We start from the raw sequence: 72,089 nt of genomic DNA, 5'->3' as shown, positions 1-72,089 counted from the left end.
CTCCTATGTGGCTGGGTGTCAAATTTTACTTGTAATACTGCTGAGGAACACTCCTGAGAAGTGCCTTGCGATGTCTTACTATGCAAGGTGCTATTGAAATGCAAGTTGTTGTTGTTGTTGTTGTTGTTGCCAGGTGTATCCCTGCAATGAATGAGTTATAAAGACACCAAAATAATAATGATACGTCGGGGGAATTTATGCTGGTGGCAGGGGTCTCAACGTCCAGAGAAACTGGTGCTGAGATCCCCACATCACTTCTTTCCAGAAGGCCTGCCGAATTTAGTACCAATCAGGCACTTAGCTGGACAGCGCTGGGCCTTCCATAGGATCCCATCGCCGGAAATTCCGCCCTTGGAGAGTTGGCGGCCAATCAGAGGCCAGCGGCTGCAGTGCAGCACCAGAGGTGGTGGCTGCTGCGAGAGCTGACCGTACCAGAGGCTGAGGAGCATCTCTGGAGCCAGGCCTCAGGTAGGTCAGGGTGGGAGGGGTCTCGTGGGGTGGGGATAGTGGGGAAGGGGGAAGAGGAATCAGTAGCAAAGGCAGGAGGGTGATCATCAGCAGGCCCCACCCCCCCGCCCCCCACTTCCTGATGCTGGGTCCCTCGTTCAGGTACTAAGTGTCTTAATGAGGCTGTGGTGGGAATAGGCCCTTAATTGGGTGTTAATTGCCCAGCTAAGGGCCTCAATTGGCGACGGGGCAGGAAGGCCATTCACAGTCCTTCCCGCCCTGGATGAAATTTTGCTGGAGGTGGGAATCCCTCCCACCACCATTCCCACCTGATTTTATGCTCTCCCTGCCTCCAAACCCACTGCGGGGGAGAGTATCAAATTCCCTCCATCAACTTTGTTGCAAACAAGGGGAAAACATTCTTCCTTGCACCTTTATAATAAGACGTTTGTTCACTCTCTTCGCTCTGTGCAGTTCCATATTCTTCATTATTTCCCGTTGTGCCATCAATCACACATTGTCTGTGTGTATGTTTTGCTGATTCTCCAAGGATATTCAGTTCTGGAGACGATCTGTTTTCTCGACGCACTATGTCTGCAATAGTTTTGCAAGGAGACTTTTCCTATTTATCACATCTACCCTTGACTGCACTGTACAAACTTCACTCATGCCCAGAAAAGGGGGAAAAGATTGTAATTCAGAGAAGATCATGGGTTGAGCTCTTGGAGAAGGTAGCAATTTGTTTAAACTGTTGTCATATGCTTGACTGAAATAAAAAAAAACTTGCATTTTTATAGTGCCTTTCAGTACCTCCCAAAGCACTTTACAGCCAATGAAACACTTTTGAAGTGTTGTACTGCAGGGAAACAGGGTAGTTTATCTGTTTTAGTGGCCATGGTTGATAGATATATATTGGCCAGGACACCAGGGAGAACTCCCCTGGCTTTTTTTTTGAAATAGAGAATACAGGATCTTTTAGATCTAAGAGAACAGATGGAGCCTTGGTTTAAGGCCTCTTTTGAAAGAAAGCATCGTCAAATGTGTAGCACTCCCTCAGCAGTACACAAGCATCAGCCTGGTTTATGTGCACAAGTACCTGGACTCAAACCAACAAACTTCTGACTCAGAGCCAAGGGTGCTCCCTACTGAGCCACAGCTGACACCTATTGTACCCTGTTGACTTTTTGTGTGGTGATCGAGGCTGCATAACAGGCAAATTCATTTCTAAAATAAAAGCAAAATACAGCAGATGCTGGAAATCTGAAATAAAAACAGAAAGTGTTGGAAAAACTCTGCTTCTCTCTCCACAGATGCTTCCTGACCTGCTGAGTATTTCCAGCACTTTCTGTTTTTAAATCAATTTCTAATCAGCTCCGGTTGCAACCAAGCATTTAATCTCACAATCTTTCACGATGGGAAACTTTTCAGCATTCTGCGTTTGGGTTTAGCCAAGAGACTCACAAATGTTTGTTAAATTAGAATATAATTAACAGGGAGGAAAGTGGCATTAAAGCACTTTCTTTGACTTGTGCTGCTTTATCACAGAGACCATGACTCAAACAGCTGTTTTCTAACTAGACCTTTGACTCCAGCTCTACGTTTTAGTCCCAGAATTAAACTGCTCCCTGTTTGAAGACATGTGGAAATATGTGTTGAGCCAGAGGGCGAGTGAAAGGAAACAATGATATTGTCAAGATTAACTCAATGTTCTCATCTATAAGAGTATTTTTTCACAGCGTAAACAAAGGATATATGTGGTACATGTACCCAGTGACAGACAGCTGTGACTGAGTTACAAGAAAGCTATACAATCCAGGGGTCTCAGATGTGGACATAAATCAGAACAGGCTTACTACAGCTTGACTGGTTTACAATGTAACCTGAACTCAGAGATTGGTTTAACTGGCACCAACTCACACTAGTGGTGCTATTCATTATTCTAGATAAGATTGGCACAATACAAAGGTTTTACTTTCGTGCATGAGAAACTCTTGTGTTTCGATCTGTGCACTTGCTTATTTGGCAAAAGCAGCTGCCAGACTGTTTTGAGTTCTTTGAAACGAGTTTTTGAGTTGACTGTGACCAGGACTCGAGTCACCTGTGGAGACTTGGGATGGTGGGTGGAGGGGGACAGAGCAGGGGTGGAATAACCAGCACACTGAACAACTCTCAGAATCATTTGAATCCTCTCTGATTTCATTTTAATCACTCCACCATTGGCGGCCGTGCCTTCAGCTGCCTGGGCCCTAAGCTCTGGAATTCCCTCCCTAAAGCTCTCCATCTCTCGACCTCTCTCTCCTTTAAGACAGTCTTTAATTTACTTCTTTAACCAGTGGAAGGACTTTTGCCCCAAAATGGGGTGGGAATGGAGGCTGGCAGGGCTGTTATTTCTTGCTGCAGTTGGCATGCTGGTACCAATCCCGCCCCTGGGCCATTTTCCCAGAGGTCAGATCGGAGGCGGAACGATTACCCGCCCACAAGCTAAAATAATTCAAAGGCCAATTATCAGAGGCCGATTGGAAAATTCCATTTCGCCTGGGGGCCCCCTGCAGTGTTGGGAGCACAACAGCTCCCTGATGGCGGCCTCCTGGCGGTAGACTAGGGGACCAGCGCTCCAGGATGCCTTTGAGGCTCCCAGGCCTACCTGGTCCCAGCTGTGGTCACAGGCCGTCCTGTGGAAGGTTCTATCCCCACAATGGTGGCCTGGCAGAATTTTTGTTTCCAAAGTTTTGAAGTTGCTGAGAGGGAGCCTCAAGATGGAGGCACCCACTCTCTCCCTTGCAGGCTGCAGCTGCTTCCGTGCTGGAAGACCTCCTATTGGCCCTCCAGCTTTGAGAGCCCACCCACCATCCTTAATTGGACCCTGAGCGCGCCCTCTGCCACTAATTGGCCAACCCAGGCAAAATTCATGTCGGGTTGCTGCTCCTGACACAATGCAGGGTTGGGACCCGCATTTGACCTCGAGGTCGGGGTCCCCGCCCAAAACACAAAATCCTGCCCCATATATCCTAATATATCCTTGTGTCCTTATCTTGCGGCCAGATTTTGTTTGATAATGCTCCTGGGAGAGCACCTTGGGATGCTTTACTACGTCAGAGGGGCTATATAAATGCACGTTGTTGTTGTTGTGGGGCTGCTATAATTGGCCTCAGGACCGCAATGTTAGGGTGGGAGTAGGGGCTTAACGGGGGCTGGGGGGTGGGGTTAATCATCCAAGCGTCTTGTCCCTGATCAGTGCCTGTTAACTGCTGTTTATGTAAGGTGTGGATCAGGCTGGAGGAGCTAATAACCCAAAATGGAGCTCCCGCATTGGAGCCTCAACCACCAGTGACCAATATCGGAATTCAGGCACATGCTCCCCCCGACAATACTCCCCTCAATCTAATGGCCAAAAATTCATGAGGAATTCCCAACCTGTGTTCCCAGGGGCAGAGCTCTCTGCAGAAACATAGAGAAGATATTTCCACTTGTGGGGGAGCCCAGAACTAGGGGGTCATAAATATAAGACAGTCACTAAATCCAATAGAGAATTCAGGAGAAACTTCCTTACCCAGAGAGTGGTGAGAATGCAGACCCTGGTGAATAGCAAAGGGAACCTCGCTGGGTACATGAGGGAGAAAGGAATAGAAGGTCATGTTGATAGTGTCAGCTGGAATAGGAGCTGGAGGAGGCTTGTGTGGAGCATAAACACTGGCATAGACCAGTTGGGCCGAATGGCCTGTTTCTATGCCGTAAATACAATGGAATGTGAAATGACTCCTGGTGACAATCATAAGAGTTAAGTAGGTTGCTGCCACAAACTGGAGAAAATAGTAAATGCTGCACTGGTACAGAACATTTCTGCACGGTTATAAACACTGTTTGTGATAACTGTTGGAAATTTTCAGCAGGGGTTTTCCCAAGCAGTCTTGGTGACTTTTAGTGTCAGTCGTGCCTCAAGGGTAGCACTCTCACCTCTGAGTCAGAGGGTCGTGTGTTAAAGTCTTACAGGAGAGAGCAATCTGTTTGAAACTGTGTAATATTCTGGATCAAAATATTGTTGTGGTAGGACAACAACTTGCACATTTAATGTAGTAAAACATCCCAAAGTGCTTCACAGGAGAGTTATCAAACAAAATTTGACAGCAAGATATAGGACATAAGGAGACGTTAGGACATTTGGTCAAAGAAGTCAGTTAAGGACCATTTTAAAGGAGGAGGTCGAGAGATGGAGAGGTTTAGGGAGGGAATTCCAGAGCTTGGGACCCAGGCAGCTGAAGGCACGGCCGCCGATGATGGAGTGATTAAAATCAGGGTTGCAGGGGAGGTCCAGAATTGGAGGAGCAGAGAGATCTGGGAGGGTTGTGGGGCTGAGGGGGATTACAGAGATAGGGAGGGGTGAGGCCATGGAGGGATTTGAAAACAAGGATGAGAATTTTAAAATTGAGTTGTTGTTGGACCGGGAGCCAGTGTAAGACAGCGAACGCAGGGAGTGTTGGGTGAATGGGATTTGGTGCGAGTTAGGACACAGGAAGCAGAGTTTTCGATGATGTCAAGCTTACGGAGGGCACAAAGAGGGAGGCCGCCCAGGACGGTTTCAGAATAGTCGGGTCCAGAGGTAACAAGGGCAAAGGATTCAGGGGAGGCGGTGGTGTACGGGTATTGGTGTCACTGGACTAGTAACCCAGAAACCCAGGTATTGCTCTGGGGACATGTGTTCGAATCCCACCACAGCAGAAGGTGGAATTTGAATTCAATTAATAAATCTGGAATTAAAAGCTAGTCTAATGATGGCCATGAAACCATTGCCGATTGTTGTAAAAACCCATCTGGTTCACTAATGTCCTTTAGGGAAGGAAATCTGCTGTCCTTACCTGGTCTGGCCTACATGTGACTCCAGACCCACAGCAATGTGGTTGACTCTTACATGCCCTCAAAATGGCCTAGCAAGCAACTCAGTTCAAGGGCAAATTAGGGATGGGCAATAAATGCTGGCCTAGCCTGCGATGCCCACGTCCCATGAATTAATAAAAAAAAAGGTTTCAGCAGCAGATGAGGTGAGGTGGGGTAGAGTTAGGCATGAAGTTTAGTTTAGTTTAGTGATACAGCACTGAAACAGGCCCTTCGGCCCACCTAGTCTGTGCTGACCATCAACCACCCATTTATACTAATCCTACACTCATCCCATATTCCTTCCACATCCCCACCTGTCCCTATATTTCCCTACCACCTACCTATACTAGGGGCAATTTATAATGGCCAATTTACCGACCAACCTGCAAGTCTTTTTGGCTTGTGGGAGGAAACCGGAGCACCCGGAGAAAACCCACACAGACACAGGGAGAACTTGCAAACTCCACACAGGCAGTACCCAGAATTGAACCCGGGTCGCTGGAGTTGTGAGGCTGCGGTGCTAACCACTGCGCCACTGTGCCGCCCTGTGGTGATGACCAGGACAGAACATGGGCTCTTTCTTGTCCATATGCTTCAGTCCCACATTGGGCAGCATATTCATCCATTGTGTTACAGTGGGGAATGGGCAGGAGTTGCATTTGCACAGTTCCAAGCTCGAGAGTACTGGATTCTGACCACTTTAATGACCTTGCAAATAGTGTGATGTTTATTTTCCTAAATGCAAATAACTATGGTATCTCAGTATGACTGTGAAAATATTGCTTCAAGACTCAGGTGGTTAATAATACAGATGCTGACTTCATGTCGCGAGAGATTGCCATTAACAGCTGAACACTGTCATGCCTCTTAGGTTTTATTGACAGTTTGGGAATCTGCCTGTACGAGGGACAATGACAGGAGTAGAATAAATATGCCTGCACTCGCTGTCTGGACCAGCAATAGTTGGAGGTAACTGAAGGTACAAAATTGTCTCGAGTCCTTTAAAAAGACACACACAGTGACCACAACAGACCCGATACAAGAATGTACTGAGCTCGCTCATCAGCAAACACCCCTTGTTTGGTGTGTGCCCAAGCTGGTGTAACCATTCCCGACTGCGAGTGCCTGATTTTAAGTGGAGCCCAGGTCCTTTCTCACAAGGATGGGCCAGAGGAGTATCGGGGATAACGAGCATCTCTCAGGTCGACTGAAAGATCCCAAAAGAGCAGGGGAGTTCTCCTCAACCAACATCACTAAAATCAGATTATCTGGTCATTATCACATTGCTGTTTGTGGGATCTTGCTGTGTGCAATTTAGCTGCTGTTTTCCCTACATTACAACAATGACGACACTTCAAGAGTACTCCATTAGCTGAAAAGCGCATTAGGACGCCTGAGTTTGTGAAAGGTGCTATATAAATGCAAGTCTTCCTTTGTTCTTTTTTTCCATCAGCCTGGGACCAATTGAAATTGACATGAACAATCAAAGCCCACGTCCAACCTAAACTGGCAGTCCTAGGACCCCCCATTTGCATATTTAAAGGGGTCTGCTGCCTATGACAGGCAGGTGCAACAGGCTCCCAGTGATAGGTTCCTACTAAAATGCCGCCAGTTTGATTGGGTGCAGTAAGACGACTGACCCTGATTCGAGGTTGTGGGGGGGAGGAGCGAAAATGGATCCCAGTGTGAGAAGTACTTTGAAAAGGGAAAACCTGTGTTTCTATATTTCACCTTGACGCTTTAGATCCAACAAGGACCTTTTCGATGTGCAGTCACTTTCACTATGTAGGCAACACAGCAGCCAAGTTATGCACAGCAAGATCCCACAAACAGCAATGACATGAATGACCAGTCAATTTGTTTGTTTTGGTTAGTCTGCTCTTCAAATTGATTTTTGCTGGGTGAGGGGATTAAGGATTGTGGACTCAAGCTGGGTAAATGAAGTTGAGGTGGAGATCAGCCAAAATCTTAATGGAATGGCAGAACAAACCCGAGGGGCTGAATGGCCTACTACTCCTATTGCAATGTTCCAATGTTCTTCAAATCGTGCCCTAATTCTTAGACAGGCTTATTGGGCCTCAGTCTAATATTGTATCGGAAAGAGGGCAAGTGTAACAATACTGAGCTCCCTCAGCACCGGACTGGGATTGTTCAACAGCATGATAAAGTTTTGTGTAATGTATGTGTGTAATCTACACCCCCTATTGCTTTAAATCTTGCCTAGGTTTTTAAAAATCGGGGCAAAGGGGCTTGAAGACAGAGGAGGAGGCATCAGTATATGAGCAATAAATGTGGTATTTTGGGTTCAAGTCTCACTCGAGAAACTTGAGCACTAACATCAAGGCTGATACTTCAGTGCAGTACTGAGAGAGTGCAGCATTGTTGGAGGTGCTGTATGTCGAATGAGATGTTAAACGGAGCACCCGTCTGCTCTCTCAGGTGGATCCAAAAGATCCCTTGGCTTTATTTCAAAGAAGAGCAGGGGAGTTCTCCCCAGTGTCCTGGCCAATATTTATCCCTCAACCAATGTCACATAAGCACGTTATCGGGCCATTAAATGGTGGCATAGCGGTAATGTCATTGACCTAGCGAACTAGGTTCAAATCTTTTCTCAGTAATAGTGCCATGAAACTATCATTGATTGTCGTAAAAACCCATCCGGTTCACTAATGTCCTTTAGGGATGGAAATCTGCTGTCCTTACCTGGTCTGGCCTACATGTGACTCCAGCCCTACAGCAATGTGATTGACTCTTAACTGCCCTCTGAAATGGCCTAGCCAGACACTCAGTTCAAGGGCAATTAGGGATGGGCAACAAATACTGATCTTGCCAGCGATGCCCACATCCCATGAAAGAATTTTTAAAAAATCACATTGCTGTTTGTGGGAGCTTGCTATGCACATATTGGCTGCTGCATTTTTTACATTACAGTAGTGACTACAGTTCAAAAGTACTTCATTGGCTGCAAAGCATTTTGAGACATCCGGGGGTTGTGAAAGGCGCTATAAAAATGCAAGTCTTTCTTTGCAGTATACATGTTGAATGATTGATAGCTGAGGTGCAATTCCACTCACTTCCCTCAGGATTGACTGCAATGGTCACCATCTAGGGGTCTGCCTGCCAACTGCCGGATGTTGTCCATTAAGACTGACCGCTTGAGGTCCAGTGCAGCTGTTGCCAAAAGGGTTTAAAAATCTGATTCATCTTCTGCTTCAATAACCATTTACAAGAATCAGCGCTCAGCCCTTCTTTCCCCACACGCATCGATCCTCAGCTCTGGCGTGTTCCAGTCAGGTTTGTATAAGCCGTGGCTCAGTTAGTAGCACGGTCACTGCTGGATCAGATAGAATAGTGGGTTCAAGACCCACTCTACAGACAGAACAGATAATCCAAGCTGGCACACCAGTGCTGTACTGAGGAGTGCTGCACTGCCAGAGGTGCAGTCCTTCAGATGAGCCATTGAACTGGGAACCTGTCTGCTCTCTCAGGTGAATGCAGAAGATCCCGCGGCAGGGACTATTTTGAAGAAGAGCAGGAAAGTTCTCCTGAGTGTTCTGGCCAATATTTATCCCTCAACCAACAGATTATCTTGTTATTATCAGATTGATTCTTTTGTTTTATATCATTCATGGGATGTGGACATCACTGACCAGGCCAGCATTTGTTGCCCATCCCTAATTGTCCTTGAGAAGGTGGTGGTGAGCTGCCTTCTTGAACCGCTGCAGTCCATGTGGTGTAGGTATACCCACAGTGCTGTTAGGAAGGGAGTTCCAGGAATATGTATCCAGTGACAGTGAAGGAACGGCGATATAGTTCCAAGTCAGGATGGTGTGTGGCTTGGAGGGGAACTTGCAGGTGGCGGTGTTCCCATGCATCTGCTGCCCTTGCCCTTCTAGGTGATAGAGGTTGCGGGTTTGGAAGGTGCGTCAAAGTGGCGAGTTGCTGCAGTGCATCTTGTAGATAGTACACACTGCTGCCACTGCACACCGGTGGTGGAGGGAGTGAATGTTTGTGGATGGGGTGCCAATCAAGCGGGCTGCTTTGTCCTGGATGGTGTCAAGCTTCTTGAATGTTGTTGTAGCTGCACCCATCCAGGCTAGTGGAGAGTATTCCATCACACTCCTGACTTGTGCCTTGAAGATGGCGGAGAGGCTTTGGGAGCCAGGAGGTGTGTTACCCGCCGCAGGATTCCTAGCCTCTGACCTGCTCTTGCAGCCACGGTATTTATATGGCTGGTTCAGTTAGTTTCTCATCAATTGTAAACCCCAGGATGTTGATAGTGGGGGATTCAGCGATGATAATGCCGTTGAATGTCAAGGGGAGATGGTTAGACTCTCTTCTGTTGGAGATGGTCATTGTCTGGAACTTGTGTAGTGCGAACATTAGTTGCCATGTATCAGCCCAAGCCTGAATGTTGTCCAGGTCTTGCTGCATTTGGACATGGGCTGTTTCAGTATCTTAGGAGTTGTGAATGGTGCTGAACTTTGCGCAATCATCAGCGAGCATCCCCACTTTTGACCATATGATGGAGGGAAGGTTATTGTATTGCTGGGCAACAGTGGAACAAGTGGAGATTTCAAAACTGAGACTGATAGATTTTTTTTGGGTACGGGCATCACGGGATATGGAGCAAAGATGGGTAAATGGAGTTGAGGTACAGATCAGCCATGATCTCATTGAATGGTGCAGCAGCTCAGAGGGGCTGAATGGCCTTCTCCTGCTCCTAATATTCCGAGATAGCTACACGTGGAATGCATTTGAATCTCAGTTTGTTTCAGGGCCCCACATTATAACCCGGAGCCTCCTCATCTGTAAATCAAATTGCAGCTTTATTGTTTCCAATTACTTCCTGATGCAGCAGGAGCTATCCTGAATTACCAGCGTCATAATACAACATGTGTTCATTTGAACTGCAGCGACCGAAAGGACGACAAGTGTACAAAAATGATCGAATTCACTCTACTTCCATTGAGAATGGATTCTCAGTGTGTCCCAATGATGTCAGGCAGCTTATCAACCATGTGTGTGTAGTCTCCTGTAAGACCACATCTAAAGCCACATGATCAATGCTGCTTTTTATCGTTTGGGTTTCATCTTTGTTCCATTACAGTCAGGATTAATTGGTGCCCAAACGAGTTAAATTCATATTTGTACGTCAGCTTGAGATTCTCCCTTAAGCACTGGCTTAAAAACGCCATTGCACATAAATCAGTTGGAGTACACCTATTGACAATAAAGAGAGAGGCCATTTGTGCACATCTTCCATCGAGACTGGAAGCCCAAGGGTATTCAGTGGGCCAAGGGATATATTTAGAAAGATGGGACGTGTTTCTCTATAAAACAGCAATAAACAGACACACGCAAAATTTCATCAAGAAGTTTATTTACATTGAAACACTTTGAAATTTGAGGATTTGAGGGAGTTTTCAGTTCCCATTTTGGGGGAGGAATTTTGGTGCTGGGGATGGGAGAACGATTGCTAACTCCTCCTGGATTCATCCGGAGCCTCCCAGATTTAAAGATTAATCTCCTGAACACTCCTGTGGGAAAACCTGGGAGATCAAAGACAAAGACATTCTCTTCTTTATTTCTCTGAACGGAGTCATAACAGCAACAAGCCCAGGAATTGAGACACCCGGGAATTGAGACACCCGGGAATCGAAACGCTCGGGAATCGACAAGCCCGGAAATCGAGACGCTCGGGGATCGAGACGCCCGGGAATCGACAACCCAGGATTGGATGCCCGGAATGCAATAATGCTCCAGTGAAACAATGCGATGGATTAGGTGGTTTCGGGAACACCATGCATTGTGAGTATTGCAGCTGCAATTATTGATTGACACATTGGGAGACCAATGGTGGAAGTATGGAGGTAGGGCAGTTGGAGGTCGAAGGTCATGTAATGAAACTTCCTGGACCAGAATTCCGGCAATGATGAACCAGTCAGCGATTTCTCTAAATGTGATTTCATCAGATGGGTTAACATCACCTGAGAGAAGACCCTCAGACCCTCTGGCAGTGCTGCTCTCCCTCAGTGCAGCATTCCCTTGGTGCAGCATTCCTTCATTGCAGCGTTCCCTCAGTACAGCTTTCCCTCAGTGCAGAATTCCCTCTGTGCAGTGCTCCCTCAGTGCAGCATTCCCTCCATACAAATTCCCTTTGTTCAGCGTTCCCTCGGTGCAGTGTTCCCTCCGTACGGAATTCCCTCAGTGCAGCGTTCTCTCCGTACAGAATTCCCTCAGTGCAGCGTTCCCTCCGTACAGAATTCCCTCAGTGCAGCGTTTCCTCAGTGCAGCGTTTCCTCAGTGCAGTGTTCCTTCAGTGCAGCTTTCCCTCGATGCAGCATTCCCTCGATGCAGCATTCCCTCGATGCAGCATTCCCTCAGTGCAGCATTCCCTCGATGCAGCATTCCCTCGGTGCAGCATTTATTCAGTGCAGTGTTCCTTCGGTGCAGCATTCCCTCAGTGCAGCATTCCCTCAATGCAGCATTCCCTCGATGCAGCATTCCCTCAGTGCAGCATTCCCTCAGTGCAGCATTCCCTCAGTGCAGCATTCCCTCGATGCAGCATTCCCTCGGTGCAGCATTTATTCAGTGCAGTGTTCCTTCGGTGCAGCATTCCCTCAGTGCAGCATTCCCTCAGTGCAGCATTCCCTCAATGCAGCATTCCCTCGATGCAGCATTCCCTCAGTGCAGCATTCCCTCAGTGCAGCATTCCCTCAGTGCAGCATTCCCTCGATGCAGCATTCCCTCGGTGCAGCATTTATTCAGTGCAGTGTTCCTTCGGTGCAGCATTCCCTCAGTGCAGCATTCCCTCAGTGCAGCATTCCCTTGATGCAGCATTCCCTCAGTGCAGCATTCCCTCAATGCAGCATTCCCTCGGTGCAGCGTTTATTCAGTGCAGTGTTCCTTCGGTGCAGTATTCCCTCAGTGCAGCATTCCCTTGGTGCAGCGTTCCCTCGGTGCAGCGTTTATTCAGTGCAGTGTTCCTTCGGTGCAGTATTCCCTCAGTGCAGCATTCCCTTGGTGCAGCGTTCCCTCGGTGCAGCGTTTATTCAGTGCAGTGTTCCCTCAGTGCAGCATTCTCTCGGTGCAGCATTCCCTTGATGCAGTGTTTCCTCAGTGCAGCATTCCTGCTGTACAGAATTCCCTCGGTGCAGCACTGGAGTATCTGTGTGAATTTTGTGCCCAGGTCTTGGTTTTCTGGCTCGGAGGTGAGAGTGCTGCCCCCCCTGGCTCGGAGGTGAGAGTGCTGCCCCCCCTGGCTTGGAGGTGAGAGTGCTGCCCCCCCTGGCGTGGAGGTGAGAGTGCTGCCCCCCCCTGGCTTGGAGGTGAGAGTGCTGCCCCCCCCTGGCTTGGAGGTGAGAGTGCTGCCCCCCCCTGGCTTGGAGGTGAGAGTGCTGCCCACCACCACCACCCCCCCCCCCCCGGCTTGGAGGTGAGAGTGCTGCCCTTCCCACCGAGCATCCGCCATCAGATGTAGGAACAGGTGGGAATGTTTGTGAGAACGTCCTCCCAGCTCCGAAACTGAGTGCAGATCTGGGTAACAGGGGAGCTGGAGTGGCTTGTCTGCAATCAGGCCGCAGGCCAGTCTCCAATACAGAGAAACTATTTCCTTTATTTGGGGAGTCATAAACACAGGGACATAATTAGAAGGATATGCTGATAGGGTGAGATGAAGAGGGGTGGGAGGAGGTTCGTCTGGAGCATAAAAACCAGTATGGAACAGAGGGGCCAAATGGCCTGTTTCAGTGCTGTAAATAATCTAAAATCGACACAAAATCGCAGGGAGAGAAATCCATGAGAAAAAGACATTCAGAAAAATCATTAACTGCACTAATTAATAACGTCCGACTGGTTGAATTAATTATTGAATGATTGAGTAATGGCCCCCTGCTCTGAATGACAAATCACCAACACACACTGATTTTCAACACACTGCACTCTGTACGAACACAACTACAGATAGTTAAAGCGAGTAGACAGGGTTTGGAGAGCATTTGCCTTCGGCTTTGTGTCTCTGGATCAAATGCGAAACAGCCCACCGAAAGGATGGCAACATCCAAAACCGCTACAAATCCCCAAAAGGCTATTCACTGTTTGACCTTTCTTCTCCAAGTTATGCTAGAATCGCAGGGAGCACACGGAGGGGATTCCAATAACCAAAACACTGAAAGGTCAGAATTCTGACCCCAGGAACTGGGTGGGGGGTGGGGGGGGGGGGCGCGCGGAATCTGTCTGGAATTGTAATTTAGTCCTGAATGATCATTTCCTGGTAAGTGTTGAATGCTGGATGCTAAGTTTGTGAGACCTGTGGACCAGTATAGAGAAAGCCTCCCGCAATCCAACTTGTTTGCGAATTAAACATGTTTTAGTTTCAGTGTTCAGGTCCATGTCTGTAAGCAGCTCACGGATCATCACTGTTACTACCACTCGCTCCCCAGATTATTTCTTGCCCCGTCGCACACCCTTTATCCAGCAGTTACTTCCTTCATCTCCTTGACAACTTGTCTGGGAAGATGATTTGTGGACTGACCGCACCCAGAGCTGAATGTTTCAGACAAGGTACATTGGCTCCCCCTGCCTTACCTGAAACACACTGCACTCACAAGAAGAGCTTGCATTTATATAGAGCCTTTCACAACCTCAGGATGTCTCAAAGCACTCTCCAGCCTGTGAAGTAGTTTATTGAAGTGCTAGATCATCTGTTTTCAGTGATGTTGGCTGAAGGATAAAAATTGGCCAGGACACTAAGGAGAACTCTCCTACAAAATAGAGTCACAGGATCTTTGACATCCATCTGAGAGGTTGGACAAGGACTCAATTTAACATCACACCTGAAAGGCAGCACCTCTGACAGTGCAGCACACCCTCAGTACTGCTCTAGGAGCATCAGCCTGGATTTTATACTCAAATCTCTGGAGTGGGGCTTAAACTGGTAAACTTCTGAGTTAAAGGCAAGACTGTTACCTACAGATATGTCCTCAGCCACAGCTGACTGCCAGCAAGGAGAATTAAATTGCTTTTGAAAGAGAGGAAAGGGTATGCAGGGTGAGAAGGAGCATGGGATTAGTCAGGTGCCTCATGATAAACACCAGTGTAACTTTGATGGGCCTCTTTCCAGGAATTCTTCAATGCCAATAAATGTTCTGAGTCAAACTTTTAAAAGAAAGCAAGACTTGCATTTATATAGCACCTTTCACCTCAGGACCTCCCGAAGCACTTAACAGCCAATGAAGTACTTTTTTGAAGTGTAGTCACTGTTAAATGTAGGAAATATAGCAGTCAATTTGTGCACAGCAAAATCCCACAAACAACAATGTGATAACGACCAGATTATTTGGTTTTGGTGATGTTGGCTGAGGGTTAAATATTGGCCCAGGACACAAGGGTCCCCTGCTCTTCTTCAAAATAGTAGCAGCACTCCCTCAGTACTGCCCCTCTGGCAGTGCAGCGCTCCCTCAGTACTGACCCTCTGACAGTGCAGCGCTCCCTCAGTACTGACCCTCTGACAGTGCAGCGCTCCCTCAGTACTGCCCCTCCGACAGTACAGCACTCCCTCAGTACTCACCCTCTGACAGTGCAGCGCTCCCTAAGTACTGACCCTCTGACAGTGCAGCGCTCCCTCAATACTGACCCTCTGACAGTGCAGCACTCCCTCAGTACTGACCCTCTGACAGTGCAGCGTTCCCTCAATACTGACCCTCTGACAGTGCAGCACTCCCTCAGTACTGACCCTCCGACAGTGCAGCACTCCCTCAGTACTGCCCCTCCGACAGTGCAGCACTCCCTCAGTACTGCCCCTCCGACAGTGCAGCACTCCCTCAGTACTACCCCTCTGACAGTGCAGCACTCCCTCAGTACTGACCCTCTGACAGTGCAGCACTCCCTCAGTACTGCCCCTCCGACAGTGCAGCACTCCCTCAGTACTGACCCTCCGACAGTGCAGCACTCCCTCAGTACTGACCCTCCGACAGTGCAGCACTCCTTCAGTACTGCCCCTCCGACAGTGCAGCACTCCCTCAGTACTGCCCCTCCGACAGTGCAGCACTCCCTCAGTACTACCCCTCTGACAGTGCAGCACTCCCTCAGTACTGCCCCTCCGACAGTGCAGCACTCCCTCAGTACTGCCCCTCTGACAGTGCAGCACTCCCTCAGTACTGACGCTCCAACAATGCAGCACTCCTCAGTACAGAGGTAGTAATAATTCCATTTCCTGCTGAGCACTGGTGATTAATTATCTGTCGTGTCTGTCCCATAAGTTTCATTGGAAAATATATCCTCCTTGCAATAGTAACACAAGCCCTGCTCACTTTGCTAACGCATTTTTGCCAGTTTTTTGGACATGACCCAACACCATCGTGAGCTGAATTTCTCGGAAAAGCAAGAATTTAGGTTGTCAATTTTTGATAAATGGCAAGTTCGCACCTGCCTCAGATCTCTGCAATAGGCTAAGGCAGCATAATTCTGTTATGGGGTGGGGAGTGGGGTGATGGTGAGTAACATCGAACTGAATTTCAGAATATCAGCATTAATCACAGTCTGTTTCTGGGCAATCAGTTTGTGGCCAATGGTGGAAGTGAAGAGTGTCGAGTTCCTGCTTCTCCTGTGTTAGATATTGAATTAGCTGCTGAAAACAAAAGGATAATCTTTCTCTGGTGAATTCTTAGATGCTGTGCATGGGTTGACTATTTGCCTGAGGAAGGTAAGTGGGTAGACATCTCTGGGGAGGGACAGGGGTGGGGGCGGTGGTGGGGGTGGAGGCAAGGGTGGAGGCGAGGATAGGGGTGGGGGTGGGGGAGAGGGAGATGGAGGGGGCAGGGGAGAGGGTGGGGGTGGGGGAGAGGGAGATGGAGGGGGCAGGGGAGAGGGTGGGGCAGGACGAGGGGGCTGGGGCTGGGGTGTGAGCGGTGGTGGGGGTGGGGGCAGGGGTGGGGGTGGGGGTGGGCGAGGGGGCGGGTGCTGGGTTCGGGGAGGGGGTGGGGGAAGGGAGGGGGCGTGGAGGGGGCAGGGAAGTGGGTGGGGGAAGGGGAGAGGGCAGGGGCTTGGGCGGGGTGGGGATGGAAGCTGGAGTGGGGGTGTGGGAGAGGGAGGGTGGGGAGGGGGAGAGGAAGGGGGTGGGGGAGGGGGAAGGGGGCGGTAGCTTGGGCAGGTGTGGGGGAGGAGGAGGGGGTGGGGGCGGGGAGGGGGAGATGGAGGGGGTGGGGTTGGGGAGGGGGAGAGGGAGGGGGTGGGGATGGGGGAGGGGAGGGGGAAGGGGGCAGTAGCTGGGGCAGGGGAGGGGAGGGGAGTGAGGGTGAGGGTGGGGAGGGGGAGAGGGGGGTGGGGGTGGGCTTAGGAGCGGGGGAGGGGGATGGGAAAGGGGCGGGGCCTGTGGCAGCAGTGGGGAAGAGGGAGGGGGTGGATCGGGGGTGGGGAGGGGTGGGGTTGGAGTCGGGGAGGGTGTATGGATGGGGATGGGGAGAGGGAGGGGCTGAGGGTGGGGGAGGGGATGGGGATGGTGGGGGGGGGATGGGGTAGTGGTGGGGGCAGGGGCGGGGCAGGGGGCGGGGCTGGGGGAGGGTAGTTTAAATCCCCAGTCTCTGGGAAGTGGCCGGGCAAGCTCGTCAGGCGAGTGTTGCCAACTGTGATTGGACGTATTCCTGGAGACTTCAGCACATGACCTCCTACCTTCCACCACCCAGACCAGTCTTGCTTTAAATCCATCTCCGATCTTTATCATAACTCATACCGGGCACAACGAAAATGAAAAAGCACACACAATTTTACACTCAGGCTTTTGCTGAAAGCAGGGCCCGGGAGCCTTCAGTTCCTGGAGACTGCAGGCCATCCCTGGAGGGTTGGCAACCACTATCAGTGGCTCATGTAGGATCAGCAATGGAGGCCCTGTCCTCCCCATCCCTCCTCCACCACCAACCCCCCCCACCCCCATCCCACCACATCCCCAAGGGCACCTGAGCAGCACTCTCACCTCTGAGTCAGAAGGTTGTGGGTTCAATTCCTACCCCAGAGACTTGAGCACAGAATTCAGATTGACACAGCCAGTGCATTGCTGAGGTTCTGTCTTTCATGTGAAATGTTAAACTGACTCTTCCCTCTCAGATGAGTGTAAAAGATGTCATGGCACTATTCAAAAAAGAGCAGAGGGGCCGTACTGCAATCCTGGTCAATAGTAATCCCTCAGCCAACACCAGCAAGCAGATAATCTGGTCATTTATCTCATTGCTGTTTGTGGGATCTTGCTGTGTGCACATTGACTGGCATGTTTCCCTACATTCCAGCAATGACTGCACTTCAAAAAGTATTTCATTGGCCATAGAGCGCTTTGGGACATCCCAAGGCCAAGAGAGGTGCTATATAAATGCATTCTTTGCATTTTCTAACTAGAGGTGTAGAATACAAAGATTCTCTATCAGCCGAGGAGACCAGAGAAAGCTGACCAACAAATTCACCAACAAACAACCCCAAAACTGCTGACATCACAACAACAGCACTCAGTGTGGAACTTATGACAAGTGAAGAGAAACAATTACACAGAAAGTGCAGTGAGGCATGGGATTGTCGTAACCCAAACAGTAGTCATACATTTATAGCAGCAATGAAGATATAGAAACTACCTACATTTCAGTGCAGAAGCCGTGATGTTGAATTTTAGTCGATGAGGAGTGGTGGGCAGGACTGTGTAGGCTTCCCCTCCATGAATATTTTAAACTTCGAACAGTGCAGTTGTGTCATTTTTCAGGATTTTGTCACCTGCTGTAACCCTAAGTGTAAATGTGGGTGTATTTTTAAAATGTAAGTAAAACCCATTTACTCCAAATTGTTTACCAAACACTGACAATTTGCAAAGATAGTGGCAGGATCACTCCTGGAAACTGTTGATCCTGTGGAACACCCTCCGTGTCCAGAAAAGCAGCAGCACCTTAAAGTCTTAAAGAAAATAAACTTTCCAGCAACACAACAGCCAGGCAAGACCCAGAAAGTTACTTTGAGTCATTCCCAGGCTTCTTTCTTCTTTGGCCTCCTTGTCTCGAGAGACAATGGGTAAGCGCCTAGAGGTGGTCAGTGGTTGGTGAAGCAGCGCCTGGAGTGGCTATAAAGGCCAATTCTAGAGTGACAGACTCTTCCACAGGTGCTGCAGATAAAATTGGTTGTCGGGGCTGTTACGCAGTTGGCTCTCCCCTTGCACTTCTGTCTTTTTTTCCTGCCAACTGCTAAGTCTCTTCCACTTGCCACACTTTAGCCCCACCTTTATGGCTGACGGCTAGCTCTGGCGATCGCTGGCAAATGACTCCCACAACTTGTGATCAATGTCGCAGGACTTCATGTCACGTTTGCAGACGTCTTTAAAACGGAGACATGGACGGCCGGTGAGTCTGATACCAGTGGCGAGCTCGCTGTACAATGTGTCTTTGGGGATCCTGCCATCTTCCATGCGGCTCACATGGCCAAGCCATCTCAAGCGCTGCTGACTCAGTACTGTGTATAAGCTGGGGGTGTTGGCCACCTCGAGGACTTCTGTGTTGGAGATACGGTCCTGCCACCTGATGCCAAGGATTCTCCGGAGGCAGCAAAGCTGGAATGAATTGAGACGTCGCTCTTGGCTGACATCCGTTGTCCAGGCCTCGCTGCCGTAGAGCAAGGTACTGAGGACACAGGCTTGATACACTCGGACTTTTGTGTTCTGTGTTAGTGCGCCATTTTCCCACACTCTCTTGGCCAGTCTGAACAACTGAGCTTGTGTGGAGGGAAATTCCTTCTTCTGAAGACTTGAACGCATGTGAGAGCAGCAGGGAGAAGAAGATCCCAAACAGTGTAGGTGCGAGAATACAGCCCTGTTTCACGCCACTCAAGATAGGAAAGGGGTCTGATGAGGCTATGCTGAATTGTGCCTTTCATATTGTCATGGAATGAGGTGATGATACTTAGTAGCTTTGATGGGCATTTGATCTTTGCTAGTAGTCTGAAGAGACCACATCTGCTGATGAGGTCAAAGGCTTTGGTGAGATCTATGAAAGCATCGTAGAGGGGCATCTGTTGTTTGCGACATTTCTCCTGTAGCTGGCGAAGGGAAAACAGCATGTCAATGGTGGATCTCTCTGCTTGAAAACTGTACTGTGCCTCAGGGTAGACATGCTCAGCCAGCTTCTGTTTAAAACGACTCAGGCAAAGACTTTCCCCACTATGCTGAGCAGGGAGATTACATGGTAGTTGTTGCAGTCACTGCAGTCGCCCTTGTTCTTATAGAGGGTGATGATATTGGCATCGTGCATGTCCTGTGGTACTGCTCCCTCATCCCAGCACAGGCAAAGCAGTTCGTAGAGTGCTGAAAGTATAGCAGGCTTGGCACTCTTGATTATTTCAGGGGTAATGCTGTCCTTTCCAGGGGCTTTTCCACTGGCTAGAGAATCGATGGCATCACTGAGTTCCGATTTTGTTGGCTGTATGTCCAGCTCATCCATGACTGGCAGAGACTGGGCTGTATTGAGGGTGGTCTCAGTGACAACATTTTCCCTGGAGTACAGTCCTAGGTAGTGCTCCACCCATCGGTCCATTTGCTTGCCTTGGTCAGTGATTGTGTCCTCTGAGTTATACTTGAGGGGAGCAATCTTCCTGATGGTTGGCTCAAAAGCTCCCTTAATGCCGTCATACATTCCTCTGATATCTCCGGTGTCGGAGGACAGCTGAATATGACTGCAAAGGTGTTGCCAGTAGTCGTCTGCACAGTGCCTAGCTTTTCTTTGCGCAGTGCTTCTGGTGGCTTTAAATGCTAAGGATGTTAACTCGCTGGGGGCTTTCTTGTCGTTCAACAGTGCAGTGCGCTTAGTGGCTATGACAGGTTCCATCTCTTCAAAATGAGATTGAAACCAGTCTGCATTCTGCATCTCACATTTTCCATAGGTGGTCATTGCTGAATCATAGATGGCATCTCTGATGTGGGCCCACTTGGTCCTCTGCATCCCCTGCAGGAGTGTTTTGATTGGCTTTTTCAAGTGAATTGAGAAACTTTTGTGACAGCTGTGGGTGAGAAATTCTGCTTGTGTTGATGCGCGGGTGGCCCTTCTGCTTGGAGTGATGTAACTTCTTTGGTTTGAGTCTAACCTTGCTGCACACCAGGGAGTGGTCGATGTCACAGTCCGCACTGTGGAAGCTGCGTGTGATTTGAACACTGTTTAAGGAGGCTCGCCTTGTGACGATGAGGTCTAGCTGGCGCCAACGACGTGATCTTGAGTGTCTTCATGAAACCTGGTGACAGGGTTTAGTGTGAAAGAACGAGTTGGTGATGCAGAGGTTATGATAGGTACACAACTCAAGCAGTCTCTGTCCATTCTCATTCATCCTTCCAATGCCATAGCGCCCAAGGCAGGAGGGCCATGAGTCATGGTCGGCTCCAACCCTGGCGTTAAAGTCCCCCAGCAGGGACAAATGTTCATTATTAGGAATGCTACTAATGATATTACGGAGTTCCCAGGCTATTGTCATCCAATGACATCATTTGCAGTCATTTCCAGGTGATTAAGAATATGGAGATGTGAAAGTTAATCATTTGCCAAATGTGACTCAATTGTAATGCACAAAATCAAAGTCAGCCTGCAATTTTGAATTTATGAGTTATTGCTTTTTTGCTGACAATTTACCTTCTAACTGACCTAAAACCCGAAAGCAACTTCAAGGGGACTGGCCTGAGTGTGGAGGGGGGTATGGGGTGGGGTGTGGGGGGGTGCATGGATTCCGAACCTCACTGTGTATAACTATAAAACATTCTGTGTTGCTGAGAAAGGAATCCGATTTTATTTTTGAATCAATCGGACTGTTCTATGCAATAATTACTCTGGAAAGCTGTCCAGCTGCTGAGGAAGTCTCCAAATACTTTAATGTGCTTCACGTGCCGTAGCCTTTTTATTCTGAATTAATCCCTGTTAATGACAGCTGAAGCTTGACTGTGTGTTTATCAAGTCATTTCAGTCTGGCATCGAACCAGAGCTGATTGATTATCAGAGTGCAACTAGTGCTGTGTAGCAGAATGACAGACTCCCTCACACTCAGTCAAAACACATATATTAAAACCGTCACACCACGGACACGTGCCTAAAAACCCTTTATCCTCAGTACAAGTTGTGCTTGCAACAGAAAGTCCTTTTTTAAATAGTATTCCAGAGAAAAAACTTGCATTTATATAGTGCCTTACAAAACCTCAGGACTTCTTAAAGTGTTTTGCAGTCAAGGAAGTGCATTTGAAGTGTTGCAATGCAGGAAATACAGCAGTCAATTTGCACACAGCAAGCTCCCATCAACAGCAATATGATAATGATCAGATAATCTGGTTTTTTTCAGTGATGTTGGTTGAGGGATACATATTTGGCTTTCTTTTACATTATTCTGCCTCAGAAGCAAGCCCACACTATGCTTCAAGTGCATTGGTACTGGAGTTAAGCATCAGCAGAATGTGGGCAAAGTTTTACCATGAGACAGCTCGGGATTTAGGCCTGGAGGAGATGATGTGAGACCCCTGGACGAGATCACTTCACAGCCCTTGGGTTTAAATCTTATGAATTATTAAACTAAAGTGGTGTTAGACTGAGTTTACAAATTGGCAATGGGGCAATCAGATTCCCTGGGCACATTTTAAGCTTCCCCTGAGTAGGGTTAACTGTTCTGAGAATGCGGTTGGAATTGGCAGCCTATATGTTCATATTGGTTTAGCGAGTGGTACTCTTGCCCCTGAGTCAGAGGGTATGAATTCTAGCTTGACTTAACAGCATAAATCTAGGTTAATGTCGGACTGCGGTACTGAGGGATTGCTGTACTGTCAGAGGTGCTGCCTTTTGGATGAAGGATTAAACCGGGGCCCCGTCTGTTCACTTCAGGTGGATGTAAAAGATCGTGTGGTATTAATCGAAGTCAATGGTTCACATTTCTTCCTCTATCCACCATTCAATGCATTTTCCGCTTGTGGGATCTTGCTGTGTGCAAAATAGAGGCTCCTTTATCTAGACAGCAACAATGACTGCACTTCACCAAGTGAATGTTTGTAGGTGAAGTGTTTTGTGATGTTTCTGAGAAACATGATAAGGTGCTTTATAAACGCAAGATCTTTCTTTCACAGTCTAGCAATATGAATGAGACTGGGAATGGATATTGTGCTTGCTGATCTAAGCTTGATAGCTGCTGCATAAAGACAGCCTTAGACAAAGCAATCAGTTTTGTCATCTTATGACCTTTTGTTATTGGACAATGGAACTGTGGCTAGACCTCTTCTTCTTTGGCCTCCTTATCTCGAGAGACAATGGATACGCGCCTGGAGGTGGTCAGTGGTTTGTGAAGCAACGCCTGGAGTGGCTATAAAGGCCAATTCCTGAGTGACAGGCTCTTCCACAGGTGCTGCAGAGAAATTTGTTTGTCGGGGCTGTTGCACAGTTGGCTCTCCCTTGCGCCTCTGTCTTTTTTCCTGCCAACTGCTAAGTCTCTTCGACTCGCCACATTTTAGCCCTGTCTTTATGGCTGCCCGCCAGCTCTGGCGAACGCTGGCAACTGACTCCCACGACTTGTGATCAATGTCACAGGATTTCATGTCACGTTTGCAGACGTCTTTAAAGCAGAGACATGGACGGCCGGTGGGTCTGATACCAGTGGCGTGCTCGCTGTACAATGTATCTTTTGGGATCCTGCCATCTTCCATGCGGCTCACATGGCCAAGCCATCTCAAGCGCCGCTGACTCAGTAGTGTGTACAAGCTGGGGATGTTGGCCGCCTCGAGGACTTCTGTGTTGGAGATACGGTCCTGCCACCTGATGCCAAGGATTCTCCGGAGGCAGCAAAGATGGAATGAATTGAGACGTCGCTCTTGGCTGACATACGTTGTCCAGGCCTCGCTGCCATAGAGCAAGGTACTGAAGGCACAGGCCTGATACACTCGGACTTTTGTGTTCCGTGTCAGTGCGCCATTTTCCCACACTCTCTTGGCCAGTCTGGACATAGCAGTGGAAGCCTTTCCCATGCGCTTGTTGATTTCTGCATCTAGAGACAGGTTACTGGTGATAGTTGAGCCTAGATAGGTGAACTCTTGAACCACTTCCAGAGCGTGGTCGCCAATATTGATGGATGGAGCATTTCTGACGTCCTGCCCCATGATGTTCGTTTTCTTGAGGCTGATGGTTAGGCCAAATTCATTGCAGGCAGCCGCAAACCTGTCGATGAGACACTGCAGGCACTCTTCAGTGTGAGATGACCACACCCAGAATAACTGTGAACAGTTCTGGTCTCCACATTGTAAAGGGATGAAGAGGCACTGAAGATGGTGACAAAAGGATTTACTGGGATGACACCAGAACTGACATGTTCTAACTATCAGGAAAGATTGAACAGGCTGGGCTTTTTTTGTTGAGACAACATACGAACATACAAAGTAGGAGCAGGAGCCTGCTCCGTCATTCAGTAAGTGCATGGCTGAACTGATTATTCCACATTTCCACCTACCCTCGATAACCTTCCACCCCTTTGCTTATCAAGAATCTATCGATCTCTGCCTTAAAAATATTCAAAGACTCTGCTTCCACTGCCTTTTGAGGAAGAGAGTTCCAAAGACTCTCAACCCTCTGAGAGAAAACATTTCTCCTCATCTCTGCGTTGGATTGTTTTCACTGGAACGACGGAGGTGGAGGGGCGACATGATAGAGGTTTACAAAGTTATGAGCGGCATGGACAGAGTGGCTAGTCAGAAGCTTTTTCCCAGGGTGGAAGAGTCAGTTACTAGGGGACATAGGTTTAAGGTGAGAGGGGCAAAGTTTAGAGGGGATGTGCGAGGCAAGTTCTTTACACAGAGGGTGGTGAGTGCCTGGAACTTGCTGCCAGGGGAGGTGGTGGAAGCAGATACGATAGTGACGTTTAAGAGGCATCTTGACAAATACATGACTAGGATGGGAATAGAGGGATATGGACCCCGGAAGTGCAGAAGGTTTTAGTTTAGACAGGCATCAAGATCGGCGCAGGCTTGGAGGGCCGAATGGCCTGTTCCTGTGCTGTACTGCTCTTTGTTCTTTGTTCTCTGTCTGAAATGGACGACCCCTTATTTTTAAACAGTGGCCTCTAGTTTGAGATTCTCCCACAAGGAGAATCATCCTTTCCACATCCACCCTGTCAAGACCCTTTAGGATCTTATATCTTTCAATCAAGTCACTTCTTACTCTACTAAATTCCAGCGGATACAAGCCTAGCCGGTCCAATCTGACCTGCTTCCCATCTTTGCACAATTTGAGGCTTTTTCTTTAAGTTTGATACTATCTTTAACTGTTTTAGTTAACCACGGTTGGTGGGTCCCACCCTTGGAATTTTTCTTTCTCGTTGAAATGTATCTATTCTGTGTATTCTGAAATATCTCCTTAAAAGAGAAGACTGAGGGGTGACCTGATAGAGGTCGTTAAAATTATGAAAGGATTTGATAGAGAAGTCTTAGGGAAGATGTTTCCGTTTGTGGGGAACCAGAACTAGGGGCCATAAATATAAGACAGTCACTAATAAATCTAATGGGGAATTCAGGGTAAACTTCTTTACCCAGAGAGTGGTGAGAATGTGGAACTCGCTACCACAGGGAGTGGTTGAGGGTGAATAGTCTCGATACATTTAAGGGGAAGTTGGATAAACACATCAGGGAGAAAGGAATAGAAGGATATGCTGAGAGGGTGAGATGGAGAAGGATGACAGGAGGCTTGTGTGGAGCATAAACACCAGCATAGAGCAGTTGGGCCGAATGGCCTGTTCCTGTGCTGTAAATACGATGTAGCTGTATAACTGTGTATGAGTACTGTCCGCAATGTTAGTACAACGCTTCTCAGTTTCTGTGTAATTTTTTCCTAAGTTACTTGCTCCCCCGTCTTTTGCAGGCCTCAGTTTGAGTTCCGCCAGGACCATTTGGCTCCTGACCTCATTACAGCCTTAAACCAAACATGGACAAAGGAGCTGAATTCCAGAGGTGAGGTGAAAGTGACTGCTCTTGACATCAAGGCAGCATTTGACCAAGTATGGCATCAAGGAGCCTGAACAAAACTGGAGTCAATGGGAATCAGGGGTAAAACTCTCCATTAGATGGAGTCATGCCTAGCACGAAGGAAGATGCTTGTGGATTTTGGAGGCCAACCATCTCAGCCCCAGGACATCACTGCAGGAGTTCCTCAGGGTAGTGTCCTAGGCCCAACCATCTTCAGCTGCTTCACCAATGACCTTCCCTCCAACATAAGGTCAGAAGTGGGGATGTTCGCTGATTATTACACAATGTTCAGCACCATTCGCGACTCCTCAGATACTGAAGCAGTCCATGTCCACATGGACAACATTCAGGCTTGGCCTGATAAGTGGCAAGTAACAATTGTGACATACAAATGCCAGGCAATGACCATCTCCAACAAGAGAGAATCTAACTATCGTCCCTTGGCATTCAATGGCATTCCCATCGCTGAATTCCCCACTTTCAACATCCTGGGAGTTATCATTGACCAGAAACTTAACTGGACCAGCTATATAACTACTGTAGCTAGAAGAACAGGTCAGAGGCTGGGAATTCTGCGAGTAACTCACCTCCTGACTCCCCAAAGCCTGTCCACAAGGCACAAGTCAGGAGTGTGATGGAATACTCTCCACTTGCCTGGATGGGTGCAGCTCCAACAACACTCAAGAAGCTCGACACAATCCAGGACAAAGCAGCCTGCTTGATCAGCACCTCATCCACCACCTTAAACATTCACTCCCTTTACCACTGATGCACGGTGGCAGCAGTGTGTACCATCTACAAGATGCACTGCAGCAACTCACCAAGTCTCCTTCAACAGCACCTTCCAAACCCGTGACCTCTACCACCTAGAAGGACAAGGGCAGCAGATGCATGGGAACACCACCACCCGCAAGTTTCCCTCCAAGCCACACACCATCCTGACTTGGAACTATATCGCCGTTCCTTCATTGTCTCTGGGTCAAAATCCTGGAATGCCTCCCTAACTTCGCTAACTACACCCCAAGGACTGCAGCGGTTCAAGAAGGCAGCTCACCACCACGTTCTCGAGGGCAATTAGGGATGGGCAATAAATGCTGGCCTTGTCAGTGATGCTCACAAAAGAATTGGATAGCAGTCTGTTCTCTTTCCAATTGGCTGCGGAACAGCAGGATACCACGAGGATGGACATGTTGGGCGAGAAACGTTGGGAGGCTGGAGGTGGGTTGTTGGAGGTGAAAATACATTCATCCATAATTGGCAACTCTAATTTATATAACACTCTTAATATAGTAAAACATTCTGAGACACGGCACAGGACCAATTATCAATCAAAGTTTGACTCCAAACCAGATCAGGAGATAATAGGAGAGGTGAGTATTACCTTAGTCTAAGAGGTAGGTTTTACGGAGCATTTTAAAGGAGGAGAGAGAGGTAGAGAGGTGGAGAGGGTTAGGGAGGGAATTCCAGACAGCTGAAGGCATGGCCAATGGTGAGTTGAAGAAAATACGGGATGCACAAGAGGCCAGAATTGGAGGAGTGCCAAAGAAATCATATAAGTGTGTTAAGAGTTTGTCCATTAATATAAATGAGAGTAATTTTTGGGTTATAGTTGTTATTAGGGAAATTTGTTACAGTTGTAGATTCATTGACTGTGTAGATTTTAGGTTGTATTATGTCACTAAACGAAAGCAAACATACTCACATACACACACACTCACTGAGCCACACACACTCACACTCACTGAGTCACAGACACACTCACTGAAACACACACATACACTCACTGAGACACACACACTCACAGTGAGTTACACACACACTCACTGAGACACAAACACACTCACACTCACTGAGTCACAGACACACTCACTGAAACACACACATACACTCACTGAGACACACACACACTCACACTCAGTGAGTCACACATACACTCACTGAGACACAAACACACACACTGAGACACACGCACACACTCACTGAGACACACACACTCACAGTGAGTTACACACACACTCACTGAGACACAAACACACTCACACTCACTGAGACACAGACACACTCACTGAAACACACACATACACTCACTGAGACACACACACACTCACACTCAGTGAGTCACACATACACTCACTGAGACACAAACACACTCACTGAGACACACGCACACATTCACTGAGACACACACACTCACAGTGAGTTACACACACACTCACTGAGACACACACACTCACTGAGACACACACACTCAGACACACTCACTGAGACACACACAAACGCACTCACTGAGACACACGCACACACTCACTGAGACACACACTCACAGTGAGTTACACACACACTCACTGAGACACACACACTCAGACACACTCACTGAGACACACACACACACACACTCACTGAAACACACACATACACTTACTGAGACACACACACACTCACTGAGACACACACACTCAGACACACTCACTGAGACACACACACACACACTCACTGAGACAACTACACTCAGACACTCTCACACTCACTGAGACACACACACCCTCAGACATATTCACGCATTGACCTAGAAAGAATCAAGCACATGAATCTGGGCCAAACAAGTAACATGCTGGGAGTCAGAGGATGGTAGTAATGAGTGTCTCTGGAACCTGCTGTTACAGAGTCTCTATGAAGATACAAGCACGGCTTTCCACCCATTCTCACCAGGATATTATTTCCATGTCAGACGCACAGACCTCTCACCTTGTGCACAAAGATTGTGAATGATAAGCTGATATCCTGGCAGACAATCGGAGGACAAAGACAGCAAAGCTCTTTGACATTTTGTGCTTGTAATCTAACAAATGACAGCACAGACCGCAGATGGCAGTAACAGCTGACAGAGAGACAGAAGGGATGAGAAGAGGGCTGACAGCTCACAGAAATGCATGTGAAGGATCATTTCTGCCAACCAGAGCTGGATGACAAATTAATTCTTCACAATTTATGAGTGAAAATCAAGAAGGGTTTGAGCTCGAACAATTAGAGCCAGTGGTGTATTATATTGTGCTGGTTCTGCATGGATCATAATCAACTGCAACAGTACAAAAGCATCATGGGCTCATTATTTTGGAAGGTTTAGAATAAGATTAGACAGTACAACAACAACCTCCCGCCTGTAGAGAATGCTTTTCATGGGACTTGTCAATGATATGTATTGTACGCTCTTCAAGTAAGTCACCAACTCTTAAAATCTACCTTTGGTTTTACAAAACCAACCATCAAGGTTTAGGTGTCAGCTGTGGCTCAGAGGGTAGCAGACTTACCTCTTACTCAGAGCAGTGTGAGGTCGAGCCCGCTCCAGGGACTTGAGCATTACAAACAATGCTGACACTCGGAGTGCTGCACCATTGGAAATGCCTAGATTTTAAAATTCTCTCACTTATTTTCAAAGTCCTCCATGGCCTTGCCCCTTCCTATCTCTGTAATTTCCTCCAACCCCACAACCCTCCAAGATACCTGCCCTGCTCTGGCCTCTTGAGCATTCCCAATTTTGATTGCTGCCATAACTACCAGATAGCCTATAAATACTGAGGTCACAAACTGTGCCACTAATATTTCCGTCACAAATCTCCCAAGCTGTCACAAGTTGCTTTATTACTGTAATATTGCTCTGATACTATTAGAAAATACAAAGCAGTCTGTTCGATTGGCTGCCCATCCATTGGCTTAAACATTCACTCCCTCCACCACCAATGCACAGTGGCAGCAGTGTGTACCATCTACAAGATGCACTGCAGCAACTCATCAAAGCTCCTTTGACAGTACCTTCCAAACCCGCGACCTCTACCACCTAGAAGGACAAAGGCAGCAGATGCATGGGAACACCACCACCTGCAAGATCTCTCTCCATGTCACATACCATCCTGACTCACCAGTTCCTTCATCATTGCTGGGACAAAATCCGGAAATTCTTTTCTATGCCACTTACTATATCCTGCACTCGACGTGGACCCCTCTTAGTTGGCTGCTTTTGGGGCAGCAAAGTTCTTCTGTCCTTCCTCATAATTCCATCCCCTGGCTTTAGGGAGCAGCATTGTGGATCTTCTCTGCACTGTTTCTAACAACAACCACTTGCCTTTTTATAGCACTTGTAACATAATAAAACATCCCAAGGTGCTTCACAGGAACATTATCAAACAAAGTTTGACATCGTGTCACATAAGGAGATATCAGGACAGGTGACCAAAAGCTTGTTCAAAGAGATAGGTTTTAAGGAGCCTCTTAAAGGAGGAGAGAGAGTTAGAGAGGTTTAGGGAGGGAATTCCAGAGCTTAGGGCCAAGGCACTGGTGAAGCGAAGGAAATTGGAGAGGCGCAAGAGGTTAGAATTAGAGGAGTGCAGAGATCTCGGAGGGTTGTGGGGCTGGAGGAGGTTACAGAGATAGGGAGGGGCGAGGCTATAGAGTGATTTGAAAAGAAGGATAAGAATACACCACCAGGAATCCAAGAGGAGGAGACAGGTGTAGTTAAGGATGGAACAAATGTACTTTCAACTTCTCATTGTCTTTATCACCACTGCTTTGAAATAGAATTGGGGCAATAAGCTAGATAATTGGCTTCATACAGCTGGTTGAGGACACCATCAGGATAAGGGCTTTACCAGGCTGACATTGTGTCCACAGGTTAAACTGTTGGAGTCTGACAGCAAATTGCCAATGAGAAAATCTAACACTTCGAACAAGCAAAAAAAGAGCACTCCTACAAACTGAGTTCAACATTAAGACTACCCTGCCTGCCGTTCCAGTCTGTTAAACAAATGCTTTGGAACATATTGCGTCTCCACAGCTACCAGGGAAAAACTGTTTCCTGCATTAATCCTGAAGTAATGCATGTGGAAGGTGCAATAGGGGGCATTTTAACCCTCAAAAACGGATGGTTTGGGGTGTGTGGGAAGTTAAGATGTAAAAGATCTCAAACCCACCCCAAAGTGCCTTGAACCCACCCACTTCCAGTTTTAAGGGAGGTGGGTCATGGGGGCGGGCAGACAGCTTCGTCATTTAAATATTATAATGAGGCTGCCTGGTTCAGATTTCATCTCCCTTCCTGGTTTAACCCTAGCTGGCGGGTTTCCCAGGCATCAGGAAACTCAGCAGCTAAAGGGAGGTGAGGACAGCTGAATGGAAGAATTAAGTAACTTTCCAGCACTGCTTGTGGGCCAGGAGGAGTAGGAGTGCTCCCCCGACCCCACCGCCCTGCACCCCCCTCTCCCACAGCCCACCCTGCCCACCAAACTAACCTGTTAACTTCTCCAGCGATTGGAACAGCCCTCACCCCAACCCCAATGATCACGGACTCTCCCGACCCCTCATCTTTGACGACGGTCTCATTGTGATCCTTGCTGTAAACCACACTGTACCCACCAAGCAGAGCATTCCCTGCCCAGCGGGGAGACAAGCCGATCAATCAGGCTGCCTTCCAGGTGGGAAACGTATTAAAAAGACATGAATGCTCTGAGGTTAAAACTCCATGGCATTTCTCCTGACAAGATCTCCTCCCTCACACTTGGCAAACCTGCCTGAGTAAAGATCAGGGTCTCCGACAGACTCTCCGCCATGTAGAGTGTCACTGTTCTGTGTTGGCCTTTATGTGATGTTTTGCGATTTTAACTGCAGGGAAATTTTATGAACAAGCATGGAGGGAAATGCAATCACAATGGGGAATAATGTGGCTTCCTGCCCTCCTGCTCCTGCCCTCCTGTTCCTGCCCTCCTGTTCCTGCCCTCCTGCTCCTGCCCTCCTGTTCCTGCCCTCCTGCTCCTGCCCTCCTGTTCCTGCCCTCCTGTTCCTGCCCTCCTGCTCCTGCCCTCCTGCTCCTGCCCTCCTGTTCCTGCCCTCATGCACCTGCCCTCCTGTTCCTGCCCTCCTGCTCCTGCCCTCCTGCTCCTGCCCTCCTGTTCCTGCCCTCATGCACCTGCCCTCCTGTTCCTGCCCTCCTGATCCTGCCCTCCTGGTCCTGCCCTCCTGCTCCTGCCCTCCTGCTCCTGCCCTCCTGTTCCTGCCCTCCTGTTCCTGCCCTTCTGTTCCTGCCCTCCTGTTCCTGCCCTCCTGTTCCTGCCCTCCTGCTCCTGCCCTCCTGTTCCTGCCCTCCTGCTCCTGCCCTCCTGTTCCTGCCCTCCTACTCCTGCCCTCCTGCTCCTGCCCTCCTGTTCCTGCCCTCCTGCACCTGCCCTCCTGCTCCTGCCCTCCTGCTCCTGCCCTCCTGTTCCTGCCCTCCTGTTCCTGCCCTCCTGTTCCTGTTTGAGGGGCTTTATAAGGGAGGCATTGCTGTGCATTGCTGCAGCTTGGTTTCGCCGGGAACACTCTTGTCTCTGAGTCAGAAGGTTCTAGGTTCTGAACATACAACTGACGAATAGGAAAAGACCAACTTGTCCATCAAAGCTGCCCCACACCTTATGATGCCTGGAACATCATGAATAAATGCTACCCTTTCCTTCCCCATTCCTTGCTCCCGTCCCCCACCCCCCTGACTCACATAATCTGGGAGCAGCAAAGATCAGAGAAGAAATGACAAGGGAAAGTAGTCACTGTTAGTTTCAGAATGCTGTGAAGTGGATTGAAGATCTTAAGCCCTGGAATTCCCTCCCCCAACCTCTCTGACTCCCTTTCCTCTTGTAAGAAGCTCCTTAAAACCTCCCTCTTTGACCAAGCGTTTGGCCATGTGGGGCTTGATATTTAATATTACCTGATTATGCTCCTGTAAAGCACCTTGAGATGTCTTGTTGCATTAGCGGCACTATTATAAATGCAAGTGTTTATTTCTAAAGGAGACCTGCAAGTGTGAGAGGAGAACATGTCAGCAGAGATTACGTTAGCTTGCCAACTGAAACTGGCATCAGCATTTAGAGAAATTGCAATAAACAGCCGTGGGTGGATCAAGGTTTTGACAAATCCAGCATCACAGGGGATGCCCAAAGCTCGTGAGATTGCCCTTCAAAAACAGAGCAAACAACAACAATTTAGATTAGATTAGATTAGAGATACAGCACTGAAACAGGCCCTTCGGCCCACCGAGTCTGTGCCGAACATCAACCACCCATTTATACTAATCCTACACTAATCCCATATTCCTACCAAACATCCCCACCTGTCCCTATATTTCCCTACCACCTACCTATACTAGTGACAATTTATAATGGCCAATTTACCTATCAACCTGCAAGTCTTTTGGCTTGTGGGAGGAAACCGGAGCACCCGGAGAAAACCCACGCAGACACAGGGAGAACTTGCAAACTCCACACAGGCAGTACCCGGAATCGAACCCGGGTCCCTGGAGCTGTGAGGCTGCGGTGCTAACCACTGCGCCACTGTGCCGCCCTCAAAGGTTACTAAGCTGGAGATGTTTACAGTGTCGAATGGTATCCAGGTCGTCCCAATTTCATTGACTCTGACAAGCCAACATCAACATAGTCTGAGCAGTCACAATATAGTGTTGGTTCAGCACTTAATGTGCCAAATCTGTATGGATCAGCAACAAACAAAGCCAACGGAATGCTGGATTAGGTTGCAAGGCCAGTTGAAAATGAGTTGGAAGATGTCACGCTGAAGCTGCACCGTGCCCTGGTCAGACCCATCTCTCGAGGTCTGCCTTCAGGTCAGGTCTATGGGACACAAGGAAATCATTTAAACCACGGAGGTGGCTGAGGGAGGAACTGTGAGCTAGTATCAAAGTATGAGAAAAGGCTGGATAAACTGGATCTCTTTAGCCTTGAAAGGAGGTGACTGAGAGAGAACATTGTAAATTACATCGAATTTACAGCACAGAAACAGGCCTTTCGGCCTAGCTAGTCCATGCCAGTGTTTATGTTTCACACAAGCCTCCTCCTGCCCCTCTTCATCCCACCCAAAAACACAGGATACGGTGATACATAAAATGGATCTGGAGTATAATTTCAAAGTAGGCCAAGACAGCAGGACTAGGAGAACAGGCTAAAAATGGTGAAAGGAAAGTTTAGGATAGGCACCAGAAAGAATGTGGCTCAGTGGAAAGCACTCTTGCAAATGAATCAGGGGCTCAAGCACCACTCTAGGGACTTGAGCACAGAATCTGAGCTGACCCTCCCACTGCAGTACTGAGGGAGTGCTGCACTGTTAGAAGTTACGTCTTTCAGATGAGATGTTGAACTGAGGCCCTACCTGCCCTCTCAGGTGGATATAAATAATTGTGAGGCACTATTTGAAGAGTAAGTGTGTCTCCCCACTGTACAAAGCTTCAAAGTAATGTGTTTTATATTCTATGAAATACTTTTGGATGCCTAGAGGTCATGAATGTCTCTATATAAAGTCTTTCACACAAAAGGGTCAGAATGCTTGAAATAGTCTTCCTGTAGGGTAGAGTTGTGGAGAAACTGTAGATTAATCTAAGACACAGTTAGCTGGCGTGATTGGGAGTGGAGTGGGGATGGCATTCTTTTTGGATGATATGTTAAGACAGTCGAAAGGAGCTCATGCAGCTTGTGATGTTGAGGCTGCAGGAGTTGGGTTCACTCTAGTAAGATTAACTTCCCCTTTTACTGTGTTTTGTTTTGTAATTTATTTCCAAAAGAGAAAAAAAACTTTAGTATCAAATCAGTCAAGTTTATTTCCCCCATCCCCTCCCCATTTATTAATAAATGTGTCCCAAATCAGGAGCTTTCCTATCCGGACAGCAGTCGGTTTGTCTCAACGCAATTCTGTCCAATTTTGCTGACGTACGCAATTTTCTACATAGCTTCGGAAAAGCCACAGTGAAGCTAAATGTCACAGTAAGAGTTTTAGTTTAATTCATCTCCCAATGCAAGCAGTTCACCAACCTGTCCTAGTGGGGACATCTTTCAATAATTCATCCATCATTAAACAACTAAGAATGACACCATTAGCTGCACTACCAATCATGAATTTAACATAAGCTTCTGGGGGTGCAGTATGCTGCTCATTACCTGATAATTCTATGAGCAGCTTGTGTTGTCATTGCATTTCCTGCAGTAACGATGAGATGCTGCAATGTGCCAAACAGGTTTAAGGTCAATGCAAGCTAAAAGGTATAAGGGAGGGTTAAAGGTGTCATTTTACATTTCAGGAAGTAGGATTATGTTTTCATGTTCTCCTAGATTACAACAGTGATACAATTCAAATGCACATCATTGGCTGCAAACCACTTTGGGCTGTCCTGAGGTTGTGAAAGGCGCTATAGAAATGCAAGTCTTTCTTTCTTTCCAAATTAGCAACAAACTTCATCAGTACATGGCGGATTAAAACTGAAGCCACAATTTGAGTGATGAGCTTGCCATTTTGCTGACTGTTGGAGGTAACTGGATGAAGGGACAAATTCAAAACTTTTTAATCCACGAACAAGAAAAGAGAAAGAACTTGCATTTATATAGCTCCATGCACATCCTCAGGGCACAGAGCCCTGCACAGAGCCAATTAAATACTTGTGAAGTGCAGTCACTGTCGTTGTGTGGGTAAATGCAGCAGCCAATTTGTGCACAGCAAGATTCCACTGACAGCAAATGAGATAAATCACCACTGGCTTTTCTTTTTGCTGGTGTGGTTGAGGGAGGAACATTAATCAGGAGAATTCCCTGCCCTTCTTCAATTAGTGTCCTGGGATCTTTTATATCTATGTAATAGCAGTCAGTGCCTTGGTTTGATATCTTTTGCAAAGACAATGCAGCTCTCCTTCAACACTGCACTGAAGTGTCAGTCTAGATTAGGATGTGCTCAGATCCTGGAGTGACATTTGCCCTGCTGACTCTGGTGAGAGTGAGTGTAACTGAACTAAATAAATCACACTTTGGAAAAGTAACAAAAGATCCAGGGCCTTATCCATCAAAAGAAATGAGCTGAAGCAAAACAATTACTTCAACTTAATGTGAACAGGAGCTCCCCTTTAACCTCTTGCTAATGTCTACAGTCAGCAACAAAATTACTATAGTGGGTTATTTCATCTGTGACAATACAGAAGAATGAAATTAACAGCTACACCCACAAACTACAGACATTACTTGGACGTAAAACACACTTAACTGGATGAAAGTGATTCAGTTAAACCAATCAGGCAGGGCAATTGTTAAAACTTTCTGATTCCACCCCCATATTAATGATTCAAGGATGAAATGTTCTACATAATTTTTCACTGATTGCAGAGAAGAGCATAAATATTTGAACTGCCTTGGGGAAATTACTTGAATCCAATGAGAGGGAAAATCATTGCGGTGTAGATAAAGTTATTCAAATCAGCGACTTACCGCATGGATTAAAATAATATCTCAGGATGGATTAAATGTCCCCAGCAATGGCCATTTCCCCTGCTAATTTGCCACTAGCTTATTATCATCACAGGCTCTATATCAGGTACTAGCTGATTAGGTGTCAGCTGTGATTCAGTGGGTAGCACTCTGACTTCGGAATCAGAAGATCATAGTCCTCTCACTCAAGGAACCTGAGCACACAATACAGGTTGATATTCTCAGTGTGGTACTGAGGGAGTGCTGCACTATCAGAGTTGCTGTCTTTTAGATGGCTGAGGCTCCATCTGCCACCCTCAAGTGGATGTAAATGACCTGGGTCACTATTTCAAAGAGGAGCAGGGGAGGCGTCACTGGCCAGCATTTATTGTCCATCCCTAATTGCCCTTGCGAAAGTGGCAGTGAGCCCCCTTCCTAAACCGTGCAGTATAGATACATCCACAATGCTGTTCCCTAATTTGGTGTTTATTCTGTGGGAACAAGCAATCACCCTACTAGGTTATGCAGCCTTTAAATATTAAGCTGGTAATTTTCTCCAGAGTTCTCGTTATCACCACTAAACAAGGTAAATGTGACTTCTGATGAAGTTACAGCAGCCCATCGGGAGGATTCCAGTGAAATTCCTGCCAACAGTTTGGAAAAATGCAGCACAAATTCTAAATCCTGGAGTACGGTGTAATTGGCTTTACTTTTTTTTATTCGTTTATGGAATGTGGGCATCCCTGACAAAGCCAGCATTTATTACCCATCCCTAATTGCCCTTAAGAAGGTGGTGGTGAGCTGCCTTCTTGCACTGCTGCAGTCCATGTGGGGTAGGTACACCCACATAGTGCTGTTAGGAAGGGAGTTCCAGGATTCGGACCTAACGATAGTGAAGGAACGGCGATATAGTTCCAAGTCAGGATGGGGTATGGCTAGGAGGGAAACTTGCATGTGGTGATGCTTAATGGTATGGATTATCTTTGTGCTTGGGAGGTTTATGGTGATGTGACAGTCACATTAGACTGTCGGCCACTTGATTCAAAAAGAAAAACCCAAGGCTCCAGAGGTGATTTTAACCCTTTCCTCTAGCCAAAGAAAATGGGCAGGTGGGCAATTAAAATCACCCAGGATGTAGACCCATTGGAAAATTGGCAGGAACCAACTTCCCGAACTTTAATCTGAGACTCCTGCCAAAACATGGTGGGGTTGGGGAGGAGGTTGTGGGGTGGGGGGTGGGGGGGGGGGTGGTGGGTTTGGTGGGGGGCTGCGGCTGGTGGAGTGGGAGAAAGAGGAGATCCTTCTTTATTTTAAAAATTGTTTTCCTGTGTTGTGAAAAACTTGTTTGGGGAACAAAACCCATTTCTGCAAATTGCAAGAATCATTGTTTGTTTGACTGCATCCTAAGAGGCTGGGAAATATCCCACAAAGTTTCCAGTTGCTTTTCTTGGATTGAATATTGCAACTTGCTCCCTAAAATCAGAATGTTAAGCAGTCTTCAGACTTGTTCTTTACGAAGGATCTTTGGCCTCCTGTATTACTGCACTTAGGCTGCCGAATCAGGTTGAACACATTGACTGTACTCATGAGAGCAATGCTAGATTGGGATTGACAGCATGAAAGGGAAATTCTTGAAATACAAACACTGAAGCTGCTCTCAAATAGAGGGCAGCTTAATTTATGGATTGGGTTGCAACCTATAACAAAAGCAGGGAATCAGGCGAAGTTACAGTGCAGTTTACAAGCATGTTGCAATTTCTGTGAGCCAGTTAAAGAGGCATCATTTTTCAGATGGAGGAATGGGCACAGGATGCTCAATGTAATCCAATTTCATGACTTATGGCTTCCAAAGTGACTTGATAATAAGAAAAATGGGAGCATATTTCATGGTAGAATGGAAATTGTAAAGAACAATTATTGGTCACAGAGGGAGGCCATTGTAAAACGAGAGTGAGAAAATTATTTTGACGCATGATCTTTTAACTATACATTTTGCTGTAACCAGGTTGTTTACAGTTTTTTTGATCTCCGCTGTAAAAAAGCGTATATTTCTTTTTGCCATTTTGCTGTCCAGAGCTATCAGCAATGGAATTCACGTCACACTCTGGAAGGTCTCGTGGCAGTGAGATGTGGAATGCAGCCATCTATAGACTGAAGCTGTTGGCTGTGTAAAGACAAGATAAGCAGTGCTACTGTTTAAGAGGTGAGTTTAGGTCATTTTGAGATTGGCAAGAGGTCAGCACTGCACCTTCATCGTGTTATGAAAGTGTGCTATGTCGAATTGATAATTTTTTAATCCACCAGCTGGAAACATGAATGAGACTTAAAAGAAATAGAATCAGATAAAAGGTGACTTTACTAGCAGCTAAGTTGGCATCACTATACTCCACATTCCAATGCATTGAGGTGGAGACGAGTTGTCTGCACAGTCCCAGCAAGAACAATGACCTGGAGAATCTGCGTGTACTACCTAACCTGCTCCCATTAGCAGGACATTAAGGCCATCACTTGGACATTAAATTGGTGGAGACGAATGACTTAAACCTAATCACTTGAAGGATGGGACGCTGGTTGAGAGAAGGCAATTCCTAGATATGGGCTGATTAAGTTGCAAGAGGGAATACACGCTAGCAACCTTGGTGTTGAATCACTGGGTGATGGTCATATGGCAATCCCACCATCTGTGTGTTTAAGCTGGTGTTTTCTCTGCAGCAGCCAGACAAGCAACTAGAGACTGACAAGAGAAGACCCAAGTGGGATCCCTCCTCTCGCTCTCTCTCTCCAGTCCACCTTGCAAGCATCGAACCCTGCCTGCTGGCCATAGCCACCTAGGCCTATCACTGCTGCAGACAGAGACCCAATGAAGGAAATCATCTGCACCACTGTCTCCAAGTGAGCCAATGAATCAACTGTCCACATCTACGAACCGGAAGCTTCAGGACCACCAAGTTTAGCCTGAAGGCAACCAAGTCACCAACCTCCACAGACTGTATACCCCCTTTTATTGTTCCAGACTTGAATCCGACCCATTTATCCTTCCCCACTCTGTAACCTATTTGTGTCTGTGTGTGAACCTCGAGTGTGTGTGTGTATGTGTGAAAGTTGGAGCGTAGCTTATTATTTTACTTAGATCAATTTAGGTACTATATAGCTAACCTCTTTCTTTGTTAAACTCAAGAAAACCTGTCCAATTGGTTCTTTTTATGATCATAAAACTTAAATAGTTAAACACTCACTGAATTGGCAAGTGTATCCACTTTAAAAAAGAAATAAACCTGTTGTGGTCAAACAAGGAGAGGGAAAAAAGGGGAGCCCTTCGACCCCTCCTCACCTGATCGTACCAATAGGAAGAGCAGAGTGGCAGCTACAGAAGGAAGAAAGAAATTGCATTTATATAGCACTGTGCACGATGTCAAGTGCTTTGGAGCTTTAAAGGAGGAAATGCAGCAGCCGATTTGAGCACTGCAAGATCCCAAAAACAGTAATGTGATAATGACCAGATCATCTCTTTTGGTGATTATGGTTGAGGGATAAATATTGGCCAGGCCACCAGGGAGAACACTCCTGCTCTCCTTTGAAATAGTGGCCGTGGGATCTTTTACGTTCACCTGATAGGACAGATGGGGGCCTCGGTTCAATGTGCCATCCAAAAGATGGCACCTCTGACAGTGCAGCACTCCCCCGAGCTTGGAGTGCAGAAAGCCTGTTTATTAAACATAGGGAAGTCTTCATGGGAGGCGCTTTGCTTGACAGCCTGAATCGTGGGAGTGTGAGCCTATGAGACAGCAGTTAAAATAATGTTGATTACCTTTGAGGCATTCTGAATATGATTGGTAGTCTGATTACAATGAATGACCAGTCTGACTATGTACCTTGACAAAGGTATTTTAAAACTGTGCAGATTCTCCCTCAGGCTGAGATGACCTGAATTGAGAGTGTCACATATCTAAAGTGTTTGAATTGACAGCATTTCAAACTCATCAGAACCACTATCTCAGTATGGCACAAAATAAATACAGCAGGGAGTCAATTTGGTGAGCAAACTGCAACCCTAGTCCGACAAGAACATTAATAATAGACAGTGTTATGAAATTTTATTACAAGTCACTGAGTTTATAATATCTGTGGAAGGCACACAGCTATTTTAGATTTGCGAGGTTATAGATTTGCTCAAGTCATTCAAATCATGGTACCTCAGGGACCCAAACCTCCATGAGGGACAAATAAATATTTATTGATGGGAATGGAGTAGACAGAAGGGCAAAAAAAGAGATGTTGATAATTTTAATAATTCCAATTCCCCGATCTTAATTGTTCCAACATTGGCAGCCGTGCCTTCAGCTGCCGAGGTCCAAAGCTCTGGAATTCCTTCCTTAAACCTCTCTGCCTTTCCACCTCTCTCTCTTCCTGTAAGATGCTCCTTAAAACCTCTCCCTTTGACCAAGCTGTTGCTCACCTGACCTGATATTTCCTTATCTAGCTCAATGTCAAATGATGTCTGCTAAGGTTCCTGTGAAGTGCCTTGGGTCATTTTACTACCTTAAAGGCGCTATAAAAACGCAAGTTATTCTTGTAGTTGTTGAGTTTTATTATTGATATTCGCCCTCATGTGCAGCTGTGATATAAAAAAGGAAAAAGAAAAACTTGCATTTATATCCACTATTTCATAACATCCCAAAGTGCTTTACAGCCAATGAAGTACTTTTTGAAGTGTAGTCGCTGTTGTAATGTTGGAAAACACAGCAGCCAATCTGCGCACAGCAAGCTCCCACAAACAGCAATGTGATAATGACCAGATGATCTGTTTTAGTGATGTTGATTGAGGGATAAATATCAGCCAGGACAGTGAGATAACTCCCCTGCTCTTCAATTAATGCCCACGGAATTCTCTATGTTGACCTGAGAGAATAAACAGGGGCACAGTATAGCATCTCATTCAAAAGACAACACCTCTGACAGAGTAACACTCTCTCAGTACTGCACTGGAAGCGTTAGCCTTCATTTTAAACTCAGGGCCAAACTTTTACAGCCTCCACAGAAGCGGGCTGGTGGCGGAGGTGAGGGGATGTAAAATTGAGTGGGAGGGGCTGCTGTGCCTGACGCTTTCCCGCCCCCACTGCAATTTTACGCGAGCAGCAGCGGTGAGAAACGTCTCGCCCGCCCCAGGGCCAATCAGGGCCTTTAAGTGGCCAATTAGCTTCCACCTAAGGGCCTCCTCCCACTGCTGCTGGTATTTTAGCAGCGGTGGGTGGACATCTCAGGCCCCCAGTACAGCGTCAGGTAAAACCTGCTGGCCTCCTTCTGGGCTGGGGGTGGGCCCTCTGATTGGGCTGCTTAAAAAAGTTTTTCCTCAAGTCACTGTTGCTTCTTTTGTCAATCACCTTAAATCAATGTCCTCTGGTTCTGGATCCTTTAGCCAATAGGAACAGTTTCTCCCTGTCTACTCTGTCGAGACCCTTCATGATTTTGAACACCTCTATCAAATCTCCTCTCAACCTTCTCTTCTCTAAGCAGAACAGGCCCAGCTTCTCCAATCTATCCGCGTAAGTGAAGTTCCTCATCCCTGGAACAATTCTCATGAATCTTTTCTGCATCCTCTCTATTTCCTTAATATCCTTCTGAAAGTGTGGTGCATGAGGAAAATCTTTATTACGCTGTGAGTGGTTAGGATGTGGAATGCACTGCCGGAGAGTGTGGAGGAGGTAGATTCAATCGTGACTTTCAAAAGGGAATTGGATACTTAACTGAAAAAAAAAAATTGCAGGGCTACAGGGAAAGGACAGAGGATTGGGACAAGCTAAATTCTTCTTGTAGAGAGCCAGAATGAGCTTGATGGGCTGAATGGCATTCTTTTGTGCTGTAACCATTCTATGACTCTATATGATTAGGCTGCTCCACAGCAGGGCCAGTGCAGGACAGTCCGATTTCAGCAAAGGGGTCCTAAAGCAGCCATTAGCCCCCATATTAGCATCTGCAAGGGGCCGAATGCCTGCTGTAGGTAGTCACCAGCGATGCCTGAAAAATTAATGGACCCAGTAAGGTGTTGGACACATCTCAGGCGTTTTTGGAGCTCACAATTAGTCCTTTCTACTCATATTGATGTCCAATTTCCACCCTAAAGTATCATTACACTGTTACTTCAGAAGCAAAATTGTTACTTGGCCATTTATTGTTAGATCTGTGGCGATTACAATCTGGCCGATCCCTCCTCCTAGGCCAATGCCCAGCTCTGTACTTGCCCCTTCTGGCTCTAATTATGAAAGAAAATCAGGCAGCAATCTTTTAATCTTCAGCCATTATTGATAAGCAGCCGGGACATACTGGGAATATATCCAAGAACACATTTAATGCTTCTCACAGCCTTTTAGAATATGAAAAACAGTAAGTACTCTGGCCATGTAAAAGCAAATTAATTGATTTTACTTTTAATCAGATAAAGACATAATCCTTTCTTCCCAATTTTCAGGAGTGAGATCCTAGATGATGCTTGACTATACTGAAAAGACCTTGCTTATAACTATTATGAGCTAATTCTATATAACTAATCACTCGTTAGAGTGACAATCATTTTGCAAAGCCATCCATATCAATGTCACATGACCAGAAAATGTAGCATATCCTGGAAGGTAGTATATAAATTCAGGATGCAGGTGAATCTTCCACCAGCACTGCTCTCCGTGTCACGGGGCATATCAGGGGAGGGATGCAGTTACTGGGTTTCAATGGGAAAGTCCTCCCTTTACTACCTGGAAAAGTCTAGCGGACTTTGCCTGTGATTTGGCGTGAGTCCCTCTTGAGGTCTTCTGAAGGCCAGAACCTTCACTAGAGTAAAGTAGTTGATCCCAGAGGAGCCTGCTCCATGTTATGAGGGAGGATCAGCTTAGACTAGCTTTCTAGGACCAGCTGAACAGAGAAACTCAACACCCATCACCACTTTTCTCACTGACCTACGATGACTCCTAGACCGACAAAGCCTCAATTTTAAAATTCTTATCCTAGTTGTCAAATCTCTCCATGGCCTTGCTTCTCGCTATCTCTGTAACCTCCTTCACCCCTACAACCTTCTGAGGTCTCTGAGCACCTCCAATTCTGACCTTTTGTGCATCCCCAATTTTCATTGTCCCAACATTGGTGGCTGTGCGTTCAGCTCCCTGGGCCGTAAGCTCTGGAAATTTCCTCCCTAAGCCTCTCTGCCTCTCTCTCTCTTCCTTTGAGATGCTCCAAACCTGCGTCCTCTACCACCTAGAAGAACAATGGCACCAGATACATGGGAACACCACCACCTGCAAGTTCCCCTCCAATTCACATACCATCCTGACTTGGAACTATATCGCTGTTCCTTCAATGTCACTGGGTCAAAATCCTGGAACTCCCTCCCTAACAGCACTGTGGGTGTACCTACCCCAAATGGACTGCAGCGGTTCAAGAAGGCAGCTCACCACCACCTTCTCAAGGGCAAGTAGGGATGGGCAACAAATGCTGACCTAGCCAGCGACGCCCACATTCCATGAACGAATGAAAAAGCGCCTTAAAAACTACTTGTTTGATCAAGCTTTTGATCAACTGTCTTAATACTTCCTTATGTGGTTTTCTGTCACATTTTGCTTTATAATGCTCCTGTGAAGTGCATGGGACATTTACCTACATTGAAGGGGTTTTATGAATGCAAGTTGTTGTTGAAAGTACCACAACAGCCATTTCTAAAATTAAAAATATTTTTAATGATCTACAGATGAAAAAGATATTGCTCCACTTTATGCAGTGTTTGTCTTAACTTAATCTTCTGCTGTATGGAAACCACAAATAATATCTTGTGGTTATTGATTGAACCAGTGATGCACAATGCTATAAAATTCTATAACGTTAGCATAAGTAATAACCTTTCAGCTTGGTACATCTTCAAATTTATCACAGTGATCTGAGGACACTGCATTCTACTTCAGCTTTCTCCCATACATGGATCACTACTCTGGGAGCTCAATGGACATCATAAGTGATACAAGTGTAGCGCAAGTAGTTACGGCCCAACCTCTCAAGCCACTCGATACTTTACTGGCCTTGATTTATTCATTCCCATTACTTATTTAAAAGTTGATAACTTTCCTGAGTTTGTGGTGATGGTGGGGATCCATGCCCGTGAGGAGTACATAGAATAAATTCTGGGTGTGCACTACAACAAGATTGTGAGCAAGACTCTAACACTTCCAATGTGCAGACGGCACATAGACAAGTTTCCTTATCAATGGCGCAAAGTTGCAAGATTATCCTACAGATGTTAATTTCCCAATCATAAAATGGTGTAAAATCAGGCTGTCATATGGGATTATTCACCATTATCCATCGCGATTTATGGAAATTGAGAGGAGCTTGTTTGATGGGGTCTAGTACACATTGATGAAACTCTTAAACTGGTTCATTGTTGTTGGGTTGAGCATAGGTACCAAGGTTCTTTAGTAATATTATTGATGATCATGACTCACTAAACTGATTGAGATTGTAACAGAAGCATATCAGGGGAACAGCTGTGAGGCTTCACACCTGAGTTACATTCCTGGGCGCGTAAGTCACAGAATTGTCATCATGCTACTAGTGTTTTCTCCCACCTGCATTCCCATTTAACATCGCACCAGGGGTGAAGACTGGTAAAACTATCTTTTATCTCAAGAACCTGTCTAGAGACTTGAGCACATAACCCAGGCCGACACTCCCAGTATCAGTACTGAGGCAGCGCTGCACTGTCGGATGTTGACTTTCCGATGAGACATTAAACCAAGGCCCCGTCTTCTCTAATACAAAAACAAAATACTGTGGATGCTGGAAATCTGAAACAGCATTTTCAGCATTCTCTGGTTTTGTCCCCGTCTTCTCAAGGCTGAAGTAAGAGATCCCATGGCACTATTTTGAAGAAGAGTAGGGGACTTCTCCCTGGTATTCTGGCCAATAAATACTTCTCTATCAACATCACTAAAAAGCATATTATCTGGTCGTTAACACATTGGGATCTTGCTGTGCGCAAACTGGCTGCCGCGTTTCCTACATTACAACAGTGACTGCACTTCAAAAAAGTACTTGATTGGCTGTAAGAGTGCTTTTGGACGCCCTGAGTTCATGAAAGATGTTATATAAATGCAAGTCTTTCTTTCCATTCTCCAGTAGAACTGAAATTGAAAAGGCCCATTCTGCCCCATCTGTTGACCAGTCATGGAGCAGTGATAACAGTGGACACAGACAAGTCTGCAGACTGGATCTGTGTGCTATCCTGTTCTGTGTGCTAATGTCTAGCTGTAGGGAAAAAAGACTCTGAGAAGAAAATCAAAGTAAAATTGCTACTACCAAAAAACGAAAGGTAGGCCTGAAGATTTGTTATCAAAATCATAACACAGACAATAGTGAGGTAACAAATATTCAATGTCCTTGAAAGTACATACTGTTTCACACATGTGGAATATTCCGGAAGGAAGGGAGTAGCAAGGGATAATGTAAGAGCTGAACAAAGCACAAATTATACCTCTGCAGCCTGGGCTGTAGGCTATTGTATAAATAACACTTACTCAGCATAAACAAACTCACCGCAGGGTGACGTGCTGGACTATTTTTCTGGAACTAAAAGCAGACTTGGTCAGAGTGTTTACTCTATCTCATTGCAGTCACGGTTCAAACAGTATTCACAAGAAGCATCTGAGCAAACATTACATTCTCTCAGTGTTCAAAACATTGAGCAGAAGAGCTGGATGTTTCACCAGATAGTATGCGCACATTGGCTCAGTTCTGTGTGATCAGCTGCAATATATATTTTAGGGGTTTGTTAGAAATGCATTTCTTTCCCTTCTTGTTCTCAGCTTATGCCCACAGAGAGCAATAATAACAATTAGAACATGCATTTATATAACACCTTTAATGTAGTAAAATGTCCCAAGGTGCTTCACTGAAGCAATATCAGATAAAATTTAATGCTGAGAAATGTAAGAAAATATTTGGACAAGTGACTAAAAGTTTGGTCTTAAGGAGCAATTTAAAGGAGGAGAGAGAGGTACAAAGGCAGAGAGATTTAGGGCATTTAGGAATTCCAGAGCTTCAGGCCCAGGCAACTGAAGACATGGCCGCCAATGCTGGAGTGTGTTGTGTGATCGCTTTAAGAGTGATGTCCCTTTAAGAACTCAGTATGCTAATGAGCTAAGTACCAGGATGTAGTCATGTGACTAGAACCCATGGTCTCTCTGCATTGTAAAACTCTGGGCAAAGGTTCTGTATATAGTTTGCTCTGTATTCGATGTGCTAGTTTAGCTGTTAATAAACCTTCTAGAGATCTTCAAGGAACTGGAATCCATGTACCTCATTGTGCTGCTGAAGATAACACAAAAAATTCATGATGTGGTGGCAGCAGTGGTGAGAAGACAAGATATAAGCTTGAAGACCACGGGTAAAACAGCAAACAAGTGAAGAATTTTTTAAAAAAGTACCTGAATAGAGTGAAAGAAAGCTACATACCTTAGAAGGCTGAGAATAGCTCCATAGAACGGAAGCGTGGCTGAAAAGCAAGCAGTCCGGTGAGTCATTGTGCCGCTGATCAAGAAATCCTGGTTTTAAAAAAAGCCTTTGAAGAGTTTCAAAAAATTCATTTTCTAAAGGGTCCATGTGAGCGAGAGGAGAAAAAGGGGGAAAACCCTGAAAAGAGCACGAACTGAGAAAAAAAAGTCCAGATAATGAAGAGAAAAAAAAGCACGGAAACCCCCGATCACTGCAATGTCTCCATTAACGCAACCACTGCTGTGAAAGAAAAAAAACCCATTAAACCAGTCAAGCATGAACAAGGTAAATAAACTCTAGCAAAAAAAAAGCAACTGGAACTATGGAACAGCTCTGTGAATTCCAATAAGTAGCTGTGTCAACATTTCAGCAAAGTACTGAAAGAAATAAAGGAACAGGGAACGGGTCTGTCACACTTCATTAAATCAAGCCAGTCTACAAAAAATAATTTCTTAAAGGGAGAACAGCGTAAAGCTAATAAAACAAGTTTTAAGCCACAAATAAAAAAGCCGTAATAAGCTGAAGGCACACACAGAGCTGAACAAAGTTAAATACAGAGCAGAAAGCAAAAGAACAGCAGAAGGATGGATATCAAATTTCCCAGCATGAACTGGAAGACCATTGATATCCTATCTGAGTTCAAACTTTTTCAACAAAGAATGCAGTTATGCTTCATAGACCAAGCGGTTGCAGAACCAGAGAAGCAGGCTGTGACAATATTGATAGCAGTTGGCAATGAGGACTGAGAGGAACAGTGGCGCAGTGGTTAGCACCGCAGCCTCACAGCTCCAGGTAGCTGGGGTGGGTTCTGGGTACTACCTTCGACTGTGTGGGTTTCTGCTGGGTGCTCCAGTTTCCTCCCACAGTCAAAGACTTGCAGGTTGATAGGTAAATTGGCCATTGTAAATTGCCCCTAGTGTAGGTAGGTGGTAGGGGAATGGTGGGGATGTCGTAGGGAATATGGGATTAATGTAGGATTAGTATAAGTGGATGGTTGTTGGTCGGCACAGACTTGGTGGGCCGAAGGGCCTGTTTCAGTACTGTATCTCTCTAAGACTAATATCTCTGGCTTATCTGAAAAGAACCAGAAAGATATGGAAAGTGCTAGATCATCAGCTTTGGGTCAGAGTGAATCTTAGAATTTATCACCTGGAATGTATGGCCTACAGGCAACAGCCATAGGAGTCAATAGATCAGTTTGTCAGTAGATGTAAGGGCAACGAATGTGACTTTCCAGAAACTGAGCTGTTGAAGGCTGTCTTGCCTGCCCAGTGACAGGATTCAGGACAACTGCACAGGGCTGGAGAGGAACTTACAGTGGGAGGGGGAGAATCCAGTCGTCATGGTCTATGTAGGTACCAAAGACAAGAAAGGAGGTTCTGCATAGTCAGTATGAGGAGCTAGGTACCAAATGAAGATGAAGAAGCTCAAAGGTAATAATCTCTGGATTATTACCCGATGCACATTCAAATTGGAATAGGGCAAATAAGATTCGAGAAATGAATGCATGGCTCAAAGACTGGTGTGGTAGAAGTGGGTTCCGATTCGTGGGGCACTGGCATCAGTAACCAGTAACTGGAGAAAGTGGGGGCTGTACCATTGGAACAGTCTACACCTGAACTGTGGTGGGGTTGGTGCTCTAGTGATCTGCATAACTAGGGAAGTAGAGAGGATTTTAAATTAAATAGTGGGGGCAAGGGATCAAATTTGAGAACATGTGGTAAATCAAAGAGTAGAGACAATGCATTCGATAAAGGTATGTATATGGAAAATGATAAACAGAACGTGATAGGAAGGGATAGAGAACACAAATCTAAGAGTAAATTAGCAGCTAAGGCGAAACATTACAACAATAATAAAAGGACAAAACTAAAGGCTCTGTATCTGAATGCACATAGCATTCGAAATAAAACTGATGAACTGAAATAAATAAGTACGTTCTGATAGCCATTACAGAGACATGGCTACAGGATGACATAGATTGGGACCTGAATATTGAAGGGTACATGACATTTAAGAAGGAACAGGAAGCTTGGAAAAGGTGGAGGTGTGATTCTGTTAATTAATGATGGTATTAGCACATTAGAGAGGGATGACCTAAGTTCAGGAAACCAGGATGTAGATAAAAGCAAAATACTGCAGATGCTGGAAATCTGAAATAAAAACAAGAAATGCTGGAAATACTCAGCAGGTCTGGCAGCATCTGTGAAGAGAGAAGCAGAGTTAACATTTCAGGTCAGTGATCCTTCTTCAGAACCCTGTGGTTTGAATAGAGATGAAAAATGACATAGGGAAGAAGTCACTCATTGGCGTGGTGTACAGGCCACCTAAAAGCAACCACATGATAGGACAAAGTATAAAGGATGGAATAATGGGAGCTTGTCAGAAAGGTACAGTGATAATCATGGGGGATTTTAATCTACATATAGACTGGAAAAATCAGATGGACAAATGTAGCCTAGATGAGGAGTTCATAAAATGTTGTTGGGAGAGTTTATTAGAACAACATAATCTGGAGCCAACTAGAGAGCAGGCTATAGTAGGCATGGTATTGTGCTACCAGATAGGATTAATTGATGACTTCATAGCGAAGGCAGCCCTAGGTAGCAATGATCATAATATGTTAAATTTTACATTTCGTTTGAGGGAGAGAGAAATGGGTGCAAGACTAGTATTTAAACTTAAATAAGGGCAATTATGAGGGCATGAAAACAGAGCTAGCTAAAGTGAACTGGCAAATTAGATTACGGGATAGGTAACTAGAGATGCAGTGGCAGACATTTAAGGGGATATTTCAGAATACACAGAATAGATACATTCTAATGAGAAAGAAAAATTCCAAGGGGAGGACTCACCATCCGTGGTTAACTAAAAAAGTTAAAGATCGTATCAAACTTAAAGATAAAGCATATAATTGCACAAAGATGGGTGGCAGGTCAGAAGACTGGATATAATATAAAAACAGCAAAGGATGACTAAAAGGAGGAAAGATTGGATTGGCTAGGTTGATTTCCTTAGAACAGAGGAGGCTGAGGGGTGACTTAATTGAGGTGTACAAAATTATGAGGGGCCTAGATAGAGTAGACAGTGGAGAGGTCAATTACCAGGGGACACAGATTTAAGGTGATTGCTAGAAGGATTAGAGGGGACATGAGGAAAAACCTTTTCACCCAGAGGGTGGTTGGTGTCTGGAATTCACTGCCCAGATCGGTGGTGGAGGCAGAAACCCTCAACTCATTAAAAAGGTACCTGGACTTGCACCTGAAGTGCTGTAACCTGCAAGGCTATGGACCAGGTGCTGGAAAGTGGGATTAGATTGGGCGGCTAGTTTTTTCGGCCACATAGACACAATGGGCTGAATGGCCTCCTTCTGTGCCATAATTTTTCTATGGTTCTATGGCTCTAAAAGATTGATAAGGAGGGAAAAATTTCAGTATGAGAGAAAGCTAGCTCGAAATATAAAAACAGATAAGAGTTTCTATAGATATTTAAAAAAGAAATGTTAACAAAATGAGCATTGGTCCTATTGAAACTGAGTCTGGGGAATTAATAAGGGAAAATAAGGAGATGTCAGATGAATTGAACAGGTATTTTGCAATGGTCTTCACTATAGAAGATACAAGTAACATCCCAGAGAAAGCTATAAATCAGAAAATGGAAGGCAGGGAGGAACTCAAGAAAATTACAATCACCAGGGAAGTGGTACTAAACAAATTGTTGGTGCTACGGGCTGACAAGTTCCCGGGTCCTGATGGACTTCATCCTAGAGTCCTAAAAGAAGTGGCTAGTGAGATAGCTGATGCGTTGGTTTTGATTTTCCAAAATTCCCGAGATTCGGGGAAGGTTCCATTAGATTGGAAAATAGCGAATGTAACTCCTTTATTCAAAAAGGGAGACAGAAAGCAGGAAACTACAGGCCAGTTATCTTAACATCTGTCTTAGGGAAAATGTAAAAGCTATTATTAAAGACGTTATATCAGGGCACCTAGAAAAATTCACGGTAATCAGGCAGAGTCAACATGGTTTTGTGAAAGGGAAATCATGTTTAACCAATTTGTTGGAGTTCTTTGAAGAAGTAACATGTGCTCTGGATAAAGGGGAACCGATGGATGTACTGTGCTTGGATTTCCAGAAGGCATTTGATAAGGTGCCACATCAAAGGTTATTGCAGAAAATAAAAGCTCATGGTGTAGGTGTAGCATATTGGCATGGATAGAAGATTGGCTAGCTAACAGTAAACAGAGAGTAGGCATAAATGGATCATTTTCTGGTTGGCAAGATGTAATGAGTGGTGTGCCACAGGGATCAGTGCTGGGGCCTCAACTTTTTACAATTTATATAAATGACTTAGATGAAGTGACCAAAGGTATGGTTGCTAAATTTGCTGATGACACAAAGATAGGTAGGAAACTAACTTGTGAAGAGGATGTAAGGGGTCTACAAAGGGATATAGATAGGTTAAGTGAGTGGGCAAAGACCTGGTAAATGGAGTATAATGTGGGAAAGTGGGAAATTGTCTACTTTGTTAAGAAGAATGAAAAAGAAGCATACTATCTAAATGGTGAGAGATTACAGAGCTCTGAGATGCAGAGGGATCTGGGTGTCCTAGTGCATGAATCACAAAAGGTTAGTTTGCAGGTTCAGCAAGTAATTAGGAAAGCGAATAGAATGTTATTGTTTATTGCGAGGGGAATTGAATACAAAAGTAGGGATTTTTGCTTTAGCTATACAGGGCATTGGTGAGACCACATCTGGAGTATTGTGTACAGTATTGGTCTCCTTATTTAAGGAAGGATGTAACTACATTGGAAGCAGTTCAGAAAAGGTTTACTGGACTAATACCTGAAATAGGTGGGTTATCTTATGAGGAAAGATTGGACAGGCTAGGCTTGTATCTGCTGGAGTTTAGAAGAGTAAGAGGCAACTTGATTGAAACATATAAGATCCTGAGGGGTTTTGATAGGGTGATTGTGCAAAGGATGTTTCCCCTTGTGGGAGAATCGAGAACTAGGGGTCACTGTTTAAAAATAAGGCGTCTCCCATTTAAGGCAGAGATGAGTCTTTGGAATTCTCTTCCTCGAAAGGCGGTGGAAGCAGAGTCTTTGAATATTTTTAAGGTAGAGGTAGATAGATTCTTGATAAACAAGGGAGTGAAAGGTTATCGGGGGTAGGTAGGAATATGGATCCGAGGTTACAATCAGATCAGCCATGAACTTATAGAATGGCAGAGCAGGCTCGAAAGGCCGAGTGGCCTTCTCCTGCTCCTAATTCGTATGTTCCTATGTTGGAAAAAAGCCGAGGTAGAATGTTTTACCTGCTCCGTAACTAAAGACAATCGCAGAGATCAATGGCTCTCACACATCCAAGATTGGGAAAATACAATTTTGTTGGCTGTAATTAACATGAACAATCTCAGTGGGAAAGTAAGCTGTGAGGAGGAAGTAAAGAGACTGCAAAGGGTTATAGATAGATTATGCGAATGGATGAGAAGGTGGCAGATAGAATCTAGGGCCGGATTTTGTGCTCTTCCAGAAGGCAGGTTTCGTGGCGGGTGGGGGGGTTGCGGCTAGAGAATTGGGGCAGAACCACCCTCCCTGTGAGCTTGTTGGTTGGGTCCCTCCTTTGTGGGCAATTTGTGGCCCACAGAGGACACCCACTAGGAACAACTGTATCCCCCGGGACCCCCCACCCCCCTTGACCGAATGACCAACCCCCCCACCCTGCCTCGCTGAGGCCTTCCAGACTGGCCCCAATGACCCCACCTCACCTACCTGCGTCCCAGGATTCCGGCGCTGGACCTGGGTCCGAGGCCTCTGCAGTACTGACAGTGGCCACTGCTCGCGGTGGTGCTGCCGATACTGCTGAGCTGCCGGCCCTCTGATTGGCCGGCAGCTCTTGGAGGCAGGATCCCCGCTCCTATAAAGTCTTTAAAGGGATGGGGATCCCGCCTCTTGACACTTTAACCCCAAAAGGCTGGAGGTTCGCTCCCAGGAGCCGAAAAAATGCAAGGGTGGTGTTCCCCCCACCTTTTCGGCCCGGTGCCGGGAGCCCCGCCTCCTGCACAAAATCCAGCCCATAATGTTGGGAAATGTGAAATTATCCACTTTGGTAGGAAGAATAGAAAAACAGAATATTTTTGAGTGGAAAAGCAGAATATTTTTTAAAACGTGGGAGGCTAGTAAATATGGTGTGCAGAGAGTTTTGGGTGTCCTTTTGCATGAATCACAGGAAGTTGACATGTAGGTACAGCAAGCATTTAGGAAGGAAAATGGTATGTTGGCCTTCATGCAAAGTATAAAAGCAAGGAAGTCTTGCTGCAATTACATAGGGGTTTGGTGAGACCACACCTGGAATACTGTGTGCAGTTTGGTCTCTGTACCTAGGGAAGGATGTACTTTCTTTCGAAGGGGTCCAATGCAAGTTCGCTAGATTGATTCCTGGAATGAGGGAATTTCCCTATGAGAAGAAATTGAGTAGAATATGTTCCCTCGAGTTTAGAAGAATGAGAGGTGATCTCATTGAAACTTGCAAGAGTCTGACAGGGTATATGCTGAGAGGCTGTTTTCCCTGGCTGGAGAGTTTAGAACTCGGGGGCATAGTTTCAGATAAGGGGTCAGGCATTTCGGACTGAGATGAGAAGATCTTTCTTCACTCAGAGGGTTGTGAATGCTCAGTTGTTGAGTGTATTCAAGATGGAGACCAATAGATTTTTGGATTCTAAGGGAATCAAGGGATATGGGGATTGGGTGGGAAAAGTGGGGTTGAGGTAGAGGATCAGCCATGATTGTATTGAATGGAGGGGCCGAATGGCCTACTCCTGCTCCTATTTCTTGTGTTCCTATAAACAGAAGCAATTCTCCCATTTTTGATTCAAAGACATCTCACTCCTATTGTTTTTCTCTGACAATTTTATGATCTTTTAAAGTTTGCAGCGTGGATTTGTAATCATTCCTTAAGTACATTGGAAAAACATTATTGTAACTAGTAATTTATTTTAATAGTTCATTTATAATCCCCTATGAGCCTCTGATGCTTTCTTTCGCATCTGCTGCATTTTAGTTGACTCAAATGTTTAATGCTTGCATGGGACTGATGCCAAAGTATTCTGGGAATGGCTTTGTGTGAAGGATTTGATTAGTTCCAGCCCTGAATCTGAAGAATAAGTGAATGATTCTGTGAATTAGCCAGGATGAAGGTTGGATAATGGGAAGATCAAAAAGCCAATGGAATTTTTTTTGAGCAAACTGACAAGTTTTGAAGATCGATGAAAAAGCAATTAGAAAGGAAATGATCACTGGTAGTAATGTCCACATCTCAGGGATAAATTTTGGAAAATGAAGTTCTTCCCACGTTTTACTTTTTCTTGACGGGGAAAGAATGAACTTGCATTGGTTTCGTCTCAGGAAGATCCAAACTGTTTCACGTCCAAGGAGTTAGTTTCGAAGTTCAGCCATTGCTCTTTTATGAGTAAATGCGGCAGCGAAATTACTCAAGATCCCACAAGGAGATGGAAAAAACAGGTAATTTTATTTTTGGGGTGATTGTTAAGGGACAGATAATGACCAGGACACTGACACCCTTGCTCTTCTTTAGAATAGTCATATGGGATGTTTTAACATCCAACTCAGTAGCCTGTCAGGAATTCCCTTTAAAATCCCAGCTGAACACCTCAATACTGCACTGAAGTGCCAGCTTAGTTAATGTGCTATAGTCTATAATTGGGTTTGAAGCTTTAATCTGCCTCATTCAAGAGTGAGAGAAGTACCAACGATACCAAACCGACACTGAGCCAAATTAATTGCCCAAAGTGTTTAAGATTTCTGTTAGCACTCATGCGGAAACAGGTACTTTACTTTCTCTTATTCGTTTGTGGGTTGCAGGCATTGCTGGCTAGGCCAGCATTTATTGCCCATCCCTAATTGCCCATGAACTGAATGACTTGCTGGGTCATTTCAGAGGGAATTTTTTTAAAGAGACAACGACGTTGGTGTGGGTCTGGAGTCACATGTAGGCCAGACCGGGTAAGGACGGCTTGTCAACATAGAGTCATACCAACAACAACTTGCATTTAAATCGCGCCTTTAACATAGTAAAATGTCAAAAGGTGCTTCACAAGAGCGTTATCAAACATAAATTTGATACTGAGCCACAGAGGGAGGTATTAGCACAGGTGACCAAAAGCTTGGTCAAAGAGGTAGGTTTTAAAGGGCAGCTTAAGGAGGAGAGTGAGGTGGAGAGGTTTAGTGAGGGAATTCCGGAGCTTAGGGGCCGAGGCACCAACGGTGGAGCGATTAAAATCGGGGATGAGCAAGAGGCCAGAATTGGAGGAGCACAGAGATCTTGGAGGATTGTAGGGCTGGAGGAGGTTACAGAGATAGGGAGGGGCGAGATCATGGAGGGATTTGAACGTAAGGATGCGGATTTTATATGTGAGTGTTGCTGGACTGGAGGCCAATGTCGGCAGTTGGTTAATTCTGTAAAATTTCCTAAACTCCTTTTGCTCAATACCACACAACAGGCACTGAGACTGACAGCACAGCACATTTGCAAATCCTAAACACATGTCAATTATCGGGCTGGAAACTGTCCTGCCAGTGGGGCTCCCGGCGACAGCTGAAAAGGCAAGAGGAATTCTGTCTTGGCCTTACGAAGCCCCCTCTCCTCCCCCATCACGATCTACCGGTGCTCAGGCATTTCAGTGCCTGGCGTGGGAATTCCTGCCTCTCAGAGCTGCTGACCAATCAAGAAGCTGGCAGCTCAGTAGTATCGACAGCGCCACCAGGTACAGTGGTCACTGCCTGTACTGCAAGAGGCCTTGGACCCAGGCCCAGTGCTGGAACCCGTACCCGAGGTGAGTGAGGCGCGGTCGCTGAGGCCAGACTGGCAGGCCCCGGCAAGAGTGGGCGTTTAGTGCAGAGGGAGGAGGGTTCAGAGAGATGAGTGATGTCCCGTCCGGGGCCCTCCATGGGCTACAGATTGCCCACGACGGAGGGCACCCTTCCAAGCCTGTCGGGAGGCTGCCTCATTTTACTGGGTGGCCTCCCCGCGTGGCGAAGGGCCCACCCTCGCCACTGGTTAAATCCCAGCAGTGACAGGAAGAGGCCCTGAAGTGGCTGTTAATAGGCCACTTAAGGGCCTCAAGTGCCCTCTGGGCAGGAAGGCTGTCTTCGGTCATCACGCTCCTGAAAAGTTAAGCCGCGACAGGGAGGTGCTGGGCATACCCCCCCACCCCCACTGCCTCCTGTTGCAATTCTATGGGACCCGCTCCCCACCTCCCCATCTCCGAATCTGTCTCGGGGGGCCCATAAAACTCAGACCATCATATGAAGAGAGGAGCAGTGGGCCATTCAGCTCCTCGAGCCTGTTCCGCCATTCAATCAGATCGCTGATCATTTACCTCAATGCCACTATCTGTCAATGGAGATCAATTCAGTTCTTACGAGTTAGTTTTAAGTTTTAACTGTGTTAATTCACAGTCGTGGCTGCTGGTAGGTGACTACAATGTTCACTTGGCATTGTAGCCTATAAATCTGAGCCCATAATCCAGACTGACAGTCCTGGTGAAGTACTGAGGGACTGCTGCACTGTCTGAGTTGCCATCTTTCAGCTGAGATGCTAAACTGAGGCCCTGTCTGACCCAAAAGTTCACACAGCCACTATTTTGAAGAATAACGGGGGAGTTCTCCTCAGTGTCCTGGGCCAATATTTATCCCTCAACCAACATCACCAGAACAGATGATCTGGTCATTGCTGTTTGTGGGAGCTTGCTGTGCAAAATTTAGCTGCCGCATTTCCTACATTACATCAGTGACTACATTTCTAAAAATATCCAATTAACCTTAAAGCACTTTGTGCCGTTCTGAGGATGTGAAAGGCACTATAGAAATGCAAATCTTCTTTCAACAATCACAGTGATCAATCTCTATCAATGAGTCTATAACAGAGCCAGACATGAGGTGGGGGAAACCCCCAATGATGGAGAGCTTTGGGAACCATAGGCCCAAAGTCACCTGTTCCTCCTGAGCACGTTCCACTCAACCACACGTCAGGTCTCAAATTACTCACATACTGAATTGCAAAATGCCATATATGGAAATGCTAGGACAGGGCTTGGCCAGAGAAGTAGTTTTAAGGAGTGTTTTAAAGGAGGAGAGAGAGAGGTTGAGAAGCAGAGAGGTTTAGCCAGGAGAATTCTGGAACTAATGGGCTATTTCAATAAATGTATTGTGAGGTACAACATCAAACATATGCCAGAGCTATTGGATTTGATGCATCATGTGGTACAGATTTATCTTTGGGGCAAAGTCTTTCGAAACCACTTCAAACAGCACTATCAAAGCCAAGTATTTCAAGGACTGTTTCTGAGATGTGGCCAATTGTTAACAAGTCATCATTGTTGCTCTGATTGGAATGGTGCATCAAGAAACAATCACAATGTCGGACAAAGCATTCAGTCATCAACCCAAACCTTTGCTCTGTTTTCTCCCTACAATTTCATCCAAAAATGTATTACTTACTGAAGTAAATTTTTCCATATGTTTCGAGATTGAGTGCGCCAAATCAAATGGCCCCTTGTAAGAGTGGAAAAGTGCTTTTTCTGTTGCTAATTTCCTTTGGTAACAACATAGCATCTGTTACACACTAACACCAAACAGGCCCCCTGGTTCCTGTGGAATCAAATAAAGCAGATAATGTCTTCACTTGACACTAACTTTTGAAATCATCCAGAAAACAAATTAAATTAGTGATTGAATTTCTTGAAATGAAGGCCAAGTTTGGCGACACAGAGTCACACCAGCTGACAGGCAACACCAGAACAGCAGTAAAGACACAAGAGTGAACTGCAAGACAGGCTGACTTGTTGGTAAAACTGAAGAGATGCTATCCAATTGGCTATTGTAAACCCACACTAGATGCAACACAGATCCTTTAAAGAAAGAACTTGCATTTATATAGCACCTTTCATGACCTCATGCCATCCCAAAGTGCTTTACAGCCAATGAAATACTACTTTTAAATAATCACTGTTGTAATGTGGGAAAACATGACAACCAATTTTCACACAGCAAGCTCCCACAAACAGTGCCCTGATCATCTGTTTTAGGAGTTTGCTGAGGGATAAATATTGGTCAACACTCCAGGGCAACTCTCCCACTCTTCTTTGGATTAGCGCAGTGGGATCTTTTACATCCAGCTGAGAAGGCCTCAGTTCAACATTTCATTTGACAGACAGCACCTCCAATAGTGCAGCACTCCCTCAGTGCTGCATTGGGAGCACAGCCCAGATTTTGTCTCCAAGTTGCTATATAAATTCTTTATTTTTCGTTCTTCTATCGGGGGGAATGAGAACCTTATAGTGTCAGCGCATGCTCACTCACAGTGTACAGAGGACACAATTAGATTAGAGATACAGCACTGAAACAGGCCCTTCGGCCCAACGAGTCTGTGCCGAACATCAACCACCCATTTATACTAATCCTACACTAATCCCATATTCCTACCAAACATCCCCACCTGTCCCTATATTTCCCTACCACCTACCTATACTAGTGACAATTTATAATGGCCAATTTACCTATCAACCTGCAAGTCTTTTGGCTTGTGGGAGGAAACCGGAGCACCCGGAGAAAACCCACGCAGACACAGGGAGAACTTGCAAACTCCACACAGGCAGTACCCGGAATCGAACCCGGGTCCCTGGAGCTGTGAGGCTGCGGTGCTAACCACTGCGCCACTGTGCCAAGGGTCCCTGATCCCATTGAGTTTTAGATCACACCAGCAACTGTGGAAGAAAAGTCTCACCTTATTCTTTTGGAAGCCAGGATTCACTTGTTTGTGTCTGTAGCTTCTGGGTGTCCATACATAATTCCAACCAGATCGTGACGTGTTCCATCCAGTTTTACTCCTTCTTGACTCTGCAGTGGTCTGTTTCTTTGATATGAAGGTCAACTACAAATGAATGTAAGATGGTAAGATGAGAAACAGGAAAGAATCCCTGGTCGCTATCCATTAGGAAGAAGCACATGGTGGGGCCTGAAATATCCCTGTGACTGAGGCAGAGGGAAACGGAGAAGAGGTGAAACAGGCTTATGCATTTCACCTTGAGATTAGGAAGTTTGTGGGGGAGGGGTGGGGGGGGTGGGGGAGTGGGGTGATCGAATTGAGGTATTTAAAATGATTGAGGAATTTGATAGGGTAGATACAGAGGGGCTGTTTCCTCTGGAGGGGGGAGTCCAGAACAAGGGGGAAAGGTCTTAAAATTAGAGGCTGGCCTTTTGGGAGTGAAACAGGAAGACTTTCTCACATAAAGGGGAGTGAAAATCTGGAACTCTCTCTCCCCCCCCCACCAAAAGGCTGTGGATGTCGCGGGTCAGATTAAGACTGAGATGGATATATTTTTGCTGAGTGAGGGTATTAAGGGTTACAGAACCAAGGCAGGTAGATGGAGTTGCCATGATCCAATTGAATGCCAGAACAGGCTTGAGGGGCTGAATGGCCTCCTCCCCTTCCTATGTTCCTGGAAAGGAAGAAATAATGGAAGAAAGAGAAAGAAATTAAAGATCATTTAGGGCTTTATTGTGTCTCTTAGAAGGTCCCGAAGCTCTTCACATGCAAATAATTACTTTGAAGTTCAGTGACTTTTATTAGCAAATGCAGCAGCCAATATTTACAGAGCAAGATATCACAAATAGCTATTGGATGCATGATCAGATAATCTGTTTCTGGAGTTGTTGAGTGAGGGATGACTAACAGTCAAGGTATGAGATGAATCCCTATTCCTTCGGTAGTGCCTTGGGACCATTTACATCCAAGTGCATAAGCAGACAGGACAAAATTTAACATCTCAACCAAACGACAGTGCTCCCTCAGTACTGCATCAAAGTGCTAGCCTAGATTACGTGCTCGAGGCCCTGGAGTGAGGTTTAAACCCATGACATTCTGACTCAAAAGGCTACAAATTGAATGATGACTGTAAACATTGCTGTGATCTGATCATGACTCAGACATGGAGCTAAGCTGTGTGGGTAGCACTCTCATCTGCTGAGTCAGAAGGCTGTGGGTTTGAATCCCACTCTAAACTCCTGAGCACAAGATCCAGGCAAACAGTCCAGCACTGCAGTGTTGGAGGTGCCGTCTTTCAGGTGAGATGTTAAACGGAGGCCCTATCTGCCCTCTCACATGGATGCAAAAGATCCTAGGGCCATTATTTTGAAGAAGAGCAACAGAGTTCTCCCCAGTGTCCTGGCCGATATTTATCCCCCCAACCAACATCACTAAAAACAGATTCTCTGGTCATTGCTGTTTGTGGGACCTTGCTGTGTGCAAATTGGCTGCCTTGTTTTCTATGTTACAACAGTGACTACACTTCAAAAGTACTTCAGACGCTATATAAATGCAAGTCTTTCAGATAATATTTTGGACAACAGTTTGATGAGTACTTGTGACCAAACAGTTTTGATTTCTCTGGCACCCGAGCCAGTCTACAGGGATCTATTTGTTTCCTGGTGCGTGGGGCGAATGTTAATTCTTTGATTTCAAACAGAGGCCCATGTGCTGTTTCAGTTACCGTTTCATCAGTCAATAACAGGAAGTGAAACAGAGAAAACATTGTTTCACATCTGCTTCTCTGGAAGAAATCCCAGTATCATAGACAGGCAGCAAGGAATAAAAACACTAGCCAGCCTGGGGCTATTGATCTAAGGCTTGTCATATCGCTGAACATCAGCAATCGTTCCCTGTTCTACACCATTCAACAGATTTATATTTCAAAAACCTGCTTGTTCTGGGAATATTGTCACAAATAAAGCAGTGTTTATAGAGGAGGAGATAACGGTCCTTTGGATTGCAGGCTCGAGGAATGTTTAAAGCAAGTGCTTTGAAATGTCGCTTTGTAAATTGCTTAATTGAGACTTAATCTGCCCAAATTGGAATATGGAAAGCCAGAACTTGTATTTATATAGTCTTAGGATGTCTAAAATGTTTCACAGCCAATACAGTAGCTTCTAAATAACCAAACGTATGAACAATAACAGAGTGTTAAAGAATCTCAGGTCCAGCCAGCCACAGACAATTGCAATACACTTATTACCATATCTACACTCACCATCTCACCCAAAACCATGTGAACTCTTGGGAGAAGTGAAAATCAGATGAAAAAATCCTACGCCAACATGAGTGGGAGAGGAGCAATCTGGGAAATTCCTCTCTAACTTCCCCCTTAAATGACCAAAAATAGTTCAGTAGCTCACTCTCATCCTGATAATTCCTTGTAGTCCCTACCCTTTTTTATTCACACCCAGTCATGAATGGTGGTGGACAATTAAACAACTGACAGGAGGAGGAGGCTCCACAAATATCCCCATCCTCAATGATGGGGGAGCCCAGCACATCAGTGCGAAAGATAAGGCTGAAGCATTTGCAACAATCTTCAGCCAGAAATGCCGAGTTGATGATACATCTCAGCCTCCTCCTGAGGTCCCCAGCATCACAGATGCCAGACTTCAGTCAATCCGATTCACTCCATCCAATCGCAAGAAAAGGCTGAAGGCACTGGATACTGCAAAGGCTATGGGCCCTGATAACATTCTGGCAATAGTACTGAAGACCTGTGCTCCAGAACTTGCTGCGTCCCGAGCCAAACTGTTCCAGTACAGCTACAACACTGGCATCTACCCGGCAATGTGGAAAATTGCCCAGGTATGCCCTGTGCACAAAAAGCGGGACAAGTCCGACCCGGCCAATTACTGCCCCATCAGTCTACTGAGACTGCCCTCAATGCAGCCAGTCATGGATGAGCTGGACGAACAGCCAACAAAATCGGAACTCAGTGATGCCATTGATTCTCTAGCCAGCGGAAAAGCCCCTGGGAAGGACGGCATTACCTCTGAAATCATCAAGAGTGCCAAGCCTGCTATACTTTCAGCACTGAACGAACTGCTTTGCCTGTGCTGGGACGAGGGTGCAGTACCACAGGACATGCGCGATGCCAATATCATCACCCTCTATACGAACAAGGGTGACCGCAGTGACTGCAACAACTACCGTGGAATCTCCCTGCTCAGCATAGTGGGGAAAGTCTTCGCTCGAGTCGCTTTAAACAGGCTCCAGAAGCTGGCTGAGCGTGTCTACCCTGAGGAACAGTGCAGCTTTCGAGCAGAGAGATCGACCATTGACATGCTGTTCTCCCTTCGCCAGCTACAGGAGAAATGCCGCGAACAACAGATGCCCCTCTACATTGCTTTCATTGATCTCACCAAAGCCTTTGACCTCGTCAGCAGACGTGGTCTCTTCAGACTACTAGAAAAGATTGGATGCCCACCAAAGCTACTAAGTATCATCACCTCATTCCATGACAATATGAAAGGCACAATTCAACATAGCGGCAGCTCATCAGACCCCTTTCCTATCCTGAGTGGCGTGAAACAGGACTGTGTTCTGGCACCTACACTGTTTGGGATCTTCTTCTCCCTGCTGCTCTCACATGCGTTCAAGTCTTCAGAAGAAGGAATTTTCCTCCACACAAGATCAGGTGGCAGGTTGTTCAACCTTGCCCGTCTAAAAGCGAAGACCAAAGTACAGAAAGTCCTCATCAGGGAACTCCTCTTTGCTGATGATGCTGCATTAACATCTCACACTGAAGAGTGTCTGCAGAGACTCATCGACAGGTTTGCGGCTGCCTGCAATGAATTTGGCCTAACCATCAGCCTCAAGAAAATGAACATCATGGGACAGGACGTCAGAAATGCCCCATCCATCAATTATCGGCGACCACACTCTGGAAGTGGTTCAAGAGTTCATCTACCTAGGCTCAACTATCACCAGTAACCTGTCTCTCGATGCAGAATTTAACAAGCACATGGGAAAGGCTTCCACTACTATGTCCAGACTGGCCAAGAGAGTGTGGGAAAATGGCGCACTGACACAGAACACAAAAGTCCAAGTGTATCAAGCCTGTGTCCTCAGTACCTTGCTCTATGGCAGCGAGGCCTGGACAACGTATGTCAGCCAATAGCGACGTCTCAATTCATTCCATCTTCGCTGCTTCCGGAAAATCCTTGGCATCAGGTGGCAGGACCGTATCTCCAACACAGAGGTCCTCGAGGCGGCCAACGTCCTCAGCATATACACACTAGTGAGCCAGCGGCGCCTGAGATGGCTTGGCCATGTGAGCCACATGGCAGATGGCAGGATCCCCAAAGACACATTGTACAGCGAGCTCGCCACTGGTATCAGACCCACCGGCCGTCCATGTCTCCGTTATAAAGACGTCTGCAAACGCGACATGAAGTCTTGCGACATTGATCACAAGTCGTGGGAGTCAGTTGGCAGCGATCGGCAGAGCTGGCGGGCAGCCATAAAGGCGGGGCTAAAGCGCGGCGAGTTGAAGAGACTTAGCAGTTGACAGGAAAAAAGACAGAAGCGCAAGGAGAGAGCCAAATGTGTAACAGCCCCGACAACCAATTTTATCTGCAGCACCTGTGGAAGAGTCTGTCACACTAGAATTGGCCTTTATAGCCACTCCAGACGCTGCTTCACAAACCACTGACCACCTCCAGGCGCTTACCCATTGTCTCTTGAGACAAGGAGGCCAAAGAAAAAGAGAGTCTACTCCCAATCATTATTAAAGTGATGGAAGGGCTCGTCGACAGTGCTATCAAGCAGCACTTGCTTAGCAATAACCTACTCACTGACCTCCAAACATGGACAAAAGAGCTGAACTCCAGAGGGGAGGCGAGAGTGACTGCTCTTGACATCAAGGCAGCATTTGACCAAGTATGAGATCAAAGAGCCCTAGCAAAACTGGAGTCAATGGGAAGCAGGGGGAAAACTCTCCGCTGGTTGGAGTCATTGATGCTGGGTTTTCAGATGATGTCACTGAGGGGCAGCATATTGCTAAAAAATAGGAGGGGGCCAAGGATAGATCCTTGGGGGAACAGCAGAGTTAATGGTTCTGGAGCAGGAAAAGAAGCCATTACAGGTGGATGTAAATGAGCCCATGGCACTATTTCGAAGATGAGCACGGGAGTTATCCCTGGTGTCCTGGTCAATGCTCATCTCTCAATCTAAAAACAGATTATCTGGTCATTGTCACATTACTTTTGTGGGATCTTGCTGTTCACAAGTTGGCTGCCGTGTTTCCTACATTACAACAGTGACTACACTTCAAAAGTACTTCATTGGCTGTTAAGTGCTTTGGGACGTTCTGAGGTCGTGAAAGGCGCTATATAAATGCAAGATCTTTCCTTCTTTATTATCAGGCCATTCACCTTGCTTTGTTTGTAGAAGCTGCCCCATTTCCTATATTAAACTTCAAACAATAATCTATTGCTTGCAAAGGGCTTTGGGATGTCTTGAGGACACAATAATGTGTGAATGCAAGATCTTTCATTCACTACAAAAATAGGTGAATCGTCATAGCAACTCGCCCTAGTTACTTCATTAGGAAAGATCCACGAATATTCGCAACATGACCTCAAAGTGTTCACAGATTGAGGCCACTTCCACCAATGACTTTTTCTTGGTGATTTTCCTGGTTACTAAGCAAGGCCTCGTTATTAAATGTGCAACCACAGTGGCACCTACAGGGCTTTACTAGAATTGCAGGCTTTTTTTGTAATTAAACAATCCTTGACTGCAGGCAAATTGGAGCAGATCCCAAGCCTGAATGGTGCTTTGCACAAAGAGTGTTGGCAAATGACCAGATTCAGGGGCTTCTCACAGGCAGTGGGAGAAAAGCAGACAGGCAAATCAAAACCATCCAAAACTGCTGTGTTCAGTGAGGTGACGGTAAAGAAGAAAGCATATTCTCCCAATTGACAGCATTATCAGACTGAGACCCTTAGCTTTGTAATTCAATCCCCTCACTATGATTAGACGCTCCCCCCAGGCCTGAAGCTAGCAGACAGTGGCAACTTCTGAAACTCTATAAATTAATCATTTTGCACTGAAACATGGATGTGACGCAGTGGGTAGCGTGCTTGTATCTGAGCCTCAAGATTACGGGTTCAATTCAGTTCAGAGAATTGAATATAAAATTCAAGACTACCACCCCCACCAGTACTACTGAGAGTGGCTGTGCTGTCATTTCTCAGCTGTGACACTACATTGAGGCTCTGTATCAGGTGGCTGTGCCAAAATTGCTAGAATGGATGATCTGGCCATTGTTATATTGCTGTTTGTGGGAGCTTGCGGTGCACAAATTGGGTTCTGCATTGCCCCCATTACAATAATGACTCCACTTGAAAAGTGCTTTATCAGTTGTAAAGCTTTGTTGGGTTGTGAAAGGGGCTATAGAAATGCACATTATTTCTTTCTTTGTTTTATATGTTACGTGGCCAATCCCGTCCACTAATACATTCCCACCTGAGGTCTTAAGTCTGGGCAAGTTTTCCTTGTCTTTTGACAATAATCAGGCTTTTAAAACCTGCTCCTTATCCACCACCTTGTCACTACATCTTAATTTGACTTGTTTTTTCTCCTGTTCTTTTCAGCCTTGGGAACGTGCTGTGTCATGACCCTCGACCCTGCCACTCATCTTTCTCAGTTTAAAGTAAAATCCTCTTTTCTGTTCATTGTAATTGTTGTGTGATTGCCTTTAAGAGTGATGTCCCTTTAAAATCTCAGTATGCTAATGAGCCAAGTGCCAGGATGCAGTCATGAGATTAATAGCCAGAGTCACTCTGCTACCGTAATACCCAGAGTAAGGTTCTGTAAATAGTTATCTCTGTACTGTACATAATAGTTTAGCTGTTATAAACCTGTTTGGATTCCATGCATCTCATTTATGTTGCATCAGCCAATGTAAAAAGAACTCATTACAGTAATTAGATCTTCCTTTTTAGAGGGATAGAATTGTAAAGCAGGGGTGTTACGTTAAACTTGGGTTAAAGCACACATGCAGTTACTGTGAACAGTTCTGGTCTCCGTATTCTAAGAAGGATATAGAGGCACTGAAGAAAGTGCAAGAAAAGATTCACAAAGATGATACCAGAACTGCAAGGTTAGAACTATTAGGAAAGACTGAACGGCTCGGGCTCTTTTCTTTAGAAAAAAGAAGGTGATCTGATAGAGGTCTTTAAAATTATTAAACAGCTCAGTAGAGTAAGCATAGAGAAAATGTTTCCACTTGGAGGGCAGAGTCCAAAACCAAGGGCCATAAATATCCATAAAGAGAAGATAATCACTAATAAATCCAATTGGGAATTCAGGAGAAATGTCTTCACCCAGAGAGTGGTGAGAATGTGGAACTCGCTACCACAAGGATTAGTTGAGGTGAATAGTGTAGATACATTTAAGAAGTAAACACACGAGGGAGAAAGGAACAAAAGGATATGTTGATGGGGTGAGATGAAGAGGAGTGGAGGAGGCTTGTGTGGAGCATGAACACCGGTATGGACCAGTTGAGCTGAATGGCCGGTTTCTGTGCTGTAAATTCAACGTAATTCTTCACTTGATCTTCCGTTGTCAGCCTAGAGAAAGCCAACTGGGTGAGAGGGCAGCCGGAAAGACCTAAAAGACCAGAAAAAGATCACTTTCCTTGTGAGTTTTCAGGTATTATTCAGCGATTATCCTTTTTCTTTCAGTGATTCAAGGCTTAGAGCCAGACTGGGTAACGCGGAGTGCCCGGGCCTTTTCTTTTTGGATCCTTAGGTGTCTAACATGAAGCCTGAGTGAACATGTATCAATTCAAATCCACGTTCCCATAAATTTGCATAAATCCCAAGTTTCTGACAGAAACAGATCTTGTTATATTAAACCTTCATAAAGCATCTGTTGGACCTCAGGTGAAGGATTATGTCCAAGAGGACCTTGCTGCCCCGTGCATGTCGAGTCTGGGCCAGAATTGGACAACCCCTTCCCAAATAAGGAAAATCAGTAACCAAAATGTCTTCCTAGACTGTTTTATGAAAAGGAAAAATGTGCAGGGTTACGGGGAGAAGGTGGGGGAATGGAACTGAGTGAATTGCTCGTTCGGAGAGCTGGTGTGGACACAATGGGCCAAATGGCCTCCTCTGCACTGTAACAATTCTGTGGTTCTGTGAATGCCAATAAAAGCAGCAACAACTTGTATTCCTATAGCATCTTTAATGTTACAAAACATCCTAAGACATTTCATGGGAGCAATTATCAGACAAAATTTGACACTGAGCCATGTAAGGTGATATTAGGACAGGTGACCAAAAGGTTAGAATCATAGAAACTTTACGATGTGGAAGGAGACCATTTGGCCCATCGTGTCTGTGTCGGTCGACCCAGCTTAATCCCACCTTCCTGCACTCGGTCCTTGGTAGACATCTAAGTACTTTTTAAATGTGGTGAGAGTTACTGTCCCTATCACCCTTTCAGGCAGTGAGTACCAGGTCCTCACCACCCTCTGGGTGAAATAATGTTTCTTCATCTCTCCTCTAATCTTTGTACCAATTGCTTTAAATCTATGCCCTGTAGTTTTTAACCGCTCTGCTAAGGCCTATTTGCTCTATCTAGGCCCCTCATAATTTTATACACCTCAATTAAGTCACTCCTCAGCCTCCTTTGTTCCAAGCAAAATAATCCTAGTCAATCCGATCTTTCCTCATAGCTAAGATTTTCCAGTCCTGGCAACATCTGAGGATCTGTGGACATACACTCCAAGGTCCCTCTGTTCCTCCACACTACTCATTGCCCTCTCATTTATTGTCTATTCCCTTGCCTTGTTGCGCCTCGCAAAATGCATTACCTCTCACCTCTCTGGATTAAACTCCATTTTCCACTTTTCTGCCTATCTGACCAGACCATCTATATCTTCCTGCAGTCTACAGCTTTCCTGCTCACTGTCAACCACACGACCAATTTTTTCATCACCAGCAAACTTCTTTTTCATGCCCCCTACATTTGAGTCTAAATCATTAATATAAGCTACAAAAAGCAAGGGACTGAGTACTGAGCACTGCAGAACCCTGCTGGTAACAGTCTTTAAAGACATGAGTCAACCCTTTGCTTCCTGCCACTAAGTCAATTTTGGATCCAATTTGCCACTCTCCCTTTGATTCCAAGGGCTTTAACTTTTTTGACCAGTCTGCCATGTGGGACCTTGTCAGGAACCTTGTTAAATTCCATATAGACCGCATCCACTGCACTGCCTTCATCAACCCTACTTGTCACCTCCTCAAAAAATTCAACAGGTTAGTCAGACATGACCAAACCTTAACAAATCCACGCTAACTGTCTTTGATTAATCTCTGCCTTTCTAAATAAAGGTTTATACTTTCCCTCAGAATTGATCCCAATAATTTGCCCCCAACTGAATTTAAGCTAACTGGCCTATAATTACTTGGATTATCCCTTCCTCTCTTTTTAAACAATGGTACAACGTTTTCAGTCCTCCAATCCTCTGGCACCGCTCCTGTAACCAAGAAAAATTGAAAAATGGTCAGAGCCTCCACAATTTCCTCCCTTGCTTCTTTTAACAACCTGGGATATTTCTTCATCTGGGATTGACAATTTATCTACATTCAAAGATGACAAACCCTTTAGTACTTCCTCTCTTACAATGTTTATCCTATCCAATATTTCATAGTCTTCCTCCTTAACTATGATGTCATCTTTGGCTCCCTCTTTTGTGAAGACAGCCACAAAGAATTCATTAAGAACCTTACCCCTATCCTCCGCCTCCACACATAGGTCATCGTTTTGTCCTTAATAGGCCCTACTCTTTCCTTAGTTATCCTCTTACTCTTTATGTACTTATAAAATATCTTTGGTTAAAGAGGTAGATTTTAAGGAGTGTCTTAAAGGAAGAGACAGCGAGGTAGAGAGGTGGAGAGGTTTGGCGAGGGAATTCCAGAGCTCAGGACCTCGGAGCTGAAGGCATGGCCACCAATGACGGATGCTGAAAAGGCCAGAATTGGAGGAGTGCAAAGGATTGTAGGGCTGGAGGAAGTTGCAGAGATAGGGAGGGGATGACTCCCTGGAGGGATTTGAGCATGAGGATGATAACTCTAAAATTGAGATGTTGTTCAGTAAGCACAGGGGTGATGGCTGAATGTGACTCGGTGGGATTTGGGTAAGGGCAATATTATCAGTACCATAAGGAATTGGGTCAAGGATGTGGTGATTTTTTCCCCCAACTGCTTACATAAAAACTTTTAAGTGCAAATTAATTGTCCAGTAGGAAAAAGATAGTGACTTAACATTAAGGCAATTCTAAATTTGGAATAAACTGGCCTTTGTACAATATTGAGGCTGTGGGAAACAACATATCAGCTTCGATTAGGAAGAATGGAGGGAACAACGATTTTATCCAGGCAACAGGGGCCTCGCTATCCGGTAGAAGGAATGCAGAAAACCCCGCGTTGTCCCCTTTGTGGGAGGCCAGCTGAATCTAGTGCCAATTAGGCAGTTAACTGGACAGCGGTGGGACTCCCACGGGATCAAGGACCCCGGCGACAGAAGTCCCGCCTTCTGAGAGCTGCCGGCCAATGAGAGGCCAGCAGCTCTTTAACTGAGCAGTGCCACCATGGAGGTGGTGGCTGCTGTCGGTGGAGCACCCACCCGTGGCCCAGGACTGGCGTTGGACCCAGGCCACAGGTAGATCAAGGCAGGAGGGGTCTCGTAGTGTAGGGGTCATGGAGGAGGGGATGCAAGGGGGTTGATAGCAAGGGCAGGGGGGTGGTTCTCAGCGGGGCCCTTCCTTTCCGAAGCCTCCTTCAGGTACCAAGTGCCTTTTGATGAGGGACACCACCCCCGAGCCGTCAAGCAGCCTGCACGGCTTTTCTTGCCGTGGTTCCTGTGTGGCGACAGGGCTGCCCGCCTCACGGCTAATTGCAGCGACGGTGAGATGATGCCCTTAATTAGGCATTAATTGCCCAGTTAAGGGCCTCAATTGGCAGCGGGGTGGGAAGGTCATTGACAGGCCTTCCCACCCCGGATTTAATTTAGGCGGAGGTCCGGAAGGTGGTGGGATCCCCCCTGCTACTGTCCAACCCGATTATATGCTCTCCCTAACTCCAAATTCACCATACGGGAGAGGATAAAATTCCCCCCAACAAGCTCTGTTCCCTTCCCATCGACAATGTCTCCTCATGGCTACTGTCTCAGGCTGACCCAGAGTGTTTGTAATCTCACCATCTTATCTGACCCTCACCTGAGCTTCTGTCTCCTATATCCTGTCCATCACAAAGACTGCCCACTGCTATCTCTGAAACATCACCTGTCTCCACCCCGCCTTAGTTCGTCTGCGGCTGACACCCTCATCCATGCTTTTGTTATCTCTAGACTTGAGTATTCCAATGCTCTCCTGGCCAGACTCCCATTTTCTACCCTCCATAAACTTGAACTCGACCAAAGCTCAACTGTCAGTATCTTAACTCTCACCGCCCCATTCACCCATCACCCCTGTGCTTGCTGACCTACATTAGCTCTTGGTCTGCCAGCACCTCAATTTTAAAATCTTCTGTCATGTTCAAATCCCTCCACGGCCTCACCCCTCCCTATCTCTGTAGCCTCCTCCAGCCCTAAAACCCTCTGAGATCACTGCACTCCTCCAAATCGTACATGTCCCCAATTTACTACACCCCACTTTAACAGCTGCGCTTTCAGCTGTCTAGGCTTGTGCTCTGGAATTCCCTCCTACACCTCTCGAATAGATACTCCTTAAAACCCTACCTATAATCAGGGTTTCAGTCACCTGCCCTAATATCTCTTTCTGTGGCTCGGTGTTAATTGTTTTTTGACAATCATTCCTGTGCAGTGCTTGGGGACATTTTAACTATGGGTGGGGCTTAAACCCACAATCATCTTGACTTAGAGGCAATAGTTTTACCCACTGGGTCACAACCGACACCTCAACTACAATCAGAAAGACAGAGTAAGACTGGCAGAGTGAATGTGGCTGCTCGCCTATTAGATCTATTAGACTCCTGCCTCTAAAATAAAGTCTTCAGAGAAATTATATTGATCTACAGATGGTCTTTTATTTGTGGCCAATAATTGAATTCTTGTTTTATTTCACTTTACTATTTCCTGGCCTCCAAATAAAATGTGTCCTTAACCATATTCAACTGCAGTGAGTAAAAATTGCATGTGCACGAGTAAGGTTCTCTCCAATTTAAAGAGTTAACAGATGAAGTCAAAGAGAATCATTGTTAAGGCTCTTGCTTTGTATTTTGAGCCGTGCTGTAATGTAGGAAAAGTGGGTGTTTGCATTCCAATCAAGAACACTATCCTTCTCAAAAATCCTCTCCCAGAAGCCCACAGAGTGAAATGAGAATCTGTCGGCTTTAGAAACAGGACTCAGATGGAAGTAAAGAGACATGCAGTACAGTCTGCACTTCACGTTAGTGTCTGGGTGCATGGGATCAACCTGTGCAGCTCTTGCAGTGGCTCTCAACAGACTAACTCCACATCCCAAATGTTACAGTCTTTATTGTTGCATTATGCATGATTTAATTTTTTCCAATTTGCTTTAAAGGCGGAACTCTTGATACAAAGCAGATGTAGCGTCTTTTAACTTGGGTGGAACTCAACGAGCCCAGATGTTTGGATGCAGCAGCAGAAAAATGGGACGCTGCGGGTGAAATAGGACCGTACACAGGGCAGGACTGGGAGGAGCTCAAAGGGCAAAGACAGACTCGCCTTGTGAAACCAGCAGGAACAATCAGCTTGGCTCTTGTGCCCCCAGAGTGCCTGGTGAGTCTCACACGGCTGAGGAGAGAGGGAAGGGGGGAGTCCTGAGCCCCAGTAGCTGTTGGCCTCAAGGAATCCAGCTAGTTCACTTTGGTGTTGCCATTGGAATGCTTGAGATCCTTGCATCAAGAGACAACAGTGCCGGCATGTAACTGAGAGCAGTGTGATAGTGTGACAGTGCTTAGAGTTGGGGTCTCCATGTTACAAAAAGGATATAGAGGCACTGGAGAAGGTGCAAAAAACATTTACAATGATGATACCAGAACTGGGTGGTTATAACCTACCAGGAAATATTGAGCAGGCCAATAAAGTACTTCTGAAGTGTAATCACTGTTGTAAATAGTGGGGTACCACAGGGATTGGTGCTAGGACCCCAACTATTCACAATATATATTCATGATTTAGATGAGGGAACTAAATGTAATATCTCCAAATTTGCAGATGACACAAAACTGGGTGGGAGGGTGAGTTGTGAGAAGGATGCAGAGAGGCTTCAGGGTGATTTGGACAAGTTGAGTGAGTGGGCAAATGCATGGCAGATGCAGTATAATGTGGATAAATGTGAGGTTATTCACTTTGGTAGCAAAAACAGGAAGGCAGATTATTATCTGAATGGCTATAAATTGAGAGAGGGGAATATACAACGAGACCTGGGTGTTCTCGTACACAAATTCCTGAAGGTAAGCATGCAGGTGCAACAGGCAGTAAAAAAGGCAAATGGTATGTTGGCCTTTATAGTGAGAGGATTCGAGTACAGGAGCAGGAATGCCTTGCTGCAATTATACAGGGCCTTAGTGAGGCCACACCTAGAATATTGTGTGCAGTTTTGGTCTCCTTATCTGAGGAAGGATGTTCTTGCTATTGAGGGAATGCAGCGAAGGTTTACCAGACTGATTCCTGGGATGGTGGGACTAACGTATGAGGAGAGATTGAGACGGTTAGGATTATATTCACTGGAGTTCAGAAGAGTGAGGGGGGATTTCATAGAAACCTATAAAATTCTAACAGGATTTGACAGGGTAGATGCAGGAAGGATGTTCCCGATGGTGGGGGAGTCCAGAACCAGGGGTCACAGTCTAAGGATACGGGGTAAACCTTTCAGGATTGAGATTGAGAGAAATTTCTTCACCCAGAGAGTGGTGAGCCTGTGGAATTAGCTACCACAGAAAGCAGTTGAGGCCAAAACATTGTATGTTTTCAAGAAGGAGTTAGATATAGCTCTTGGGGCGAAAGGGATCAAAGGATATGGAGAGAAGCGGGAACAGGTTACTGAGTTGGATGATCAGCCATGATCATAACGAATGGCGGAGCAGGCTGGAAGGGCCGAATGGCTTACTCCTGCTCCTATT

The sequence above is a fragment of the Heterodontus francisci genome, chromosome 23, assembly GCF_036365525.1.
Source record: "Heterodontus francisci isolate sHetFra1 chromosome 23, sHetFra1.hap1, whole genome shotgun sequence".
Taxonomy (NCBI): Eukaryota; Metazoa; Chordata; class Chondrichthyes; order Heterodontiformes; family Heterodontidae; genus Heterodontus; species Heterodontus francisci.
This window is presented reverse-complemented; position numbering follows the sequence as displayed.